The 59,809-nt window shown below is 34.9% G+C and overlaps 4 protein-coding genes and 1 long non-coding RNA gene across 6 annotated transcripts; 2 read left to right on the forward strand and 3 right to left on the reverse strand.

The window, feature by feature from the left end:
- Positions 1-5,024: 5,024 nt before the first annotated feature.
- On the reverse strand, positions 5,025-10,383 carry LOC138320712 (uncharacterized). 2 transcript variants are annotated; one of them, XR_011208237.1, is made up of 4 exons: positions 10,121-10,383; positions 6,982-7,269; positions 6,639-6,730; positions 5,025-6,431 (listed from the first exon to the last, which is right to left on the reverse strand). It is a non-coding gene; the product is annotated as an uncharacterized lncRNA (long non-coding RNA). The 2 variants fall into 2 exon arrangements; XR_011208235.1 differs by having other exon boundaries at positions 6,982-10,383.
- A 416-nt stretch (positions 10,384-10,799) lies between these two features.
- LOC138318323 (peroxisome biogenesis factor 2-like) lies at positions 10,800-14,023 on the forward strand. The gene is made up of 6 exons (XM_069260625.1): positions 10,800-10,850; positions 11,561-11,764; positions 12,421-12,573; positions 12,851-12,898; positions 13,153-13,353; positions 13,919-14,023. The coding sequence occupies exons 1-6, from the start codon at positions 10,800-10,802 to the stop codon at positions 14,021-14,023; spliced, it is 762 nt and encodes a 253-aa protein (XP_069116726.1).
- A 1,114-nt stretch (positions 14,024-15,137) lies between these two features.
- LOC138320730 (mitotic spindle assembly checkpoint protein MAD2B-like) lies at positions 15,138-22,077 on the reverse strand. Its single transcript, XM_069263902.1, has 7 exons — positions 21,923-22,077; positions 19,470-19,588; positions 18,810-18,988; positions 16,706-16,800; positions 16,205-16,278; positions 15,837-15,929; positions 15,138-15,479 (listed from the first exon to the last, which is right to left on the reverse strand). Exons 1-7 carry the CDS (start codon positions 21,972-21,974, stop codon positions 15,441-15,443), a joined length of 651 nt encoding a protein of 216 aa, XP_069120003.1. The 5' UTR covers positions 21,975-22,077; the 3' UTR covers positions 15,138-15,440.
- An 8,664-nt stretch (positions 22,078-30,741) lies between these two features.
- LOC138320738 (galactoside alpha-(1,2)-fucosyltransferase 2-like) lies at positions 30,742-32,378 on the forward strand. Its single transcript, XM_069263914.1, has one exon. The coding sequence runs from the start codon at positions 31,040-31,042 to the stop codon at positions 32,024-32,026; it is 987 nt and encodes a 328-aa protein (XP_069120015.1). The 5' UTR covers positions 30,742-31,039; the 3' UTR covers positions 32,027-32,378.
- A 9,332-nt stretch (positions 32,379-41,710) lies between these two features.
- Positions 41,711-45,314, reverse strand: LOC138320745 (alanine--glyoxylate aminotransferase-like). Its single transcript, XM_069263926.1, has 6 exons — positions 45,211-45,314; positions 44,771-44,866; positions 44,085-44,154; positions 43,525-43,620; positions 43,052-43,134; positions 41,711-42,763 (listed from the first exon to the last, which is right to left on the reverse strand). The coding sequence occupies exons 2-6, from the start codon at positions 44,815-44,817 to the stop codon at positions 42,607-42,609; spliced, it is 453 nt and encodes a 150-aa protein (XP_069120027.1). The 5' UTR covers positions 44,818-44,866; positions 45,211-45,314; the 3' UTR covers positions 41,711-42,606.
- Positions 45,315-59,809: the final 14,495 nt, after the last annotated feature.

Raw genomic sequence — 59,809 nt, forward strand, 5'->3', positions numbered from 1 at the left:
TAGGGCGATACAACTGAAGAACTATATCCATGGGTTTATTGTCATGTTATTGTAACAATTGAAAATTGCTAACAATTACAAGGACAAAAAGAGACGATTTCAATAGTAAAGAAATAGTGAAGTGAAAGTGCAAGCAGAAAGACCAAAACATACAGCAGTTTGGCTTTATGTAACAGAAGATCGAGATATAGACTTTACACACTTGAACAGAAATAGATAAGAAAAATAATTACTAATTAAAGCTACATTTTTTTAACATGAACAGAAAAAGGATTTTCAATTATAATTACAGTTCAATATTTCAAACATCATAGGTAACAAATCTTTGAAGCAGGTTTGTAATGAGAAAGCTGAAATTGTTATTGTTCCACAAAGAAGTACCAAGTTTTTAATTGATGAATTATGCAACAAATATCCCTTAATTAATGTAGAAAAACTCTAGATTCTATATGCCATTAATATAGCAAGGATGTTCTCCATATCAAGCTATAAAAATCTTATTACAGTATGAGGACCACCTAACTCATTGAGAAGTTTTTTCAATACTTGACTCGTACTCATAATTTCAGCAGGCAAAATATTTACAATAATTTAAAGTTAACATTTTATTTGTTGTTTGTGTTACCTGTGTAGATTCTGACAGCCAATAATTTTGTATGTGTACTGTGAAGTAGCTCACAAATGCCTGCTGAATAAACAGAATGATAGGAATATGTAACAGATCTCCTTTGATAGCCATAATAACCACTTTCATTGTTACCTGTATTCAAACCTCAAGTTGGGTAATTCTTATTTCTGTCAATTCTATTTGGTCCATAATCTTATAGTGTGTATTTAAACTTCTACTTCGGCGATTTTCATTTCAATCTATTTGATTCGGTCCAAAGTTTGATTTAAACAAATATACACACTATAAGAATGTCTCTTTACTCGACATCAAATCGTCAATCTTATTAGGAAGTGTTTCTCATGCTGATCAAACCAAAATATCAATGAATCAATTTGCCTTGTCAGCAAATCTAGGCTCATGTAGGTTAGAGTCAAGTTCTTCGATCTTTTAGTTTGAGGATCTCGATAAGGAATTTGTATGAGTACCTCAGCTTTCTACTCTTTTACCTTTAGTGATTGCATGTTTGCAGGTTCAAAACTGTCATAGAGCGCAGTTGCCTAAGTATGGACTGTAGGTTGGTGGTTTTTTTTCTTGATTATCTGACTGCCCTCAACCTCCCAAATATGATGTCCTGAATAGTTACATGTATTGATTATGAGAATGAAATAAAAAACAAACTTTCCCTCTGAGGTTCTGTATCCTCATACAATGATTTACAAGTCTATAAATCCCTCTAGCCCACCAAATCAATCAAATCGGTCTGTGATAGAACACATTGATCCCGGGTTGAGTACTTCTGATTGATCGAGTCTTAAATGTAGATCGTGAGGTATACTTTTTAAAATTGTTCTAAGCCAAGTGTTTAACATTCTATAATGTAACTCTGTGTGTACAATGATAAAACTCTGTCCCAATTCCACCAAAGTGATTGGCAGTCTTAATAAATTTATTTATTACAACTAAACCTCCCTTAGACATCTTCATTGTAATTGGAGCTGTACTCTAAATCTTTTATAGTTGTTCAATATATTTTTAACAATGACATAAGTACATGACTCTCTGTTGTTACTGTGATACGGTGATACACACGACGTCCCCAATTTAGGGCGATACAACTGAAGAACTATATCCATGGGTTTATTGTCATGTTATTGTAACAATTGAAAATTGCTAACAATTACAAGGACAAAAAGAGACGATTTCAATAGTAAAGAAATAGTGAAGTGAAAGTGCAAGCAGAAAGACCAAAACATACAGCAGTTTGGCTTTATGTAACAGAAGATCGAGATATAGACTTTACACACTTGAACAGAAATAGATAAGAAAAATAATTACTAATTAAAGCTACATTTTTTAACATGAACAGAAAAAGGATTTTCAATTATAATTACAGTTCAATATTTCAAACATCATAGGTAACAAATCTTTGAAGCAGGTTTGTAATGAGAAAGCTGAAATTGTTATTGTTCCACAAAGAAGTACCAAGTTTTTAATTGATGAATTATGCAACAAATATCCCTTAATTAATGTAGAAAAACTCTAGATTCTATATGCCATTAATATAGCAAGGATGTTCTCCATATCAAGCTATAAAAATCTTATTACAGTATGAGGACCACCTAACTCATTGAGAAGTTTTTCAATACTTGACTCGTACTCATAATTTCAGCAGGCAAAATATTTACAATAATTTAAAGTTAACATTTTATTTGTTGTTTGTGTTACCTGTGTAGATTCTGACAGCCAATAATTTTGTATGTGTACTGTGAAGTAGCTCACAAATGCCTGCTGAATAAACAGAATGATAGGAATATGTAACAGATCTCCTTTGATAGCCATAATAACCACTTTCATTGTTACCTGTATTCAAACCTCAAGTTGGGTAATTCTTATTTCTGTCAATTCTATTTGGTCCATAATCTTATAGTGTGTATTTAAACTTCTACTTCGGCGATTTTCATTTCAATCTATTTGATTCGGTCCAAAGTTTGATTTAAACAAATATACACACTATAAGAATGTCTCTTTACTCGACATCAAATCGTCAATCTTATTAGGAAGTGTTTCTCATGCTGATCAAACCAAAATATCAATGAATCGATTTGCCTTGTCAGCAAATCTAGGCTCATGTAGGTTAGAGTCAATTTCTTCGATCTTTTAGTTTGAGGATCTCGATAAGAAATTTGTATGAGTACCTCAGCTTTCTACTCTTTTACCTTTAGTGATTGCATGTTTGCAGGTTCAAAACTGTCATAGAGCGCAGTTGCCTAAGTATGGACTGTAGGTTGGTGGGTTTTTTCTTGATTATCTGACTGCCCTCAACCTCCCAAATATGATGTCCTGAATAGTTACATGTATTGATTATGAGAATGAAATAAAAAACAAACTTTCCCTCTGAGGTTCTGTATCCTCATACAATGATTTACAAGTCTATAAATGGCAAATCCCGCCAGGATCAAATTTTCAAATCAAAGTACTGAAAGTACTGAAAACACAGCGCAACACAAAGAGAAAAATTTAAATGAAATAAAATGTCTTTTCATAATTAGAATACATGAGCCATTATTTTTTAACAATTTTGCCCATATATATTGAAATAGTTTGATTACATGTTCTGTATTTATACATTCATATATGCATACACTTGTATAACCATATCTATATAATAATGTATGTTTTATAAGAGTGACTACCAGGACAATACAATGAGGCTAATCCTGTTACATAACCACGAAGCAAAATATGACATAAATGTATTGTTCTACATTCTTTATAAAGCATATAAAAATATAGCTAAATTTCATAAGTATTTTAATTGATATCAATGAAATTCTAAACCGTTGATCAATATGATATTCAGGCATAACATGTATGCTGTACCCATACCCGAGCCAAAGTCAAGTACGTTGAACAAATGCAATACACTGAGGAGTTGGTGAAATTAGATTTAGACAGGAACATGCATCTAAACACACTTCTGTAAGAAAGATTTGAATAGTTCTAGACAGAATTTTCTTTACTATGCTGACAAGGCCAGGGTTTGGCAGTTTAACCAACTATTCTAACTTCCGTTAGAATTGGTTTCTTTCCGATACAATGCAAATTTAAAAGTACTCTTCGACTGAATTGTCTCTTTAAACTTCCTTTCAAATTTAAATGTTTCAATGGATCATTTACAGTTGTGTATGACATACAAACTGTATATTTAATACTTAGTAGTATAGAGAATTATCATTACGGTTTAAAGATGCTCCACCGCTGAAAATGGTATGTTTTTTCTATCAAAAAGAGGAGACGACAAATAAGCATTCTTCTTCAGTTACTTACTCTACACCATTACCACCACAGGAAAGTTTGAGCTTCTAATTCTACTAAAGATTAATCACAATTGGAAAGTTTGAGCTTCTAATTCTACTAAAGATAAAAATAACATTAAAAACAATTAATTGCATCCTGTAAAAGATCCATGGCACAATGTCCTTTACTGAATTAATAGTCATTGTGCATGCTCCAAAAGCCAAATAAACTATCTTATATTATTTTTTGTATTAATTAGACATATACAAACAGAATGAACACCAATTATTGTTAACATTAATCGTACTGTTTATGTTGTTCGCAGTGGAGCACCTTTAAAGGTTTCAAACTCAATTATGTGGAGACAGCCATTAAAATTTGTAGTTAAAGGTTATGACACGGCCATTAAAATTTGTAGTTAAAGGTTATGACAATGCAATTGGACTCAATTTTGGGAGTGATATTTCCTTTTCTTTTACATCATTTTTTCAACAGGAAAAGCAGAGTAAACATTTTTCCATTTTGATCTCTACAACTTTGCATTCTGTTGTAATGCTATTATAATAAACATATTTTTTATTGTATAACTACAACAAAGCAATTACTTTGAGACGAGTTTGTTATACTGGACTTCCATTAGTCAAAATTCAGAACAAAGCTACGATCAGCAATAAAGAAACTGACTAACGGTATCATTTTGAAATCACAGGGGCACATAAATATGGTTATAATATTGTTGATCTTGTAAGTGGTATCAGCATCTTATGTCATATCCTAATATTAGGATATGATGCACTTTGACTATTATACTTAATGAATAATTTACTAGCCCTTGAGGTCTAACCTAGTTAATTCAAAATAATTTTTGTCCAAAGAGATCTTTGAAATTTTGATTATGATATACATAGAGGTAATTAACAGTTTTTAAAGCTACTAAGACATTATATTTCACTGTTGACTTCTATTTTCAACAATGAAATCTGAAGTAGATGTATTTGTTGCTTGAATGGAAGTTGAAATCACTGTAACCTTCCTGCAAGTAACCTATTTGGTCAATATGTGATGTAACTAAGACAATTTGAAATGATAATAGTAAAAAACAAAGAAATTTAATCTGTTCATGTATTGCATATTTATTTTTACATCTATATTATATTAAAGGAACACATGAATATATTTTCAGTTTTAGGATATAAATAATGCTGCAGCCTTTGCAACCAATTTTCAAATTCTTGCAAATAATGCCTGAAAATATCAGGCAATGTAAAACCTCACACATTTAGCATCAAATTGTTCTTAAATGTAAATGTATGCATTTATAATACATTTACATAGACGGAATTTGAAGCAATACCTTTACGAGTGCTGAAGTTAACTTGCCATCAAGAAAGTCTTTAAATACTTATTAAATGTAAACATCAACAATATGGAATTATCAATGATAAGCATCACTGTAAATATCCTGCATATTTGAAACAAATAGAAATCACAGACTAGGATAACATCACAATTGTACTACAGTTAAATAACATGTTATGCACAGTTTTGTAGTCACAAGGTTATTGTATTTCCATGTAATATATATTTTTTTTATAATTTACATTTTATTCAGTTTTTTCATCAATACATGTAATGTACACAAGATAACTGTGATCAATGATTATCATACATACTCAATATATATTTACTCTATCTTACGTGTGTAATCATACATGTACCCTTACACTCGTGCATAGCTTTTTCTCATGCTGTATAGATTATCAATATACATACACAAAACACTTTTCTTACTTGCTTAGATTCTTTCCTGGTCATTAAACTTGCATTCACATACCCACAGTACTTTCTAATTGTTTAAGTACATATGTATAACATTTTATCTATCCATACATTTACATTAACATTTAATATGATATGTAATATTTCTGTTATTGTTTAATTGTATAAATGTTGCATTTTGCGCTGTCAAATTTCTGCTTATATAACACTGCTGTGAAGAATAGCATATTTTGTTTAGCTTAAGTCTACAACATTATTTAGTTAAACATATAGAAGGTAAATTGATATGTACCTCATTCTTGTAACATGATCTTAACATGCCATTCAATTTTTGATATTTGTTATTGATATTGTGGAAATTGGCCTAAATACATACAATTCAGAAATTAACAAAAAGAGATATGTCATGGATTACATGCATATTGGTACACATGTCTTTCAATAAAATGTTCAATTCACAGAATGTAATATGTAATAATTACATACTTAATACAGAATTATAGCTGCAATATCATTAATTGGAAATTAATAATAATCATGTAGATTCTTCTCAAGCAATTAACAATGATTTTCACTCCGGCCAAGAATAAATTATTTCCATGATAAAATTGAACTCCTTTTGCTGCTAGTTGATAAATTGTCTCGTAGAATTTTCTATTATTTATGTTAGGTCATTGTTCAGTCTCACAAGGGTAGAATTGTTGACTTGTCAAGTTTGTGGTTCAAGTTCATTAATCTTTCTTATCTGGAAGAAAAGAAATAGTTTTTAATGAGTCAAATATGCATCATTATAAACACATTAGTTTCCTATTGTTGCTATCACTTTGTGAAAGTCTTGGAATGTCTTGCAAATGCATCAAACAATTGCTCAAATATATTACTTTTAGCAACATTTTATTTATACATTAAAATTAACATGTAAGTTCGGAAAAAAAAGTTTTGTAATACTTACCAATATAGAATTTTCCTTATGAATTTTAAAGGGGATTTATCTATTCATGTTGTTGTCAAGTCATGTACCATTCTCCAAAACAAGTATTTGTGCTGAAATGAAAGAAGATGAATTGTTAGAATGAAATGACTGTTAGTATCATTTATTATGATATCTTTAATGATTTGTTAACATACCTTAAAACAAGTGATATGCAGTGCTAAAAAAATATCAATTTGTAGTATACTTTAACATATCTTTTATTATTGTCTACTTTCCATGATAAAAGTATCCTAAATGACATTGTAAAACAGATGTTTCCCTCGCATGCAAATTAATATTAGCTTATATGGACTATATCTACCTTGAGACCTTGTCTCTGCAGTGCCACTTGTTGATATGGCAAGATATGATGACATCTGGCGGCTAAAATATCTAGACATCTCTTGATCTGTGATCTTTCCGAGGATAAATTTCCTTAATGGTGAAAGGATTCCATAGTTCCATGGTCCTTTCCTTCAGTAATGCTGGGTCGCATCACCAGTAGTTGAATTATGGACCAGGTTATCTGATCATGTGAAGGTGGTTGTTTGCCACCTTCGTATATTGATCTGCCGAACTGTTCAAGTATCATGCTCTCAGGTTTCTGGATCTGTTAAAAGATGAAAAACACTGCACTGATAGGACAATAAATATTTCCAAAGCCAAAGGTAGCTAGCACTTTAGTTATATTGAAAAACTAAGACAGAGGGTTGCCGGTTGGTAGAATGCAAGAGAAACACATTTTCACTTTGATCTGAGCAAAACTTTTAACAAACATATGCACTATTTGAACATCATAAAACAGGGTTCACATGCATATAAACACATAAAAATGTATCATTATATGATGAAAGTGGTATTCAGATTAATGGAGTTCGTCGAGTATCGTAAGGTTTGAGGTGGAAATTTTACGACACCATGATAAACCAAAGTATATAAAGGTAGCTGATCAGTAAAACATGCAAAAAAAATCATAGACAGCTCGTTAAAATCGTTCCCTTGTATGTGGTTGTCACTCATATCATTTCAAATTTTAAATGTCTAGGCGAATTGAAGAGCGCACAAGCACTACGTAGTAATCTAAATCTTCAGATGAGCATGATTTGTAAAGAAAATAATTGACATGAAAACATAACAGCACAGATCTAGAGAAGCCTCGCGATCATAAGCCAGTTTGCCTTTGAAGGCTATTATTTATATGAGAATTGTTTACACATCAAGGAATAAAATAATAAATTCTAATCGATCATTGATTGGTTTAAATAAAACTGATGAGGACCACAGGGGCCCGTAACTACTGTTTATATTATGATATATATTTTCAGTCAGTGGGTATACGTATGTTATATCCAGTCCCAATACTGTGATATATAACGTACCCAGTGATTGAATATATATCTTATAATTAATATATACAGTAGTTACGGGCCCCTGTGATTGGGCCATGAATTTCAATCAATTCCCAACACTAGGTATATATATGTCAGCTTTCTGTTGGTCAATATTGTTCATGACATATATCAGTCTATCTAGATGTACGGTACATTAGATCCATCTTTCAACTATCATTTTAGTGCCAATCCAGTGTTTTTCCTGCCTCTATATTTGGGGCCGAAATTCGGCCCCATTCCAAATTATATTTCTTGTTATTTTTTCCCAAATCTATGTCTAAATTTCCCAAATCAGTGAGTTGAAGTGTATTTTGTGTGATGAAACAAAAACAAATCTGGAAATTCCAAGTCTGAACATCGTATTTTAGTATACATTCTTACAATGATTCTTAGAGAAGCATATAATTCATTAATCGTTTATTTCTACATTTTCCAAAATTTCAAACACTTAAATTTTTCCCAATTTCCTACTTTTATCGCACAAAAATTCCCAATTTTCACCAGGTGGTAATTTCCCAAAATACCCAGGAAAAACACTGCAATCATTATCACTGATCAGTTATTAGAATCATATTTGAATTTTGATAAGATAATGATAATCATAAGGATTAATTGAATAAGATTGGACAGGTTTTTTGTGTTTTTAACCTGTTTTGTATTTTGTTAGCCAAATAACACACCTTTTTGCTCAGGTAAAATCGTAAATCAAACATTATATGGACTAATTATAAATTCACATCATGATTTAATTATAATCTCAATATCTGGTTATAAGAATATAAATTTCATCTCTGAAAAACATGAAAACATGACATAGTAGCCTGAAGATGTCTTAAATATGAAAGTACACCACAAATTAAATGTCATTTGAAAATTTGATGGTCTATTATTATATAAACTTTAATCTTGAGTTCTGCTTCAATTAGCCAGATTATCATTTTGACAAAAAATCTCATGCACAATAATTTCAAATGAATGAATGATGCATTCACATTCATCAAATAGATGCAGTTTACATTTCTCCAAAAATAAATATGATTTAACATTTGTAAATTCTAGTACAGGACTAAAAATAACCAATGAATAACACAATAAGATTCCAGTGAGGTGGTTAAAATCAAAATTAATTTGTCCCTAGAAACAAGATGGGGTAAACTGGCACTGAAAACATGTTGAAATGGAACATCTGGTTGCATATTTACATTGTCAAATACATGTGTATTGGGATTACAACTGAAACACTAACTATTTAAATTCTAGCTAAAGATAGAATAGGCTACTGGGATGCTGTAGTCATGAACGAACATACAGTAGTCATGATTTGGGCAAAATTTAATTCTTAGCTAAGCATCTAGACTGGCCACCAGACCCTAAGTTGCTGATAAGACTTTCTCAGCAGAGTTCTTTACTAGATTATCTCCCCCTAGTTTAAAACTTAGGATCAGGCATGTAGTAGAGACAAAAATAATCAAGCCAATTTTTTGTTTGTTTAATATTCTAGAGACTGGTGGCCAGTCTACTAAGCATCTCATGAAACCAGATATATGTTTCTGATGAAACACATTATTTCCACATAAACAAAACAACACTATCATGAAGCATTTGCCAGTAGTTCCAGCCATTCGGAAATCTGGACTCACAACAGAATATGTACACAATCACGACTACTGTTCCGTAACGACTACTGGTTGGGTCCGACTAAGGTAGTATGCGTACATTGTAGGCACGTTGATTAGTCGAGAGTTAATGTCGACAAATCGGCGTTAATTTAGATGACAAATGTCGTCAAAGCGAGCACCTGCACTTATCAATCGTCTTTCAGTCGAATCCTATCAGAACTGGGCAAATGTCAAAAAATTATCGTCATTAACTTACATAACGTTAGATACTGTGATAGATCTAGCTGAATGTTGATAAACAGCATCAGTCAACGGTACCCCATCAACTGTCAATAACTTTGGATGTTGAAAATGTGCGATAAAATGGATCTCGCAAAAGTATTATTAATGAAATACAATATCCAGGCATGTAAAATATGGTACACAAAATGTTTTCTAATACATTACTTACATTTTTAGCAGTCGATGATGCAGATAAAAGTGATGTTAGTGGATATTTCGTCCGAGTCGAAGGTGGAAGAATCGTGCAGCGAAGACATCCGGAACTCCTCGGGGAATAAGCATAGATTCTCGACATAGCACCCGATGAGTTCGGGATGGCAGCGAAGACTGATTAAAATTAATACGCGATGGCAAATTGCCCGATTAACAATTTTACCATTTAATTTATTATGTAATATGATTTCTCCGTAATTCTTCTCAATAATAATGTTACATGTGATGAGTTCGGGATGGCAGCGAAGACTGATTAAAATTAATACGCGATGGCAAATTGCCCGATTAACAATTTTACCATTTAATTTATTATGTAATATGATTTCTCCGTAATTCTTCTCAATAATAATGTTACATGTGCAGAACACTGAACTATATTTCAGGTAACGATATGACTGTAATACGGTCTAGCTAGTATAAGGTTTCCGTTGAAATATATTAAATACGCATTTTTCACATTACGATGCTAATCTGCATTCAATAAAATACAGCAAACACTTATTGTTGTTTTATTGATTTTATTTACTTATTTAACGCAATCAATAAAATGATTAGTAAAGCAGTAATTGGAAGACAGCATTTTGATTGGTTGAAAGGAATGAACGGAAATTTATGAATGGAAGTTTATGAATGAAATGGTTCGCAAAATCACCGCTAGATGTCGTTGTGGGGCAAGTCCTACTACGGTATATTCGTCTTACAAATCGGGTCAAACCAGACGGCATAAACCCAAGCGCTATGCTATAGCGCTGTGTTAAAAAGTACAACACATTTTGTCCCCAACAGACATAATATAGTAATTAATCATTTATGTATTCTCATAAAGAGTTTGGTTCACTAAGATAAATTACTATATTTCATTTTAATCACATATCAAAATTTTTCATTGAAAGAAATTTTGATATCATTAAGCAACATGTACATGTATAGCACTACACCAACAATGTGTACAGGCATACATGTGGCACGACAGAACTTTTCTCAACATGGTAATCTAGTATTGTTTGACTAGTTTGTCATACTAGCATCCTTGAAACTAAAGATAGGAAAAGATAGGAAGTACGGTACTTTTTAATGGAGAAATGAATTGTTACTTGATAATCTGAACATCTTGACACCCTGCCCAGTGCCTAATGTGAAGGGAGGCAACTCTCGCAAACCCAAACTTCTATGAACGGTAGAGTATTTGCAAATAGACTAAAAGAAGGTGCATATTTGAAGGGAGACAACTTAAATTACTTATAAATTGCAGAATAGATTTGAAGAAGTCTGCTAAAATTCTTGCACATCATTGCAATCAAACCTTTGGATGGAAAACTTACGATAGTAAGAGGTTCTACATCTTTTCTGGTCCTTTGATTATTTACTTTACAGTTCAGTTTTTCCTATTTCACAGTTTTCCGTCGCCGCCCATGATTGTACTATAGGACAACAGATCCTCAATCTAAAGTACGTTACAGAGAAATCCCAGGGGGCGGAACCTTGGCTTGGTACACGACAGAAACTGCTGTACGCCCTGATTCTGATTGGGTGTCCATGGGTTAAGGAGAGATGTGGTGACATCCTTCACATGCTGAAACTGTCGCGATGGAAACAAAAGGTAAAATGTTAGGAACAGTCTCATCAACATCAGTAAGGTCTAGATAAAAAAAAAATAGATTTACAAACAATCTTCCTCCAGAGGGAGAAAACATATATAGTACTCTTTGAAAAAAGAATAGGATGATCAAAATGAAACTGAGACATTCATTAGGTGATGAAATGGTGGAAAAAACTGTTCAGAGAAACAATTACTCATATGTAGAACTCTATCTTTTTGTATTTAAGTTTGATTTGATTAGATTAACATCCTATTAACAGTCAAGGTCATTGAAGGATAATCCAGGCTTATAGTTGGAGCAAATTAGCCAGATTACTCAGAGAAAAACCACTGACCACAGGTCAGTTAATCTGGTAACTGTCCTGCATGAACTCGTGACCCAGAGTTAGAGGGCATGTGGTAATATAACATGTTGAGACATTTTACCACTTGGCCACCATAGCCCCTTTGTATTTTGGAAAATATGATAGCTGGGCATGATACTGTGGCAATCCTTCAAATTTCTTGATATCAGAACTTGTCATAAATCATAATCATAAAGATTTCCAGTATTTGGTCCAAATTGGAAAAGAAAGAAACAAATTTTCAAAATGCCTGATTATTTCAAACTCCACTAATATGAGCCTATAGCTTTTACACCACTTTTATGTTGTCAGGCCCAGCAGATCTTACATTGGACCGAGACTGGTCTCAAGGTGGCAGCTCTGGTCAACTTCCTTGTGTTTCTGCGGCAGGGTGTGTACCGAGCCTTGGTGGAGAGGATTCTGGGTATCCGAGCAATGTTCCCTAACCAACAAGGTGTCAGACAGGTATATAGATCAACAAAGTGACAATATCATATCTTTGTCTGAAGATGTTTTACAATATCACCGTTCAGATCTCACATCCTATTAACGTGTCAATATATTGACAGTGAAACATTGATCAGGCCCTGCAGATTTCTCAATACAAAATTCAGTCAAAAGCTGACTATAAAGAAAAACAAAAATTACATATTGAAGTGTTATTCATACATGAACTTTGTAGTTGACTGTTGTTTGTGATGTTGATTGCTTTCATATTACATTCTAATACTGATAATTGTAGGTCAGCTTTGAGTTTATGACAAGAGAGCTGCTTTGGCATGGATTCTCTGTAAGTATCTGAAAATTCTAAATGTTATGCAATGTAACATTGTACTGTGAGAATTGAAAACTGATTTATTTCCATTTCTGACACAAATACCAAATGATAGTTTTGATCATATCACTTGAATCATGAAATAAATATCTGTATGATATTTACTAAGGGGAGATGACCTCCTTGATAATTGTCAATGTAATAGTATTTTACCATGTATAGTAACGAGTTCTTGGTGTCAATGTTCATTGTATTTTGATTCATTTCAGGAATTTCTTTTCTTCGTACTACCATTGATTAATTTCCAACGACTCAAAAACTTTGCAATGAGAAGAATATTACCTGTAAGTAAGACAGAAGTTACAGACCCATCAAGTCGTAAGCTTGAAACGTGTGCTGTGTGTGGGGAAAAACCAACCAACCCTCGGGAGATAGGCTGTCGACATGTCTTCTGCTATTTCTGTATAGAGGTAAGGCTACTGTTCATTAGATGTAACTGTATTACTGTTACCATGGTAACTATAAATGCCTGGCTATAGAAACAATTCTTGGTATTTCTTATAAATTATTTACCACTTATATTTCGTTACTATAGTAACTGCTTTCAGTCTGCATGACTGTTACCATATAAAGTATTTAATTAATGCTTTAGTAACCAAAGATTATATAAGTGAATTGTTATCATATATATTAATCCTTCAGATTTGAGAAAATAGTATGTGACACAGTGTATAATCACACTTAACTTTCACAATGGTTGGACATAACATGTGCAAGGCCAAATGTTTTTCCACACTTAGACTGTGTGCAGCTTCTATATGGACCAGCAAGAGTAGAGTGACAAATATATCAGTTGAAATTCTTGGAGGGAGTATAGTACTGTTACTATGGTCACCACCTTGTGTATTACTGTTACTATGGTAACCATCTTGTGTATATTCCCGTTTCTATAGTAACATCTTGTGTATACTACTGTTACTGTAGTGACCATCTTGTGTATACTACTGTTACTATGGTAACCATTACATGTTTCAGGGTAACTACAAAGCTGATCCAGGGTATTCCTGTCCTTTGTGTGGAGTCAGTGTTATTGATCCAAGCAATATCAAACCCGTTAGAATGGTGGTCCCCACAACGTAGTCACGAAAACTACTGCCTACTGGACTTTTAAATCATCAAAATTCTTCTACACTATTTTAGAATTAGAATAGTATTGATGGGACATTGTGTTAACACAGCAAATTAAAGGGTATTTATAGAGCCAATATGGTCGATTAAAGAGAATGACAAAGCATCGTGCAGATGGAGGACACTTTTAGTTCTTAAATTGTGCTCTTACTTTTCTCAAATCCGTTTTACTGCAGTATTAAATATTCATCATTGCTTATAAGCTAAACATATCACTACATTTCTAAAATGTTTTTATGTTTTAGTTAAATGCATATAATGTATTGATTGAAAAGGTGCTAAAACAGTCAGTTCTTGTAATAATTCAAATTTTAAATTACAATAATATGTTTGTCACAATAAAATGTCTGTTAGAACTACTCCTTGAGGTGAGAGATGTTTTAAAAGTATGTTTGTTAAATAATCGATCAACAATATAGTCATAAAAAAACCTGTACAGTGAAACTTGTTTATAATAAACACACCTACAATATACTAAATTTCATTCCCCATCGATGTTTAGAAGTTAGGGTTGTAATATGTGTATAACAAACTATGCTTATACAGTTCCCAGAGATTTGTTATAAGTGTGTTTTACTGTATTGGTTCAAGGAAATGACAGATATAAGGATAATATAGCAATAAAATCATACATGCTCAGAGAAGATAAAGCTATTACATTGTAAATTGATGTAATCGAAGATAGATCAGATTGTGAGCATCATCATTACACATCATCATCACAGTCGTCATCATCATCATCACGGTCGTCATCATCATCATCATCATCATCATCACAGTCGTCATCATCATTATACATCATCATCATGGTCGTCATCATCAAAAATACACATCATATCATCACTGTCATCATCATCATAATAATTATCATCATCACGGTCATCATCATAGTCATCATCACTATCATCATCATCGTTATCATTTTTTTAAGTGTTTGTGTATTTGAAACATGTGTATGTTTTAATTGATTTGTGTTATGCCATGTTGACAGATTGTTAGATGTTGTAAGTACCTGTTTGTTAATAAATGTACTTGATCAGTGACAATTAATAAAGAGTTATTCTTTTATCAACAGGTTTAATATTCATATCAAACAAATAACATCATATCATTAAAAAATAAAATAATTGAACCATATAACATAACAACAAAATAAGATCCTGATTTATATATCTGTTACTATCTAAGATGTTTGTCTACATCTGAACACAAGAGATTTCTCGTAATCAAGATTCTTTCCACTGCAGGTTCTCTTAAAATTGTTTTTTTTTTTTTATTAAGTTAAAACCTCCCAGACACATCTCTAACTTGGAACAGCATTCCACCTAATAATCTTCACAACAGAAACTCCACTTCTATGGTTGAACTGTTAGCTTTTCTTCATGGTTTCTTCAACAAACATCTGCATCTGAAATAAGAGCATGTATAAATAGAAGTAAAGCTATTTGGAGTGTTTGATCAATCTATACATCCTATTAATAGCTAGGGTCATCTAAGGATATGCAGGTTTGATTGTGGAGGAAAACCACAGTATTTTGAGAAAAAACCACAGGCCAGCACTCAGTACCTGGCAACTGACTCACATGGGATTCAAACTTGAAACCCAGAGGTGGAAGGTTTGTTGTAATATGTCGGGACATCTTAACCACTCGGCCACCACGGCCCCTCAGTTTATACAAGAATGCTTGTCTTTGACATATTGGGAAATTGAAGGTCTTTACATTCTTGTGTTATACATATGTATGGAGTTTGCTTTATCGTTTACCTTCACATAATCCGAGGTCACTGCCTTCAGGGGAACAATGTTGGGATCAACAAGAGTTGTCTCTCTTTGCTCAGCCTCTACCCATGGGAATCCCTTTAGAGGGGAAATTACATATAATCTCATTATTATTGCATGTCATTTAGACAACAAAATATTTTTTTTTAAAGATCTAGGATCAAGAAATTTTGTGGAAGACATTCATTAATAACAAGAAATTATGAAGACTTTCCCTTTTAGTAAACTTCCGTATTATGATTTCAAAATTGCATTTAAAATAAGAAATCAATTTAGAGTTACTGTGCCAGGCTGAAATACTTAACACACTTGTTGTAACCTGTCTGGAATCTCGTTAACTGATTATCACTCACCTTAATCATCTGTTTGTCATTAATGCTGTTAGCTGCTGATTCTGTTGTTTCTATCTGAACGGTCCATGTACAATCTGGTAAGAAGCAAAATGGATTTTTCATTCATATTCATATATATAACTATTTCTTTATATGAGTTATATCAGATTCATAATGCTGAAAATACTAATTCTCTGGCTCGTTTAAGCATATACATGTAGTACAAATGTGCAGATTGATCATAATTGACAGATATAGGTATTTTGGTAACATATGTGTAGCATTGCCTGAACAAGTAAAGCGCTCCCTATTATCAGCCCTCTCCCTTTACAAGCCTTTTTCCTAAAGTATCTTGCCTAGATGCAAATTACTTCTTCCTAAAATCTGCCTCTCTCTATATATAACCCTCACTAGAGCCCTGATGTTGAATATTCCTCTTCTGATTAATGATCATTTTAACGCTCTACACAACTTTGACTCTCCCTGTTTGAGTGGTAACCTTGTGTCTATTTTCTGGTCTACCTTTCGGGAGTGGATGGAGAAGGGCATCACTGACATTCAGCTTGAGCAGGAAGGCACGTAGAGACTCTTCTAGCTGGTACAGGTATCGGTCCTCTCTGTAGGAGATATAATAATGTCCCATCACTCACAATCTGGAGGAATTGGTTTCAACATATACTCTGTAGTATAAAGTATTGATCTTATCCCATAGTATCGAAATTTTGAATACATTAAAACAAATTCATATGAAAAATTCAATATTAAGGCCAGACTTAAAATAATGTTGGTTTGCCCTTTTCCGACCTGGAATTTTCAGAATGGGTCGGTAGGTAGGAAAATTATTTTATTTTATTTTGCAAAACTCAAACTTATATAGTTTTGACTCAATTACCACAAATTGTCCCATTATTGTCAAAACATAGATTTATCACTGGATGTCAAAACAATTGAAAATGCCCATTGTCTGTGTGTAGAACAATCAAATCACATGCAATTGTTATGACGTCATAAACAGCTGTGACTCACACTACACATAATGTGTCAATACAAGTACAAGACGTATAAGAAAAATAATCAAACATGGGCGTTTTGTCTGGGCAGGGTTAGCATATTGAACGTCTATACCCTCGGGAAAGAGTCTTTTTAAATATTTTCTGGACCATCGTACATCAACCCAATTTAAAAAAAAAAATCCATATCTCCGACGGTGGACTTCTATTTTTGACCCTTGATCCCAATATTCTGACATTCGACCATGTTACATCAGACTACCAAAACGTTTGAAGATCCATGGAATGATTCAACTTTTACCGTATTTGACCGCAAATAAGACCCCTCCCGCAAATACGACCCCCCACCTATTTTGACACATTTTTTGACTTAGGAGGGATGTCTGCAAATAAGACCCCCCCCCCCACCTATTTTTCAGTTTACTGGATGATGGATTTGAGCAATGGAGTAATTAAAAATATCACCAAAATGACTTTGTATCGGAAATTCTTTTTGTTTGTTTTATCGGCATAGAAAAATCACGTAGTAAATAACTGTGTGTGTGCTTGTTATTTTTGTCATTTAATTCAAGTTAATTCACGGGTGATTTAATTTAATTATCAATAACTACGAATTGTGGATAGTGCTCATATTTACTTGGAGGTTATTTTCAACAAAATACGCCGATATATGTTTCCATGAACACTTCATATCGGCATGGTCAACACGTTTTAGTGTTCGTACGGCTTGTCATTTTTTACATGAATCGGCAAAGATATTCGTCATTGATGCAGATCGTTTGTGCAGTCGTGGATTCTAACTCATTACAATCATTACCTAAAACATCTACTTAAGGCATTTACAGTTTCAAATATGTTTATTTGTGAACGTAACGTACCTGTAGTTCACGATCAGTTGGAGAAACCATGCTTTACTTTTCGGCCGCCATGTTTTGTTTACGCAGTCAGTATAATATGATTAGCCGCAGAGTTTCATATTTTACTCTGGAAACAAAAATACTTGCTACGACATTTTAATGCAGTTAATACTTGGATTAATATCTGAAATATTATCAAACTATCGTCTAATCAATAGCAATACCGATCAAATTCCCAAACACCCGGTGTGAAAATGTGAAAGTATGGCTTCAACCCGGCGCCATTTTCCTACACATGCGTGTACGATGTTACAAACAACTGCATCAGTGCATGTCGGCACGTTGAAGTTAAATCACGATCGTTTGCTCATTTGGCTGAGACAAATGTACGTAAATTTGAATTTGAATATTTTGAAATAAGGCGAAACAAAAATTTATACCGCAATTCATCAAAGGTTTTCACACGGCGCTGGAAAGTACACGACAATAAAAAAAATTTCACTAGAATATTTCAATAAAATTTTTTGAGTCGGGCCGATTTTCATGGGTCGGTCGGAGGAGGGCAAACAAACAATATTTTAATTTAGGCCTAAAGATCAGGGTTATTATTAAGCACCAGGGTATTATCCATTGAATTTTGTTGTATCTGAACTATTTTCCCGATTTTGTTTTCAATTTTTCTCAATCAGCATTATCAGCTTGGAAATTCTTTTCACTCTGGCCATAATTCAATCTGTTGTTTAAGTTTTTAAAGGTTACCCAATGAGGTGATCTGTGTGAATATGTCGGCCAATCTCTATAACAAATCTCTCTAATGGCCGAAGGTCAGGTCCAAGGATGACTACTGATACCTTCTCCACCTGGTTGTTTTGGTTCAGTTGATGGACACTGTCTACTATATTGACCACATACTTGCACACATCTGGGTGAAGACACATCTGTAGTGTAACAATTATAAGCTTTGTTACACATGAGGATATTCTCATATGTACTTGTATGTATGTTAAGAGTTACTTCCCTTATAGGTTCACTTCATTGAATTGTTTTGAGATTCAATGAAGTTCCAAAAACATTTTGAGAGGTAATATATCTGTAGTTATTATTTTTTAGCTCTTTATGTTATATATAAATTCATGTACATATGTACCTGTTTCATTCATTCAAACTCCCTTATTAGCTCACCCACTCCCTCTTCTTAGAACGATAAAGAACCTTTTATACATATATATACATGTATGTACCAGTTAATGTATTAAATTTTTGATAAATAGGGACTCATGCCCAATCCTTTTCAATGGCTTAATTTTGTTTATAAGTTTCGATAAAATATATACAACATGCTCACGATACAGTTTTATACACACAAGTTATTATGGTTATACTTGATCATGATCATCTTATCAATTATCACTAATTTACCTGAACAGGTACATTGTATTTTTTCCTCTTTTCGAAAACACTGCGTGGATACAGGTCTCTCAGGTAGAGGATGGAATGAATAGCCACCTCCAGGAACTCGCACAAAATGTTGCTACCCACTGGCCATGGAATAAGGTCAAAATAAAGAATCTTATCATTATTACAGAACTTGTATAACAATCTGATAGCTACGTATATATATTTCAGTCTCATAAATGTAATCTCATTGATATTATTATACAATTCGTTTTAGTGAACAACATGAAAACCTAGTCGGGCTAGTAGGTTTAATAGTGGTATCAGGTTGTTTCGGTAACAAGTCGTTTCGGTAACATAGCTGCATGAAGTCGTTTCGGTACATTGTATGGTCGTTTCGGAACATATAGAAAAGTTGTTTCGGTACTTTTATGTAGTTTCGGAGGGGGTTATTTTATGACGAAATAACGTTATTTCTACCAGAGATGCTGTGAGAATGTCAAACAGTGTTCAGGATGATCGTGATATTTAATGAAAACCAAAAGAAAGGGAATCATAATATCGAATATTGTAGATTAAAGATTTGTATTTCTTTTCCTTTTCAAACTTAATTATTTGTCCCTTTACAAAATACATTGTGTAGAGAAACATAAGCTGTGAAAATTTAATCATATTTGATCTCGTGTAGTAGTACTCTTTAACATATAATTTTCTAAGGTCAAAAAACGAACACTTTAATAAATGCACATGTATATAGTGACATTGATATCGCAATAAGTACAAATAATGCATATTAATCCATCTATCTGTTTCCACAATGAAGTATGGTTACTTGTGCTAAATTTACACATCAAAGTTCTCTTCCTGCAAAGTTTTGACGCGTTGCCGTGGACGTCCCTTTGATGATGAGAGTGGATTCAGGTATAATTGACGGCGACACTAGATTCTTCCCCTTTCAAATGCATATGAGCCAGTTTCACAAGATGCGTTGTAAAATTATCAACATTATCTTTTTAGCCCTAATGGTGTGTTATACGATTTTGATACTGCATGGTTAATGCAGTATGACATCGATTTATAGTACATACAATTGTATTTTCATTATATACTTAAATAATGTCATTTTAAAGCTCTATTATTTGTGCTTTTTATGGAAATAAAACGCAAATTTGCGTGTTTAAAAAACTCTGTTTATAAAGTAATTTACGAGTGTTCTGTAGATTTTATAGCTCAAGGAGAATTTGGTTGCCGATTGAAATCGATTACACAGTACAATGTACATATTGAATTTACATTAATGTCATTTGTTGATGCAACGAAAGTCGCGAATATGCCATGAAAACACAAATAAATGAAGACATGTTTAGTAAAACCACTAAAAATTCGTACCAAAATTTTTTATATCCATTTACCGAAAAATCTCGCGTATGTAACAAAACGATCGCAAGACTTTTCGATACTCCCGAAACGACTTGTTACCGAAAAGACTTGTTACTGAAACATCTAGAATTCATAGGTACAATCAGAAATATACATATATATGTAGGTATGTTTCTGGTACAATATAATGTAGATTCACGTGAGCTACATGCATATGTAGGCCTATATGAACATGTTATTGTCTATAGCTAATTTACTGTCAACTTGTCCCAATAATAACAAGCTTGTTATCTGACCAATTTCACTGAAATACATTTCTTATTATCTACTAGGGTACACTTCTATTCTATACATATAACTTTTTTTCTCTTTAAACGATTTCTGGCTAGAAAAGAATTATGTTGTTAATGGCGAATCATCTAACGTTGTTACAGAATGTACCAACCGTTTTACAGGTTGGGCACATGTAAATTTATTCCTATTGTAACAGGAGAGGAGAAAATGTAGCGGCCAGACCGGGATTCGAACCCGGGACCCTCAGAATACTAGCCGAGTGCTCTACCGACTGAGCTACCTGGTCACCGATGATCGACCCAGTCCAATCCCGCTACACTCCTCCCTCCTTTCTCGAAGTCTTCGCCCCCGAAGACATACGAGACCCTTCCAAACACCACCACCGTGGGTTATTTAGTTGGGCGCCAATTAAAACTAGCGAAAAACAACATTTCCGGAGATAAAAATGCTTGCGCTAAAAACCGACTCCTGACACTTGCAGGGAATGTGTATAAGGATCATTTGAACAGTATGAAACCACTTTTCGTTCGAAACAATAGAGCATTAATTAACTTAATTAGCTTAATTATACCTTTTCAAAACTGCTTTCAATATGTTTGAATGTTCGTTATAAACAACCACTGCATGTTTCATGAGTCGGTTTTGAGCGGAAGCATTTTTATTTTCAAAAAGGTTGTTTACCGTCAGTTTTGTATAGCTATAATTTTACATGTGCCCAACTTGCTTTAAATTTGTCTGAAGTCAAGAGACATATCATATGAGTGTTGTACAAGTATTAAAACGGTATAATCCATGGAAATTACCCGATCCTGATTCCAAACTTAACTCTGCGTTCCGTGGATCAACAGACATCATATTTAGCTGTCATTATAACTTGGTTCAGAGAAAAAAGTACAAGCTTCAGCTCAACCTAGCGCCTTCGATCACACGTCCGCCATCTTTGTCTAGTGAGAGTTATCGTTCTTTGTACAGATAAAACAAAATGGCGGGAAAAGATCGAACAAGAAGTCCCAAAATGTTGAAGTGTTCAATTCAAGAATATGGTTCCTTCGAAATTCTACAAGTATACACGCTGACTCAACAATCCATATTTCACGTTTGGAATTTGGTATAGGCCTACAGTAAAATATACATGTATATGTACAATTGTACATGTTGAGTATAAGCAGAGATTTAAATAGTATAATTATATAAATCTCTGGTATAAGGATACAAATAGCTTAAATTATATTAATACACTGATCAATGTTATGTTTGTTTTCAACTATTAATAATTATAATCACATCCTGGCCGACAAAATATTGATAGCAGGATCGAACATCTATGATCATTACATATATAATGTATTACTCTGCATTCATTCCTGCAGGTAGGGCGTGTATTGTACAATGTACATGTATAGATCTACCGTCTCCCTTGCCAATGCCTCGTTTGGTTTTCGGTTGAGCGCTAGCCCCCTTGAGGAATGCTCTGGGTTCTGTCCCCTCACCGAGACACACCAAAGTCTATTAAGGCAGTGGGACGACTGGTTCGCCCGTTGTCAGTATAACGTGACCAGGCAGGCTGTGTTGCTTGGTGTATTCGACGGCATGCTTCAGTGATAAACCACTATTAAAATGGCAACAGTTCCACTATACAAGAAGACACATCACGAACATACCACAGTCTCCCAAAACAAGCACCTCGCGCTTCACACACGCTTCACACCGCATACATGCATGGGAGACAGTCCTTACATGAACCTGGCGGTAGGACGTTAATTGAACAAATAATCTCTATATTCCAGATAACATTATGGGTCCTCGTAAGGAATGTCTGCACAGAAGTAATTCCAAAAGTATATAAAATAGAAATATAGTTAAGCAATGTCTTGTTTACGTTTTATTTTCCTGTATTTAGCTTATTTACCTAAAGTCTATTAAATAAAGAGGTAAAACGGTGTATTAATTACATTGTAATGCTATTATTCCACAGTCAATTGCTGAAACTCAGCGAAAATACAGAGAGAGAAACAAAGAAAGTCGAATTTGATCTTAAACAGGGATCGAATTTCAGGTTGTTTTACTTGCTTTTTGCAAGTAGATATAAGATATACCAGAATAGCAAGTGGAAAAAATATGCACTTGCTTATTTTAGCAAGTGGTTTTTATCGGGGACAATTGTAAAAATGACATAATGATTGTGAAAAAAAATGTTTTAATGGAAAATATGGGGACTCAGTTCTTACAATAATGTTTTTGATATACATTATGTACTTATACACCTCACATCATCATGTAAAAATTAAGGGGTTTATATATAACAAAACTGTAATTTGAATACGGATATTATAAGTAAAAATATATTTTAGCAAGTTATAATTTAGGGCACTTGCTATTTTTAGCAAGTGACAAAAAATGTAAAATTCCAGCCCTGCTTAAAGGATTTTTTAAAAAAAACAACGCATTTCTTACATACCGGTGCAAGAGTTATCTGTGTCGGACTTCAAAAATGCAGACAAAATGTCTACAAACTAGTAGAAATGTTTAAATAAAAAGAGAGAAACTATGAAACAAATGAAGATAGGCCTACGTATCGACTACATTCCGCGATAAAAAAAAAAAAAAGATTAAAAGATGCTCCACCGCTGACAAATGATATTTTTTCACTATCAAAAACAGCAGCAGACGATTTAGTATTTTTCTTCAATTACAAAAGTTACTTACTTTACACCATTACTATCGTTCGAAAGTTTGAGCTTCTAATTTTACTTCAAGTTAAAAATATTAAAAATAATTAATGGCATCCCGAAAAAAATCCGTGGCACTATATCCTATATGGAATGATTTACTTAATGCGCCTGCACCAAAGGCAAAATAACTTATTTTATATCATTTTTTGTGTTAATTAGACAAATATATACACAATTAAACACCAATTATTGTTCAAATGATGAATATCATTTATGCTCTGTCGGCGGTGGAGCATCTTTAAAGGAATAAAGAATTGCGTAACAGTAACAGTAAAGTGCAATAATGATGCAAAATAAAAAATGCATGGCCCCGAAATATCGTACCAAAACACAAATGGAAAACAAGGAAAGGTAAACGCATTCGAAAAAATGTTCTCCTCGCCAACGTTCTAAAACGGAAACAAAGAAAATTACATTTTCCATGAAAATCATGAAATAAATAGTATAAAGATGTATAGATGCGTCAAAGCGGTAAGTTTTGCAGTGTAAGGCCTAACGGGAGAACCACCATGTGTTAAAGAAATGGAAAGTTGCATATCAGTATTGCTGGTGACTCGGAGACACAATGCGTCTATTGTCTTTGGTATGTTGCGAAAGGTGATCTCTATAGTAAATAAAACGAGTATCCTTGAGTTTTTCATTACCTGTCAGATAACAGAAACAAGACAATCTTTCAATATCTTTGTAACTTGGTTTGGGAGGCTGCGGTATGTTCATGTTGTGTTTCATTATAAAAGTGGAATTCTTGCTCTTGTTATAGTGCTATGACACTGAAGCATGCCGCTCCAGTACTCATCAGAACAGACTGCAGAACTAGACACACACATACTGATACATACCTGCTACCAAAGACACACACAAATAAAAGATAATGATATGATAAATTTAGTCGCCTTATACGATCATGCAATAGGGCAACATGTACAATGTACAATTCTAACACCCTACCCATAAAAGTAGGCGAATATAAACATAAAACAGGCAAAAGCAATCACACAGGATGTTGCTGAATTTCCAAATGGGTAACGAGAGTCAAATACAGCAGAATGATATTTGCTATTTTTTCTCTCAAAAGAAAACTTTTGCTTGGTTGATTGTTGGTTTCTTTAAGTGCTATCAACAGCTGGGGTCTGCAGGTAGGGCGTTAGAGCTGTATAGCTGTTATCTCTATTGCATGATCGTAAAGGCGACTAAATTTAGAATATTATCGTCTCTCTTATTCCTAACGTCACTATATATTGACACCGCCCCATGTTTGGCCTTGGTTAAACTGAAGCAGAACCTACATTGTTATAAATTATTGAGTCTCGTCTTGGGACATAACCCAGAGAGGTCTTTATAAGGGCGAGCGTTCCTTATTTAGACCAAAATTAAGACGGAGTAAAGGGAGACGTTGGTAAGAAAGAAAAAATACCAAAGATAAGGGACTTTGACGACTGGTTTGCCCGTTGTCAGTATAATATGATGATGTGTGTAGTCCGGGGTCTCTGGCAGTATAAAATGGGCACGAGATTCCACTATTGTAAAGAGACACGACATAATCATCCCGAAGACTCCCAAATATATATTAACATTCACATAAAATACCTTATAAAAATGATTCACAATCGTAACTACTCGTACGTACATTGTACGTGCAGGGACGTTCATCTTAACAACGACTTAACCTATTAGTTATCTCCCCTATTTGTGTACTCTGCAATACTGAGCCTGAAACTATTACACACTTGTTATGGGAGTGTGAGGAAGTGCAAGGATTACTTGAAAGTTTTGACACATTATTACAAGCTCTCTTAATTCCCTTTTCTGTTAATAAAAAATCCTTTCTTTTTGGACTCTTGCATGAAAATTATCTCCATAGTAATAGAGTGGACAATGAAATTATCATAATTATAAAGCAATACATTTACAGAATGAGATGTTTACACAACTCATTAAGCATCAACGCTCTTATCAACACAATTAAAGACCATTATACAATTCAAAAATATATTTCAAATAGTAAAGATGAAAAAGTAAAACTTAAATTTGAAAATGAATGGAGAAAATGGGAAAAACTAATCAAGTTATAATTGCACTTGGTCACACATTTACTTTATTAAACGTTTTAAATCCATATTTATTATTTATTTATTTTTTATTTCATTTTATTCCCCCCCTTCCCCTTTCCCTGCACAAAGCCGAAATTGCATTTTTTTTGTTTGTTTTTTTTTTGTTTAAAGATTTTCTATACAGTTATAATTGTTCCTCCGTCTCCATCCTACCTAGACTCTTGTAATTTTTTTTCTTTCTTTTCATTTTCCCTTTTCTTTCTATCACTCTTTCTTTTTTCTTCTAATCCTGTCTTTGATTCCTTTCCTTAATATTCAGTACAATATAATTTTTCACCTCATCTCCAAACTCCTAATTCGCATAATTTTTTCTACGTATGCACTAGAAATTTAAGCTTCGTATTTGTATGTATGTGAATGTATACTGTATGCATGTGTTAAAAGTATGTATGTGTTTGAGAGTCTATTGAGTGTATTTGTATATTTAATTGTACTGAATGAAAATCATGAATAAAAAGATAATTATAAAAAAAATTAGACCGACTCAATATCATTTTCTACGTGGTGGCTGATTCTAAACAACTCTTTTATTCTGCAATGGTTGATCTTCTATCACTTTTCATACATTTCTTCACGGTTCGTTTACAGACCGTTGCAACGAGCGTATTAAATATTTAAATTCAAAATGGAACGTGCTCGATGACATGTTTACAACAACGTGGCGACAAAACCAATCTTGATGACTTGATATACAGGCATGTGTCCTATACAAACACAATGGTTGAGAGAAACAGGGGATTTTATTTAACGCCTTGTAGTCGAAATGGACATTTAAATTCCTATCAGTAATTCAAGAAATATTGATAGGGTCTTTATGTGTCATTATTTTTTTCTTTACTTAATTGATAATTATAATTCTATTTTAAAACCCCAACCGAATACCTCAACCGAAAAGGTTGACTTCTAAGTTTGGGAGCGGTGTCGTGTTGATTTACAAGACTGTCATATTATACCGGTATCATGGAAAGATAGATATATATCACAAGTAGATGGAACAATCAGCACCTCCCGGGGTCGATATTGATACACGTCTATCGGGGAGGTCATTATGAAAAATATATCTTCTTGTCTTAGAAAATATGCAATTGCTATAAATATATACCAATAATAATGTGATTACGTATATAAAATCCAAGCATTAATGTACATCCCATTTTTTAAACTTATAAAAGCAAGTAAGATTTTAAAAATAATTATAAAACATGCATCAGTGTATAAAATATGAGTCTTCAATCAATGCTAGTATTTATAAGTCTGCTCTTAATTTTGTCACACATACTAAGTACTGTATTATAGAAATTATCAGTTCAGAAAAGAAAACACTTAAGAAGAACTCTCTTATTTTAGTGTAAGTATTGTGAACATGTAACGTTTGATTACTGCAAGTATACACCCTAGGTCTAGCGGTTAGGTAGATATACTTTTACATGTATATATATATACTCCCAGAGAGGTCCCCACCGTACCGGCCGTTATAATATAGATAACAATGTGAACACTCACCTGAAGCATTTAGCTACCCGACCCATATGGAGGTCTTTATAAAAATTCTGCTTTAATAATTCACAGTGGACAACACATGAAGCAACACTCTAACCCCACCCCTCTCCATCCCCACACCCCCTCTCATTTAACCAGCTTTTCTTTATAAATACCATTTGTTATTTGACAGCGGCATATTTTGATTTTGTGTCATACTTGTATCACACCTGGTCAAGTGCCGTCACGCCATGAAACAATGGCTCACTGATACGTAGCCTCAGACGCGCACCGGCCCCTCACAAGTTTATTTAGGGCTACGTTGTATAATACGCGAAACGTGACCCCGTGGCATGTACATGTACCAAAGCATACCACAAAAAACAACAATTTTGTGTTTATTCTAGTCATTACATGAAAACAACCAGCTCAGTTACATCAACATACCAATAAAATACATGATCAATTCAACTTCTCAGGTAGTAGGCATACAGGTGAAAACCCATTCAATATCTTAATAAATATAAATTCAAAATTTGATTTTAAATGATCTACGAATGGTATTAAAATTTAAAAAAAACACACAAAAAAGATAGTTAAATATGTCAAGACAATGTCTACTTTTTCATCTTTTTGAAGAATCGTTATTGCACATGACAAATGAATGACGTTTTAACTTAGACTTTGGATAGAATAATAAGAATTCAAAATAAATTGCAATTATGATGTTGATCATGTTATAACTTGCATTAACCTCCCGTCTAATGTGAATGACCGTAACAGGATATGGTATAAATTGGGTAACCCAAGACTTAAAAAAATATTCTGTTCAAACATTTTTGTTTGTTTAACGCTTTAAATGACATTACCGTATTAATTATACAGCAGTGTATATCGATCAAAGTATTAAGGAGAAAACACAATAGGAGACGACGGCATGAAACTGCATGAAATGATTGTGAAATTCTGAGAAGCAACATTTAGATTGAGGATACGGTGTCCTGTAGTTCGTGTTTCTAATGTCAACTGAACGCTCCTATATCATATGTTAACCTGTCGTGATAAAATACGGAGTACTAGACTAGCAATCGTAGTGTTGATGACGGTATATACCACAGTTATTGGAAAACCCACATCATTCTGACAACCCAACAGGTGAGTGTGAACACACAGGTGCGTGTATTGTGTCTGTGTATCATCTGCTTTTAACGATTATTTTTCTAAGCAGAACGAAAGCACTACATGTACGTATATGCTCATTTCATTTTTAACATTTTCAGGTAGAATTTCGAAATAATTATCTTTTGTTTAATATGGTAATCTATTGTTTGGGGTTGGGGTAAGGTGCTTTTTGGCGATAACAGTAGGATTTCAATACACATGTACGTGGTAGCATGGGTTATAGCTTTTGATCAGACACATGTAGATTGAAACTATCACAGCATCACCCACCCGCAACTTGTCCTTGTGCTGACCTGTTCCGGAGAAAAACATCGACCTAAGGTTGGCAACTACCAATATGAGTTTCATACATAGTACAGGGCTGATGGCAGAATACAACCGAGGTTTTCAGCTACAAAATCAAATAAAATTTTATAAAATAAATAATTTTTATAGGTATATATACTGTAGTAGAAATGTCTATTTCACTGCTGTCTTACAGTACTGATTACATCAAAGTATCTTTGATTTGTTCCAGATTCGAGGATATGAAAAGACAACTGAAAACGTACATATATCAGAGATGTGAGTAGCATTTGAACAATAATGAAGAAATATAATCTTCTACACTTCCGGCTTATGAGTAAACTGTAATCATCAGCTCGAGTTGGCATCCAGCACGATGATCGATTAGGTTTTCTGTATATAACACGTTTCTACTTGATGGGTTTGAAGCCAGAACTGATGAACGTTCTGCAAATGATATAACAATATTGTATTTCTTAGTGGATTTATCCCATTATTTGTGTTCGATAAAATTGCTTTTGTTAAGATATCAATCAGCATTATCTTTAGGGTATACACTCTATAATTAGACAATATGTGGTAATATTTTCAAGTTAAGATATAAAACTTATAGGAGCTTAGCGTCCTATCAACACATATGTTCTATCATGTACGATGTATTCATGTGAGATTCGAGTGTGTGTGTATTTTTTAGAGACTGATGTATACAGAATTTGTTTGATTAAATTAAATTAGTCAGGGTCATTTAAGACCTCCCATTCATACTGTGTGCTTCTTACTTAGTAAATGAAATGTGTGGTGCTTTTATTGAGTTTATTTGTTTGATTGATTAACGTCCTATTAACAGCTATGGTCATGTAAGGACGACCTCCCATGTATGCGGTGTGTTGCGTGTATGTTGTGCGAGGTGCTTGTTTTAGGAGACTGCGGTATATTCGTGTTGTGTCTTCTTGTATAGTGGAACTGTTACCCTTTTTATCTTGCTATATCACTGAAGCATGCCGCCGAAGAAACCAAGCAACACACCCCATCCTGTCACATTATACTGACAACGGGCAAACCAATCGTCCCACTCCCTGTATGCTGAGCGCTAAGCAGGAGCAGAAACAACCACTTTTATAGACTTTGGTGTGTCTCGGCCAGGGGATAGAACCCAGAGCCTTCCTCACAGGGGCGCTTTGAGTATCTTCGTGTCGTGTCTTCCTATATTAGAGAAACTCTTGCCATTTTATAGTGCTTTGCTTCACCATTGACCAAACAAACATACTCCACCCGGTCTCATTACACTGACAAGGGCGAACCAGTTGTCTCATTCCCTTAAAGCTGAGTGCTTTGCAGGAGCGTTAACTACCAATTTTATAGACAATGGCGTATCTCGACCAGGGAACATAACCTAGAGCCTATACGATTTACCTCACAGGGGCAAGCGCTCAACTGAAGTCTAATAGTGAGGCGGTGTCAAAGCAGAAAAGATAATATACTTTTTTAGATACATTGTAATACAATAGGGTCAGCAGGTACAATTCTACCACCCTACCTGTAGGGAGACCTGCCACCTCTATTGTATGGTTTGAGGCCACTAAATTTAGGACATCTTCTCCCTTTCACCTCACGTTTCAAGTGGCACCGCCTCACTTATGGCTTTCAGTTGAAATCTCGCATTGGAGGACGACTTTGGGTTCTGTCCCTCGACCGGGACATACACTAGTCTAGTGGTAGTTTCTGCTTAACACTCAGGATAAAGGCAGTAAGACGACTGGTTTGCTTATTGTAAGTATAACACATTTTATTCAAACAAACACACAGCATACCGAGGGGGGGGGGGGCCGTTGGTTTGTCACTAGTTTTAGGCCTGATTAATTTGTTTGGTTAGCACCAAGAGAATGACATTGAATGCGCTAACCTTTTGAACGGGAAAACATTCTTTGTCGATTATGTCATTATTTTTATGATATACACGTGATCATGTCGCGGTGAAAATTTGACGGACCCATGCAATATTATGTCACCACAGATAGCTATTTGGGAGAAAATCAGTCAAATTTATGACCATGACAATAAATGATAGACATTCCTGATATACATTTGTTTTGTGCTTCAGGGATTGTTTTTGTGTTTCCTAAGCTGTAGTATGACGCTCCTCATCACTCGTAATGGCCTTCCACCGCCCATGAAAAGTCCGGTTAAGGAGGACACGGGTTGGAATATCAGAATAAGAACAACTACAGAAAATAAATTCACCCCTACGACTCCCCGACCTACGTACCATTTCGATATACCGGATACGTACCAATACATATTATGTGCGGTGTTACATGGTGGAATGGGAAACCAAATGTTTCAGCTAGCAAGTTTGTATGCTTTAGCAGCTAAAAAGGGCATGTACGCCATCATTGACAGTAACAACAGTCTAACAAATGTGTTCAAACTGGATGTTAATATGATGGATAACTTTAATAGCATCTGCGAGACACTTCCGACAAAAGAAGAAATACTGGATTGCGGTTACGATGAAAGTTTGGACACGTTTCAACCAGATGCGCATTACAGAGTTAAAGATTATCTCCAATCATGGAAATATTTTTATAATTATACAACAATACTTCGGAAACAATTCACGTTTCACAACTCCATTATTGAAACTAGAAATGCCATAATCAAATCAATATTGAAAAAATATTATTTTAAATCGCGGGCGGAAGTGACTTTGATAGGCGTGCACGTTAGACGAGGCGATATTGTTAATAATTCATTTGGTTATAGAGCTGCAAGTCCCAGCTATCTGGAAAAAGGAGTTCGTTATTTTCAGTTAAAGAGATTAAAGAACCCAATATTTGTGATATGTTCTAATGATATGGATTGGACAAAGAAACACATGATAAAAGGGATCCGTTCGGAATATATTACGGGCCATTCGGAAGGCGTTGATATGGCGGTCCTTGGTGGGTGCGATCACATTATCTCCTCCACGGGGACGTTTGGTTGGTGGTCATCATGGCTGTCAAGTGGTGAGGTGACATTTTATCAATGGCCGGCCCAAGAGGGCTCTCCACTTAGGAAACAATTCAGTAAAGACTACACGGACTTCTTTTATCCTGGCTGGGTAGGATTTTCCTAGTGAATTGGTAAAGAATTTAAATCGTGAAATTCGAGTCTTGTTCGAATTCACAAAGGGTTTTGGAAATACGTGATACATAATGTAGGTTATTTTCATCATTAGTCTCTTTGACTAGAACAAAACAGTCTTTAATATTATACAGGTGCTTTACTGTGTGTGTTGTGTACTGTACAACTTATTTATATTATATTAAATACTTGTTCTACATATTTTGTCAGGCTCTTATGAATGAAAATTATTTTGTATTGCGAACATTATTGATATCTTTTGTACTGTATTATAAGATGTCTGGGGTCAGTTTCACAAACATTTATTAAATTTATATGTGCCGTATTCTTCATACTCACGAATAATTTTTAGCTCACCTGGTCCGAAGGACCAAGGTGAGCTTATGCCATACCGTGGCGTCCGGCGTCCGTCGTCCGTCGTCCGTCGTCCGTCGTCCGTCGTCCGTCGTCCGTCCGTCCGTCCGTCCGTCAACAATCGACTTCTTCTCCATAACCGCTGGTCGGATTTCAACAAAATTTGACTGGTAGCATCCTTATGGGCTACTAACTGAAAATTGTACAAATGATGGGGCTGACCCCCCAGGGGCCTGAGGGGCGGGGCCAAAAGGGGTCAATTTGGCTATTTCCATATAAACAACTTCTTCTCTGAAACCAAGCATGGGATAGCACCCATAATGCAATGGTAGCATCCTTATAGGGTGGGGATTCAAAATTGTACAAATGATGGGGCTGACCCCCGAGGGGCCTGAGGGGCGGGGCCAAAAGGGGTCAATTTGGCTATTTCCATATAAACGACTTCTTCTCTGAAACCAAGCATGGGATAGCACCCATAATGCAATGGTAGCATCCTTATTGGGTGGGGATTCAAAATTGTACAAATGATGGGGCTGACCCCCCGGGGGCCTGAGGGGCGGGGTCAAATGGGGTCAATTTGGCTATTTCCATATAAACGACTTCTTCTCTGAAACCAAGCATGGGATAGCACCCATAATGCAATGGTAGCATCCTTATAGGGTGGGGATTCAAAATTGTACAAATGATGGGGCTGACCCCCCGGGGGCCTGAGGGGCGGGGTCAAAAGGGGTCAATTTGGCTATTTCCATATAAACGACTTCTTCTCTAAAACCAAGCATGGGATAGCACCCATAATGCAATGGTAGCATCCTTATAGGGTGGGGATTCAAAATTGTACAAATGATGGGGCTGACCCCCCGGGGGCCTGAGGGGCAGGGTCAAATGGGGTCAATTTGGCTATTTCCATATAAACGACTTCTTCTCTGAAACTAAGCATGAGATAGCACTCATAATGCAATGGTAGTATCGTTATAGGGTGGGGATTAAAAATTGTACAAATGATGTGGCTGACCCCCCGGGGGCCTGAGGGGCGGAGTCAAAAGGGGTCAATTTGGCTATTTCCATATAAACAACTTCTTCTCTGAAACCAAGCATGGGATAGCACCCATAATGCAATGGTAGCATCCTTATAGGGTGGGGATTCAAAATTGTACAAATGATGGGGCTGACCCCCCGGGGGCCTGAGGGGCGGGGTCAAATGGGGTCAATTTGGCTATTTCCATAAAAACGACTTCTTCTCTGAAACTAAGCATGAGATAGCACTCATAATGCAATGGTAGTATCTTTATAGGTTGGGGATTCAAAATTGTACAAATGATGGTGCTGACCCCCGGGGGGCCTGAGGGGCGGGGTCAAAAGGGGCCAATTTGGCTATTTCCATATAAACGACTTCTTCTCTGAAACTAAGCATGGTATAGCACCCATAATGCAATGGTGGCATCTTTATAGGGTGGGGATTCAAAATTGTGCAAATGATGGGGCTGACCCCCAGGGGGCCTGAGGGGCGGGGTCGAAAGTGGCCAATTTGGCTATTTCCATTTAAACGACTTCTTCTCTGAAACTAAGCACGGTATAGCACCCATAATACAATGGTAGTATCCTTATAGTGTGGGGATTCAAAATTGTGCAAATGATAGGGCTGACCCCCCGGGGGCCTGAGGGGCGGGGTCAAAAGTGGTCAATTTCCATATATATATGACTTTTTCTCTGCAACTTAACATGGGATTACGCTCATAATGCAATGGTTACATCCTTATAGGGTTTGGATTCAAAATTTTGCAAATGATGGGGCTGACCCCCGGGGGCCTGAAGGGCGGGGTCAAAAGGGTCAATTTAGCTATTTCCATATAAACGACTTCTTCTCTGCAACTAAGAATGGAAGAGCACTTATAGTGCAATGGTAGCATCCTTATAGGGTTGGGATTTGAAATTGTACAAATGATAGGGCTGACCCCCGGGGCCTTAGACGGCAATAGATGCGAGGTCAAAAGGTCAATTAGGCTACTATTTTCATATAAATTACTTTGTCTCTGAACCTATGTATTGGATAGCATATTTGTATGGTATCAATAGCATCATTGTATGGTTGTGATTCAAAATTAAACTTTGGGAGTCAATTTTGCTTATTTTTCTAATTGTCAGAGTCTTGTGATAATTACTAACAAAAAACCAGGTGAGCGATACAGGCCCTCTGGGCCTCTTGTTTAATATGTTATTCATCACCATTTTGAAAATTACAGTCCTGTCAATACATTGGTTTTAATTTTACAAATACAAATAAGAGCAGAAAATGATTTTTAGTAGTGCTGCCAAAAATGATTACATGTACATTGTATATAACATCTACAGTGAAGCAAAATGAGTACCAATATGTAAGACCAGACCATGAAGCCAAATTGTGGTCTACAATTTCATGTCACATTTTTACAGTGTTATTGGTAATTGTAAAGTGATTTCTGCAGGAAAGTTTCCATCTAAACATGCATAAGGCATACAAAACAAGAATTTTACAATGTATAAAATCTGTGTTGTAACTAACGTTTATAAGGCATCTGAAGCTATTTGAATGGTTTTCACGCCTTAATTCATCAAACTTTATGGTTTTCAATCGATTAATGAAGAATATGCCAAAATTTTCCATTCATCATGAAGGGAAATATTTCCTGTGAAAAAAAATATTGATTTTAATTTTTTCTCGCTCCTTAATCAAATAGTTTCACGTTTAAAAAACTAAAATTTTGAAATGCAATGTTTAAAGATTTCTCGATAATGATAATTAGCACTTAATAATGAGATACGTATATGTTTTTATAGAATCAGAATCATTTTGTTGACATTATGTCGAGGTCAGCCCTTGGTAATCTAATAAGTATTTTAAACTGAACGAAATTCTTTCATATGCATAAGTTGAGACTCGCCAAAGTGAGATAAGCTCTGGGTTCAGGCCAAGACGCACTAAGTCTTTAAAGGGACTAAATCGTTAAAAAATCATGTAATAAAAGATAAAAAGAATTATAGATCTAAAAGTATTTGTAAAAGTTGTGTACTTTGTGTTAATAACAAAATTCAATAGTTTGTATAACCATTTTGTTCAAAATGGAGAAAAACTGAAAATAAATAGAAACGACCTAGTCACTATTTCATATTATTATCTTTCGGCGAATGTAAACAGTCCCTATGGGCATGCGCGATGCGTGAACATTCAAAACATACGATCGAAGGAAATCTCATCTGTCTAATGGGCATATCTGCTATCGACTGAAAACACAAATGTATCGACTACAGGTTCCTGATTACTGTGTGAAATCTAATAAACGTTGAAACGTATGCAGAAGTTTTATGAAGAGTTTAAGTGTAAATAATCCTATAATGTACATGTTTTTGCAGCCATAAAGAAGAGTTTTCATTATATTATATGGTTTTATACTTTCTTCTATCATTATTTTATTTTCATTTGTCAAGATATAAGGTACTAGTCTGCTAAACCTGCCAATAGTATTAGGCTTTTTAATATTTTTCGGCTTCATATATAGAGTTTATAATAAGGAAAAAATGAAGAAAAAAATCAAACAATATAGGCATCTTTAGCGGACTAAGTAAGTACGTGTATTTCTTTTATCATTATATCAATATTTGACAGTCCCTATACATTGTATATCCTTAGTTATAAAGTCTATCCGTCTAATGGGCATTCCCTATATATCTCTAGTTATAGTCTTTATCCGTCTAATGGATATTCCTTATATAGCCCTAGTTATAATATTATTAGTTATATAGTCAGTTACTGACCCCCTATAAAGGCATAGAGGGTCAGTAAGATTTATAGGGGGCGAGGGCGTAGCCCGAGCCTCCTATACTTCTTACTGACCCCTACGCCCTCGCCCCCTATAAATCTTACTGACCCTCTATGCCTTTATAGGGGGTCAGTAACTGACTATATAACGAATTTATCGCATCGAGGACCATTTACTTGTTTCATTAGATCTTTGTTTCCTATTTGTTTTCTCAGGAATCCGATATCAAACCTGAACCATGCTGGCGAAGTATACAACATCGCCGCATTTTTAAATATTTGGCATACAGTAGGCCTACGTATTTATTTACATGTATGTATTTCTTTCCGGAATCTGCAAATAACTGTATAAGGAACCTGAAGAACAATAATTTCGACATTCCTAGTGCACAAAAGGCCTACCTCAATGCGACATCAGACTGGTTGTATATTGAAAGCATCACAAACAAAAGTGACACAAACATCCATCCAACATTTATAGCGCAGACACATGAACATCTCTGCATTCTCGCTGAGATAATCACTTAAAGTAATGTCGATAAATTAGCTGAAGAGTGAGGGTTGATAGATCTAAAGATACGAACCCCTCCATTTGTTTATGGTCGCAGTCAAGAAAACGCTTGAATTCTTACGTTTGACTTTCACCGCGTCATCAACTTTCAAACTGGCGTAGGGGAAGCAACTCGTATTTAAAAAAAATGCGTTTCATTTATTTTGAAGTATAGTTCTAAACGATTTTAAATGAATTTTACATAAAAAAATAATAAGTAAAATATATTTTTACGGTAAAGAAATGGTATATTTAGTTGAAGAGAATGTGTTAAAATTTTGAAGCGAGGGCGACAGCCGCCATATTGCACCATAATAAAATTTACTGACCCCCTATAAAGTATTAGGGGGTCACCACGTGACGGCTCTCTGCCAATCATTTGGGGACATTTCTGTCCGAGGTGCGATAAATATCCGTCTTATGATGGAAATTCCCTATATATCCTTAATCATATTTGTTCCTAAGGATAGGGACAAACATGTCTTCCCCCCCCCCCCCCCCCCCCCCTCCCCATTTTCGCCGACTGAAATGTTCTAAAATTCTTTCTAAATCATTTTCGTACTTTATTTTAGACAATTTTCCGCTGCGTGGCGCATTTCCTTAAAAGTTCATGTATGCATATAATGTTGAAGCGTTTAACAGTAAAAAATTCAATACACATGAACTAGACTGAAAATGTCAATCAAGGGATTCTACGTACTATTTAAAAAAAAATGTCTCTCGAAAGATTCATTTGTTTATATGACTTAGCAAGACAATTAATTCATTATTAACTGTGTTACACAACAATGTGCCGATGGTGTGAAAAAGGTATGTTCAGATCGAGCAGAGTTGCATAATGATATGACGACATTCACAATTATCATTTCTAAATGCAGGTAACTTTAAATTAAATGTATCATGTTAAGAGCGCTTTAAAATCATTAAAATATATCGTAATACTCACCACAGCCATTCTAAATCGGACACCCTCAAACACCAAAATCTTGCGCCTTCTGGCACTCCCACATTCATCAAAATGCATCGTAAAATTCTAAATCGTAATATTTTTTCTCGTAGGAGGCACTTGGACCCCCAAACACCAAAATATCGCACCTTCTTCGGCGACCATGGCAATTTGCGTATTCATTAATTTCCTTTTAGCGACGCCACTGTCTATAAATGTGTACCAAGGATTGTACTTAACGATATATAAAAAAAGTTTATTAAGTATATATGGTTGTGTGTTGAATTAAAGAATTAATCTCCTCCTGTGGATGCGGGGCGAGGAGGGGGGTTGGGTTCCAAATATTGAGGACCTCCCCCCCCCCTCCAATTATGTTTCATGTTCATATATGCCACTGAGATAGCTTTAAATCTATCGGCTATTACACTTAATTAGGCCAATGTAACCAATAAAATATAAGTTGCCACTTAGTGGTGTTATTACATCTATATCCATTAGCCGGATGAGATTTTCAGCGACCCCGATTTCGAACTCAAAGATGCACTCGGTTCTCTCCGTTCCGTTATAAACAGAAAATGCCGACAGATACAGTCTATTGTTGTGTTTGGCGATATTTAACGTTGATAAACATTGCCAATATTTCAAATAAATTGTTGTAATTTTGAAAACTTCCTAATTCCAGGTATAAGAACGTTTGTAGGAAGTCAAAACCCTTCAGAAATCTATGTAATTCTAATGATTTAGTACCTTTTTAAAATGGTATTTTCTACTCCAGCTTAGCAGGGAATGGGACGACTGGTTCTCCAGTTGTCAATATAATGTGACCGGGTGGGTGTGTTGCTTGCGTGTTTTCGGCAACATGTGTCAGTGATATAGCACTATGAAAGGGCAATAGTTCCATTATACAAGAAGACACAACAAGTATATACCCCTGTCTCCAAAAACACGTACCACGCACTTTTCACACGAAACACACCTGTGGCGAAAATAGGCCTTACCGCTATGTCATGTGTAACACATATGCTTCGCTGTACGTGTGTTGTTATTGTTAACGTTAGGCAGACGCTTCATTGTCGGGGCAGTATACAGTGTAAGCGTTTCGGTGACTTTAATGTAGCGAACACCTCTAATACGTTTAATTAAACCCGAGGAGTTCCTAGACTGGTTCCCGTCTCAGTTACCTCCCTTGCGTACGCTTCACTGAGGACCGGTATACGTAGCGAGTAGCCATCTTGATTGGAAAATTCCAACTCCAGAGTAGTGCGCATCATTTCTGCGCATGATAATGTCATCATGGAGACGGCTACTTCCGTTAAGAGAAAATAACATCATTAACGTCGTTTCTATGGAAATACACTCAAAACTTCGTTAGCACGAAAGTGATTATCAAAAAAGGTTAAATAGTCATAAATAACTATTGTTAAATATAACGTTCAAATAAATGATTTAATCTTTACGTTAAAGAATCCGACGCATCGAGCGGTAAAGTGGATTCCCTCGCCTAAAAAATGTGAAGCCGGCGAACCGTGATAATGTAGATTGACCAATCAAAAAAATCTTCATGTTTACCACGCCTAACGGTCCCTAATGAGATGGAGCGCAGCCTGGCGTAGAGTTTGAGAACTAATGGAAGGGAACCCGTCTAGTGGAGTTCCGAGATAAATACCGATGAATGCCGCGTAGGGGCGCCTGCATTCTCTCGCAGTTACGTAAAAACGGATGCGAAGTGGCGGATTCGTTCACCAGTTTGTCCTGAACGTCGACGCTGTATAACTTCGACACAGGTAGTAGGTAGTGGCTACTGAAAGATAGAAGTGGCATGAATAAGTCCTTGCCTTGATCAGTGTCATACCGAGCGATAGGACCAGTAGTCGTATTGTATAGCTGTTGAGGTTAGAGCTTTGCAGCTCTTAGCTATACGTAGGGTCGAGTTATTGGCGACATCAGCTCACGACCACTAGCTAGGTGGTCGTGAGTAGGGTCACGACATAGGTAGTTGTGAGTAGGGTCATGACATAGGTAGTCGTGAGTAGGGCTGGTAACAGCTAATGTTGGCGACATGCTCGCAGTCAGCGGGCTACGAGCTAACAGTGTGTTGGTGTACACGTTTAACGACAGGCAGTCGTTATATTGTTGATGTGAAGGGCCTTGGTCAGCACTGAGTGTGTTGCGCTCTATTGTTATAGGAGTTGTCTCCCTTCATCTAGTTCATTTTTGTACAGAGAGGTACTCTGTCATATTATGCTTATAACGTGTATTGGACATAGAACATTGACTAGTGTTGCTGGTTGTAACCTAGTTTATCTGTATATATTGGCTGCTGTAGTATAGTTGGTAATTCATAATAGGGACCCAAGCATATCTTGGTAACAACCCCCGCCGGTACGTTACACACCGCATATATGGGAAGCCGTCCTTGCATGAACCTGGTTGTTGAAAAGACGTAAATCCATAACACTATTCTGTTATTTTATTTGATTATTAAAACAAAAAATGAGAAAATCATTCGAAGACTAAGAAATATGTATAATCCTTTACAAACCCATGTAAAAATATACAATTTACACACTGTAAAAACTCTTGTTGTTTATATGTAAAAATATCTCGTAAGTCCCAAAACACTAGTCAGGACAATGTAAAAATGTGAAATAAAATTGTAGACCTTTGTTTGACTTCGATATTTGACTGTGTATTCATTTTAACTGCCCGTAAGACAAACTATAAAGCAAGCAAAACACGTACTTTCGTACTAAGCTACTGGTATTCATAGGTTAATAGATTGTTCAAGTACTGATAACAGCAATAAAGAGAAAATCTGATTTGGTCAGCTAAAAAAAAAATCAATAAATCCGTTGATGTTGTGTCTTGTATGTATGAACTGCGATGTGCGTTTTTTTTGGAAGACTGCAGTATATTCGTTTTGTGTGTCTTGTATAATTGCTCTTTTTTATAATGCTATATCACTGAAGCATGCCACCGAAGACATTCACATTATACTGAAAAGGGGCGAACGAATCGTCTCCCTCCCATTATGCCCATAGCGCAAAACAGGAGCAGAAACTACCACTTTTATAGACATTGGTGTTTCTCGACAAGGGGTTAGAACTCAGAGCCTTCCTCACAGGAGCGAGCGCTTAACTGAAGGACAAAAATGGGGTGAACGGTGTCAACGGAGACGTAAAGAAGAAGAAAATAAATGAAGCAGTGAACTATTGTTTTCTTTCGTCTAGGTCTAACAGATGAATAAAGAATCTGTAGTAAAAACTTTATTGGCTTTACTTTAATCAAGTGTTTATACGAAGGACCACCGCGTAGTACAGGATAAAATGCTGAAGAATAACATGTTTAGTCATACATCGCCATTATTCCGTCTTTGCAAATTACAGAGTTAGCTCCCTTGCGGGTAGGTATCGATTGTTACGTCATTATTTTGTGAGCGCAATTCACGCCATTTTCTCCGAAAAGTATGACGTTACGCTCGAAAACACATGACGTCACAATCAATACCTACCCGCAAGGGAAGATAACTATGTAATATGCAAATACGGAATTGCAGAAAGAATGAAGTAATAAAAGAATGACAATGCCGCAAACAATACCTAACTAAAATCATTTATCAACTTGAAATGCTCTCTTCATTTAAGTTTATTTTAATTTATTTTTCTATTGTTGTAAAAATCACTATGTATGTGAATTATATAAAATTACAATGTAAATTATACGCAGTGTAACACACATGATGTAACAGTTATTTACACTAACCTACTGACAGGCAATGCATATTTAAACAAGTGCATTTTGTATTGTAGACGTTACTTTCAGCAGTTCTTAAGTAAATATGATTTGTTGACGGTCGATTGAATCAAATGAATTACAAATTTAAAGGCTTCCTGACATTAGAAAGGGCTGCAATAATTACAAAACTTTTTTGAAATACTAGAGTTATTTCTCCTCACACATAAGTGCGTTAGCGTATAAGAGAGTTTAAGTACACTCCGGTCAAAACATACTGGATGTATACTAATAAAAGAAACGATTCACAAGACAACAGTTTTCGCTTTGTTTTATTCAACATATATTAAATATAAAATTCTCAACAAGTATATTAAGTTTCTTCTTCACATACATATTTATATGATATTCCTACATGCTTGATATCAATGAGCATACTGCATGATATTTCTGTTTACAATGTATAAAAAACCCTTATAGAAATATTTATAATATAATGCTATACAGTACTAGTCTGTCTTTGGTATAATGCTGTTATAACTGATTTCTATTTCAGAATGTTATAAATGGACAATATTCACTTTATATAATATACGCATGTTTATAGATAACTCTAGAGTTACTTCCGAAGCTCCATTGAATGTTTACACTGTGTTAAAATAAAATAATAGTACTAAAAGTCGTATTACACATGTTAATAGGTTTTTTTAAGTTACGGAGATAATTTTTATGTACATATACTCTTTAATGTTATGGATTTTTACAGATTCTGAGATATATCTTTTATGACTTATCAAACAGACAACAAAAACTGCAATGTGCATGCAAGCTTCAAAACATAGAAATATGTACTTACTTAATTCTTAAGTCTTAATATTCTAATACAATTGCCTGTTTTTATGTAATTGCAATATAAATAAAATGACTACTGAACACAATATAATATTAATTTTGACGTTTACATATTTTTTTGTTGAATATGAAAAACATCATAAAGACAATAAAATGTTAAAGAATTAGCGTTATCGTTTGGTAGACTCGTCCGAATATAAAGCATACTTTTTCATTTACACAAACTGGCATTCCGCAACATTCGGAACTCCTCGGAGAACTATAAGCGATGCGTCCTCACATCATTAAAGTTGCACATTGTAGTTGCACATGATTGTACCGTTTCGGTTTGTTAGATTGTCATTTTTACAGTTTAGACTTCTGTCGTTCTAGTTGGATGCCCTCCTTCAAAGCCCGTAGTACTAGTTTTACATTATCAGGTGTGGCGTTATATCCCATAATTCCTACACGCCAAATTTTTCCCGCCAAATCTCCAAGTCCGCCAGATATCTCCACTCTGTACCTAAAATTTGTAATATTGTTATTGTACTACAGGTCTGGTTTGTAATGAAATCAGTTTTTGATAATTTGTATAACGTTTTAGAACAAAATTCCTCGTTACATTCAACAAAAATCAGACTTTCCTCAGTTATGAATAACACGAATGACCTTCTAAGCCAAATATCTGCCACTGTGAATAATGATTATCTAGTTATAGCAAACAAACCTTCCAACATTTTTTTACATGTTAAATTTAAGGCCACGTGCTATGAAGCCATAATGTAAATTGTATATGCTTAATTAAGCTTACGTTTTCATTGCGTAGTCAGTCACGTTTTTCCAGTTGACATCAGTCGGAACCTTAATGCCGGTTACACATGGCAGTCTGAGGGACTGATTAGTTTGAAAACATGGAAAATATATTACTCATAAACATTGAGACCAATCTGTTACCTCGAACTCTTTCACTTTAATTTAGTTACTTATTACGAACATTCTTTTTGTAATCAGATATGATGCTGTATGACATTTCCATAATTTTGTTGAGTTAACATATCACTACTACTGGGAAAGCGTATGGTTGTACCATCATGATTAAAGTTTCTTTAACCTGATCCACCTGATCATATTACTGTCATGTCCCAATAAATGAAGGAGAGATGTGCAAAAAGGCACTATATATCACAAAACATGAATGATAGACACGGCTTATACAACTTTGAATTCTCGTTACATCACGGCCATATGTTATTGTATATTATGTATAGACTAGTAGGTCAATACCTTGTCCTTAACTAATAGTTCTAGACCGAGGTTCGTCAAACCTTCATGTAGCATCTCTGCACATTGCCTATGGTTTTCCCAACTTGCCGCGAGCCCCTAAAAATTAAAAAAAGACATATTATCGTAATACATTAAAATAACTAGTTCATATAAAGACAATTTAATTGTTATAATACTAAATTCCTAACGTACCGGTAGTTCTTTCAGAAGAGCAAAGATTGTTTTTATAACAAATGATTCAATTTTAATTTGGAAGAACGAACGATGTTCTCAGTTCTCGCCATCTTTCGGGTTTTTTTTCGAAATTTCCTCCTTTTAGTTAAATGCTATATATCGCCCATGAGTCTCAGTTTCTCTAAAAGTTATTAAAACAGGCTTTATGTTTTCGCCACGTTAGCAGACCTTATATAGATTTTAATTAAAACGTAATATTCCCTCAGACGATTTTAAAGTACAGTTCGCCGCTGTTGCAGCCAATCGAAAACAAAGAAAAACAAACTGCATCATCATTAAATCGATGAAGGTGCTCGTATCAATTAGGGACCGCTAATATCACTGACCTCTTCCGCCAGTCTAGACAGTCCCTCCCTCAAGGCGTACACACTCGCTATAGGACCTGTGTGATGATATCTGATCAGCAATCAAACAAAAAACACAGTGATTAGTATCAGCATTCAAAAAGGAATGGGTGCTTAATTGGTGTAGCATTGTTGAAACCGCAAGACATAAGTAAATGGACAAGCAATAACAAGTTAATAACTGATGGAACATTTTGACCTTTCAACACTCAATGTGATATGAGGATTACGCTGCCGATTGCAGTAATGTGAGAAAGGTATCGAACTTACGACTGATGTCAGCGTAAGGAAACGTTGAATATTTCATCACTACTACTTTGCTTATTTCATATTTCTATTTCTATCCTTACACATGTTATTATACATCAGAATATTACTCGATTATATTTTATATGTTGATTTAAGGGTATTATTAATTTGATAAAACGACAAATATCATCAATTATCCGTAGACTAGGTATGGATTTTAGACTTATTCAGAACTAGGTCACACTAACAAAATTCCGGATGACATCTCCTTCTCAAAGTGGTAACCACTATGGTGACAACATATATCCTCCTGTACCCTTAGAGTTATATTTGCACCAGGTTTGTGACAACAGTTTTATACTCAGCATAACCAGTTTAAACATTCGGAACACCTCTTAACCACACTCCTCTGGACTTACCGTCGAGGCTCGTTGTCACAACCCCAATAATTTGCTAGGTGATTCATATCGAAATAATATGACCTCACAGGAACTTGACGACTTAAAACCTTGGCCCTACAATGGAAAGATCATTATACATCCAAGAAGATAGTATAAATTTCATGATTATCTATTTCTTATAAAATCACTGGGACTATGTGTTTGACCTATAGAACATTTTCAGACATTTCAATGCTAACTTCATGTTTATTAACTTCGATGAATTAGATGGGAGAAGTTTTCTGAAAATCGTTTGATGATGAATAACTTCATTTGAAGTGTTTAATACTATTTAGAAATAGCATTATATACAAAGAAGTAAAAATACATTTTTCATGTTGATACTTGGCCTTTTCTTTGAATGAAAAAAATACAAAAATAACATTATAAAAAAAGGATAGAAAAGACGGTATACATACTTGGCCCTTTCTGAGAACGAGATTGGACTGGCTCCCGGGGAGCACTCAACACCTTCTGTGCTCCAGTGTACATCACGTCAATTTCTAAAGCGTAAAATAACAGTTTAAGCCCCTTGACAAACCCTCCCGTTCTTTTTGTTTTTGTTTGAGATATAATTATATTTTAAATTTACTTGGCGTATCGTGTCGAATTCCGTAATATATAGCAACATTTCAAGGTTCCTGGTAACTTGACTTTCTCATCAAATTCAACATTTAGCACAAAAATAACATTGATTTGAATTCTCTTTGACAGGTGAGATAATACAATTATGTCTTTCTTTCAGGAGATCAAGGGTATATTTTTTCATGTCGATTTTCATTATCTATGACGAACACTTACAACAGAAAAAAAAAAGTTTCATCAGCGAAACGTTATAGGTTTAAAACTTTCTCATCAAATTGAACACTAAGCACAAGAATAACACATTGATATGCATTATCTTTGACAAGTCAGATAATATGATTATTGCTTTCTTTAAAGACATCTAGCGTATATTTTTATGTATGTCAATTTTCATTTAAATTAAAGAAACCAAATGTTTCATCGATAACACTTTACAGCTTTGCACGTGATGCAGTCACGATAGGAACGCCATCTGAACCGTTCATGAATACGAATTACGAAATATGATTACTAAGGCTCGATGCCACTGAATTTCACATCTACGTAATTTCAAGACCCTTCTACTCAATCTAATAAAATACAGATCCTTATTATAACTTAGAGGATCTATGACAACATCCCATCCCTTTGTAAACGGACAATCGAATTGCTGTCTGCAAAATCTTGAAAGTGATTTTCAGAGGACGAAATTGTTTGAAAAAGTTGTCAGAATTATAATCGTGCATGTAGTCATCTCGCCCAAAGAGCACAACAAAGCTAATTGTATAATGTATATTGAGGCGAAATGGCCGTTGTCAATTGGTGTAGCAATGTGTAGAAAATATAGTTTAATCTGAAGTGATAAAAAAGTCATCCGAACATGACCTCTCCATGGATATTGTCATATCTTCTATTGATCGGAGTGGCCTATACAAGGATCTATATTTCAATTTCAACTTGCCTTCTACTCTACTGTGTTTGAAACAATTTTGTGACGATGAAAATTAATAAATTAGCACGCGAATAAAGTTGTTCACAGTATCAGATTTTAATATATGGGTTTATAACTATACAAGCATATCATGAAAGGTTTCGAGTGTTATCAATGACAACATATGCAATCCTCTCAATATCGCTAAATCAGACCGTAACGCTTACTACCTCTTTGTCGAAAACATTTTTAAATTCCGTTTTAACGCGTGTCGAGTTCAAGCACAAAAACTTAACATTTGGAACAATGTTTTTTTCTTTGAAACATAAAAATTTTTAAATCGCGAAAATTTGCAAGGAACACATTTATCTGAATGTCGATCACAAAAAGTTCCTCTGTAAGATGGATATCTGGTTTGTTGATTGAGTTTTAACGTTAATCTAGCAGCTATGATCATTAATGGAAGGGCCTCCCGTGTATACAATGTGTGGAAGCTTCATTTTTTGTATTGCCCATTTAAAACAATAACCTATGAGAATCAATATAACCACATACTGAATAATTCTATATCCGTGAATGCGTTATTGAAAGAAAGTATGAGGATAGTAAATTTTGTCTCATTTGTTGAATTAAAAATTGATTATACATTACGAATGCTTGCAGGATTGTACAAAAGAATTATTGATAATTACCATAATGATTTGGCGTATGGTCGCTATGGCGCATTTTAAAATCATAACAATTTGAGAGTTAGTCCTTTTTGTCGTATTTTTAAAAATCTCATCAACAATTCAAAACACCAACAAGCCAGAGGAACAACACGATAAAACGCCTCAGAGATTACCGTATTCAGACACCATACAAAATATATTTGTGGAATCATGGTCAGTTTACAATTCTATATAATTGTATATATAAAAGATTAGGCGTCTGGACCAGACACCCATGACAGTCAATGAACAACAGACAAGAATGAATCGCCGAAACAAGAAAAACGAATTTTCAGCATCTGGAATTCTGAAATCCCACATCCATTTCAGCAGTTGACAGATTATTCAAAAGATATCCTAGATTATATAATACAAAGTTACTGTAAGAACTGTAATCAATGCGTAAGATTGAGTGAAGAGATAGCATGGTTAAGCCAGTATAGCGAGGGAAATATCACGATTTCGCGGGCACAGTTGTGCTGTAAAAGATAGAGAATACTTGAAATATGAAATAAATGAAGTATGGTTGCATTATAACGTACTTGTTATAATTATTTTCACATTTCAAAACCTACATCAAAGATACTCCCATTATTGGAGTCCACAATACTTGCCCAATCGTCATGTAAACATTTGGTACCCCCTCCTAAGAGCTGCCACAGAATCCACGAGCAACAGACAGTTATATCTGTAAAACAGATCATTAGAATTTCAACGAATGACATTCAGTAGTTTCTGTTACTCTATACATAGTTACATTTTGTGAAAGGATGAGTTAATGATTTAAGAAAAACCACTGACTAGCGGTCTGTACCTGGCTTACCGCCCCACAACTCAGTGGCGGACGGCTTGTGCAAATACATGTATCTTATTTTTTAGGATCAATTTTAACTCATTCGACCACTGCGTTGGAACACGCTCAGCCCTATATAGGCCTTTTTTGGGTTATGTCCCCTGGGCGAGAGCGCAAAAAAGGTAGGTTTTGCTCAGGTTTTTACTTAAGGGTCAAAAGTGTAGGTACGGTAATCAATGGATACCGTAAAAGATCCTAAAGCTAGTCGCCTTTTACGAGCATCGTTTGTTTTGATTAATTATCGTCCTATAAACAGACAGTAGGTCATGTTAATGGACGGCCTCCCATGTTGGGTATATGATACGTTGCGGTGTGCGTGGATTTTTGGGGAGGACTGCGGTATATTCTTGTTATGTCTTCATGTTAAGCCAAACTGTTGCCCTTTTTATAGTGCTATATCACTGAAGCATGCCGCCGAAGACACCAACCAACACACACCCCCGGTCACATTATACTGACAACGAGGAACCAGTCGTCCCACTCCCGTTATGCTCAGCGCTAAAGAGGAGCAGAAACTAACACTGTTTAAAGACATTGGTGGTGTACTCGTCCAGGGGACAATAACCGAGAGCCTACCTTTACAGAAGTTGAGCGCTCAAGCTACGACCAAAAGTGAGATTGTGTCAAGGGAAGATGTTAAGGAAGAAGAAAAGTAAGATTAGGATCATGAATTTAGGGGCTCGCAGGTACAATTCTAAAGCTGCAGGGCCCCTAATAAAACTTAAAATGTTCAAGCAGGTGAAACCATGATCGAGCTAATGGTACATATAACAATAACAACAAGAAGAAAACAATGTTAAATTAATTATGAGAACAAAACGAGTAATCACCGCTACCATTAATTTCCAAATAACGATGCTCAGGAGGTTAACAAACATGGTTTAGGACTACATAATGCCCATCCCACGGAATGTAATGCAGTCTTTACTGATTGGCGAGAAACAACAGACGCCAATGATTACTGACCAAGATAATCAAAGGCGACCCATTAAGACAATGAGAGACGATCAACAGTGGTGACTAACAACAAGCAAGCGTAATCTAGGACAAGTCAAGATTAAGTTAAAATAGATTCAAATAATGTCTTTCGCAAATATATTAAAATAGTGTATCCTAAAGACTGGTATTATTAGCTCATCCTCCTTAGAGGGGCTTGGTAATATGTAGCGGATATTTTCATCCTTTAATTTTCTACGTCTCTCCTTTCCCTAAAAGAATATTTTTTGGAATCTTATTTACCGTAATAAAATATGATGATTAGATACAATCCGCAATAGTAGCCTTAGAAATAGTAAACATTATTTTGGATAGAGGAGAAATTGCCTCCGGAAACAAAAATGAATCCTCATAATTGCGCATAATGTTGCTGGAAAAGTTGATATCTGTTTTATAACAAAAAATGATATTGTTATTTATTATAGGACAAGGAGTACATTTTCTTGGATGTATCACCTTCAACTAAAGCCTTAAGCCAAACGTGTTTATATTGCCGTCTATAACTCATATTTGTTACTGAGTTACTTTCCACATTTTAGAGCTCTATTTTTGTTTTATTTGATGAAAATTAAATCAAGACAATTTTTTTTCAGTTTATGTGACTGCTAAATGAAATATAAATAACAATTGTCAAAAGGGAAATGGCTGTCATAAATTAAAATGATTGAAAATTAAAAAAGAAAAAAAGAGAAGACAAAAACTTACCTTGTCAAATCGATATTTTCCATGGGACATTTCATACTACCACAATTGTCAATATGTTTCACAAAAGTGATTTTTGATGCTTTGAACAAGTTTCGATTTAGAAATTGTTAAGTTATCTCCTCAATATTAACCAAAGGTAATGAATGTATTTGATGGAACCATAACAGAAGTCCCCCAAACAAAACGTGTTCCGTAATTCAATAATCCACAAAGATCAGGGTGTCTTCTTTATGAACGAATCTAAATTTTCAGACTCACTCAGAGGACTTTATTTCGTTTTACCATGGCAACTGAATTTTCGAAAACGCTGCCCAAGTTATTTCGCATACCCTTTAACCCCCGGGTACTAATTTTCAGCTTGAATCGGACAAAATAAGGATACCCACGATTATACGAATTTTCATCCGAAAATCAACCTACAAAAACTCAAAAACCGGAAATGAGGCCTCTGTGCTGCCATCTTAGGACTTCTGATAGGGGGAAAAAAACCTTTATGCCTCAACCACACACCCTAATGAGTTATGTTTGTTATGTTTCTTGATAATCGCGCCCAGCACTTTCTGATCTGCTGAAAACCCCGGCGCGTGAAAGAAAGTGGAAGAAATAAATAAGATTAAAATTATAATGATTATACTAATAAGTAAAACGGAGCAAAAACAATATGTCCCCCAACCAAAATTACATTATATCCTTTTAGCACACTAGCTCTCAATTAATACAAAATTCTAACCTTTTAGCTACAATTTTTAAATGTTACTGTAAACTATTTACAATTTAACAAAAAACATGCAAAAATGACATAGCCAAGTAAACTTCAAAAATTAATACATCATTTGGAGCTGAATTTATATACTGTGTTCATGTTTTGTTTATCACTACTATTTGACCTACGCTAGATGTGTGTCTGCACAAACGAGTTTTACTCGCTAGCTAATCAAATACCGGAGGTATACGATCTACAATGGCTACTCTCTGTGAGTCCGTCTTTTTAAGTAAACTATTATCTAAGAAATGTCAATCTGTTGTCCACCATCATACTTGTGGCCACAGTTTTGCCGACGCCCTCTAACGGTCTGTCATTGTTGACCCAGACGAATCTTTCCCCGTGCGTGAAGAAACAATACCCGACGGTTTAGGTGCCTCTAATCCCCTGCCAAAATGTAAAATCGTGTTAAATGTAATACTTAATCAGTTTATGAAGGTAGCCACGAACGATGAAAAATAAATACTCGAAGTCGAAATTATTTGCGATAAATACTACCAACAGAGTGAAGTTACGTGTTTTTTAACACTTCACCAATACCTAATGAACAAAGACAAAAACACCGCAACTAGCAGGTCTACTGATTACCAGACAAACATGATATACACCAATTTAAAAGCTAGAAAATATGTTTTTTGTTGGAGGACGATTTTTTCATGTGTATCAATGATAGGTGTAACACATATAAGCCTTGACAAAAAATTCAGTTTTGTGGTGAACTAACAAGTTCGACAACTATTGGATATTAAACATTTTTAAGCATCTAATCGATATACCAGGTGATTGTTGCTAATGAGAAAATATGAACAAATCTTACACCCATTTACGGTATTCTGTATGCATATTAAGATGAACTAATACTTTTATCTTCAACGAAAATGCTCACCATTACTATCGTTTTCCTTTCTTGATGTATTAGTAATGTACGGTGTGGTTCGTCATACTTTCAGCTTTGCATAGTGACTGTAATAATAAGCGTCCGTTTTTCGTCAATATTTGGACAAAGACTTTCAAAAACCAATTTATGCGGCACTTTAAATACAAAGTTCATGAGAGGACAGGCCTTAAGTACAAAAGGGTTCAATAGTAGAAGCTGTATCCAATGTGGATACAGAAGCTCTGTCGAGAGTGTATGTGCGCAGGTCATACTTAGTATAAGGAATCTTGCAGTTGTTCTAGTTGTTTCTGTGATGGATTAATGATAGAAGCCATGGGATTTTACTGCGTATTTGCACCGACTATAATACCTATATAAAGGCCCACCTACCTTCTCTATATCAACCAGATCATAAAACTACCTGCCCCATAAGGTGTTGTTTATCTTCTTCACGGAAGCACCTAAAATAACATTCATCTTAAATCAGTTACACATTGACAGTTTTGTACATTACGTTTTTTAACGATTTTTGTTAATTTCGAATTTGTTAATCACATTAGTTTCCTTATTTTTTCAAGTCAACTCCTTTTACGAAAATGTTAGTGTACCCCTGGAATGTCGAGGATGAAGGATGTATTGTGACCATTTAATTTAAACCATTAGTTCGTATCAAAATAGTCCCTTAATTCCAAATGTTCGGCCCCTTGGCCACTCAGAATAAACAGAACACTGTTAAGTGGTATCAGTCCAGAGTTTCCTGTAGTAACCTGGATATTGTGCCAAGAAGCCCAAAAAATTTTGTAAATAAAACAAATCATTTTTTGTTTGACCTCAATATAATCTATTCTTCTCATGGGGGAAGATGGATTTTTTAAAAAATTTTAGTTACATATATGTTATGAAAATATATATATGTAATATATAACATGAATGATTACTTAACTAATTTTATATTAACTGCTCTATTAACGTGAGAAAAATACAAGATGCCCATGCCTTAACGTCACCTGATAATTGATACAAAACAGTTATGGTAATTAACTGATGTCTTTTTGTTCATGAAATAGAACTTACATCTAAAGGTATATATACAACATTTCATTAAGGTTTTTTAAATATTTACACTACACATTATTATGGTTCACAAGGGTTCAATAATTTAATAATTGCAAAAGCAAATAACGCCGTTCAATACGTTAGAGTTCCGAATCAAGCTTGTTTTCAAACTCCGGAGCATGTTATTGATAATTTTTGAATCCCAATTGAAATTCCCTAAAATAGAAGTTTTCATCAACATCGGTGTCAAATTTACTCCAGTAACATGTTGTCAACAAGATTCAATAGGGTATATCTATGCAAAGGACAAAAACGTTCACTAAGTTACAATCATATCAGGACGATTTTCGAACCATTGTTTGAGATCCTTCCAATCGAAGTCGAAAATACTAAGTTATCAATGGAACTGCGTGTGCATATTTATTCTAATGTTATCGGATTCACAAGGTCCATAAAGAAATAAATAGTTGCCAAAGATCAATAAGAATACAGTAAAATTATCGTATGATCAAGTTGATTTACAAACTCAATCGGGATATTTCTAATGTGTGGTCTTCATACAAAATTTTCATTAAGCTAGGTTCATATTTACAAAACTTTATCGCTTGCGCAAGGTCCCATAGTAGTTATTAGTGCAAAGAGCAATACCTACGTAATTAACTGTCGGAAGTCATGCTGGTTATATTGATCGTCCTTCGGATATCGATCCAATGTTAGTATAACACGACAGAGAGTTTTCATTTAAGCTCGATTAATATTTGTAAAAGTTCTGCCCCGTTAACAATGGCCAAAAGATATTATCTTTGTGCAAAAGGGTAATATCTCCGTAATTATAGATAGAAACAAGATTATTTTCGTAACTCTCGTCCGAGATCTTTTCTAATGTTAGTTCTACATACAGTTTTCGTTAAGCTACGGTTTATAATGACTACAATTTATCGATGCGCACAAATATGTCCAATTATCATTAAGCGAGCAAAGGCAATAATTCCGTAAATTACCGTCGAAATGCATGGCTGTTTTTTTCGAACAATCCTGAGATTCTTAAAATGTTAAGTCTACATACAATGGTGTCATTAAACTCAGATTTTATTTACTCAAATTTATCGCGTTCACATGTCCCAATTATAACTATTCGTGCAAAGGGCAACAACTCAAGTCTTTTACTCAAGTATAGCGCGTTTATAAACGGATTATCGCACGGTACGGACGACCGTACGACGGCACGACCACGGAAAAAGACTAATCGCACAAAGATCACGCATTACACATTGATCATTTGACTAAAAAATCGTAAAAAAAGCGCGACGACATAATGTACAAAACTTATATGTATTCACGATTTGTCATAAATTCCTTGATCTCACGCATGAATTTCATTAAGAGTCCTTGATCACGCAAAGATTGTCAATAAAAGTCCTTGATTCACGCACGGAAGGCAATAAAAGTCCTTGAACTTCGCGTTAACGGAGGTCGGTTCAGAGTTCTTGAATCACGGACGATATGACAGTAAGAGTCCTTTATCACGGACGGATATCAGAAATAGTTCTTATGTCACGCTCGGAAGACAGTAGAGAGGCCTTGATCACGCACGATTGACAGATTCCCCTTGTTAACGATCTTATGTCCAGTCATTGACCATGGACCACGTCACGGATGTAGTGTCATTCAGAGACCTTGAACACGCAACGGATATCAGTTTAGAGTCTTTGATCACGCTACAGATGTCAGTAGAGTTTTCTTGTTCACGCGTGGAAAGTCAGTTAGAGTCCTTGATACACGTACGGAATGTCAGAAAGAAGAATTCTTTGATCACGCAACGGATTGTCATTAAAGAGTCCTTGATCAACACGCCAGGATGTCCAGAAAGAGTTCCCTTGTGATCACGCACGGCGGAAAGTCAGTAAGAGTCCATGATCACGCACTGGATGTCAGTAAGAGTCCTTGTAATCACTCACGAAAGTAAGGTTTTCGCGCAAGGATGTTAACAATAACGAAAGAATTGACATATTCTCAAAAATAAGTTGGCATAGTAGAAGGTAATCGTATGCGTGACTGACGTCTGTCGTAATTGAGGATCGATTACACATTGACATAAGTCTAGTAACGTTCACCGTTTCCTGGCTGCCATATCTGCGAAGCGGTTCGTCCCCCATACCGACCAATTATACAAACTAAGAAGTCCTAACCTGGCTCCAGTAAAGTATACAGCAAGCAGCTTCCATGGCGGCATGTCCTTTCAATACAGACAAATCCATTAAATTCAAAAATAGAATTTGAAATTCTAAAATTAAAAAAAAAATCCAAATTATTAAATTCATAAAATTTTCGACATGAATCAATGGAGACTTTTAGTAACTCCTCATATGTAACACTATCGGGTAAAGTTTATCAGAGACGCCTGTTATCTAAACCATCAACATACACAATATATAAATAAATCATCATTTGTCTCCCAGGAATCTAGAGCGCATGTAAAGATCGTGCGAACAGTTTATGTATACTTCGGCTTACTCTAATGTAACTTCAATAGATCTTAAACATAAGTTATGTCTCGTCTAAAAGGGATAGTGTAGTGTCGCAAAAAAGACAGATTTACATTCTCTTCCCAACCACTTCCTAACCTAATCCTCTGAAAGTCAAGTCATCACGCAATTTTGTATCCTGGCCTAGGACTCTCCTGCTAACATGTGTCACAGTGAGCAAACAGGCATCTATTTATGGCCCAGTGAATAGTAAATAATCATAAATTTAGTGGTCAATCTTGTTCTACATATTACACACGCGAACTTGTAAACACTAATATGTCTTTATCGTGCCGTCAAACATGTAGAATCACTTCGATAGTCTTTGAGATATCGTTCGTGGCCCAAAGGAATAAGAAATGGTGAAAGTACTATAAGAACTATTGCAGTGTCTCACAGACCTTTCACCATATCAATTTTGTCTATGTATTTCACCACAGATAAGAGGGATTATTGAGTACAGACCTATAAACAGAATAATACATAATATATGCCATATTACATTAATATGAAAAAATACAACAAAGCACTCGATACTTTGCAAGGCCTATCTGGCCATGCACAGATGTCTTCCGTCTGAAACACGGACGCCTTGTGAATGGTTAGAAGATACTTTGGCAACACAAGTCTGAGTTCTGTTATATTATTCATACAATTATATAGTAATTTTATTTTGAAAATGGTGGCAATAATAACTTATGAATCTCAATAAACATGAACCACAGAGAATGCATGATGGTTTTTTTTCTAATTAAGTAAAGTATTTTTCTGTAGTTGAAATACATATGTTTAAATATACTGATTGATCAAGGGAACGAATGGTAATGGCTAACGTTCAATGGATTCCTCTATTAAAACATTGGGAATATAGGATAACATGTTAATTGACAGTGTTGTATTTGGTGGTGAATATAGAATATTCCTGTCCGCGCATTATTTATATTATAAAAATAGTGTTTGTACTAAAATAAAAAGTTCAAATTAAGCATCATCCGTTGGTCATAATAAGACTATAAACCAGTAATAAACCATTAAACCGCGAGTTTCAAAGTACGTATTCTAACAATCAAGTAATAATTTTGCCACTTTGTGAAAGTGAATGTGGAAGATAAGGTCAAATTCAACCATGTACATTATTTTATCATTCCATCCAGACTAGTCAGTAACTGACGGGTATGACCGAGAGTCAATAATAGTTTACAAATCATATAAATACCTACACTGACCAACCGATCGGTCCCTGAAACAGAGATGTATTCAAACTGGAACAAAGATTGTAAAGTATAACATTCTATTAATTGTTTCTTTCGCATTTCTATTACAGATAAAAAAATATATTATAGAGCCTATAAATGCGCGTGACCAGTACACAGACCGAGATCATCCTGGATCTGCATCAACACATCGTAAAGTATAGCGAGAGAGATCGGTCTCCAGACATTAGAAATCCCTTCCTTTATGTAAGACCATAACATCAGTATTTCACTATACCACACGTGTCTGTCATCAATAATTTGTCTGGATAACGACCCCATATAAATACACATAACATATATTCGGCTTGTCTATCGGAATTAGTAGATTATTATACTCACGTTAACATGATTTGTACAAGATCAAAAGGAGTAATAATGCATGAAGTGCTTTTGAAATTTACACATACAGAGCATATTGCATGTAATACTTTTATGGCTCCTACAAGGACACAGAGAATAACTCATAACAAAAGGAGGGGTTGGGACTAATTAAACCATATAGAACCGAAGATGGCCAAGTCGTAAAACAAACAAAAATTGTTATATGACTGGGGCGTTTTGCCGTTTCTGAATTGACTAGAACCGCTAGTACAGGTCTTGACAGAATACAATACTCAACCAGAGACCGATAGAACACCCTGCTTTCAGAAGTTGACATTGCAAATCCGGTAACATGGCTCTGATTATGATAGCACTGGAATCCCACGGTCCTCTTCCTACATTTTTATGACCAATCACAAATATAGCTATTGCGTTCATGGGCGCGTAGGGCAAAAGCCCAAATCAAACAATGGCTGACAACAGATTTGTAGGCCTAGGAAAAGGTAAATTGCACAGCGTTAAATGGTAAGCTTGTATATTCGAAAATTATAATTAATAAGAAAGTAATAATAGAATTACTTAAAGTAACCTACAATTGTACTTGGAGATACGTACGTGGAAAGAAGATTTTTCTCTTTCGACCTCTTCTTTATTAATTAAATTTTATTTTATTTTTATTCTTTTTATTGTTTCTTCTCCTTTAATATTCCCTTTCCTTTATTATTTTTGTCAAATTATAATGTGCGCTGTCCTTGAGAGCTTCAAAAAAAATTTAAATTATTATAAAATAGGAAAAACTTGTATCCAACATTTCAAAATAATAACAAAAACAATTTATTGGACTTTTTGTAGGTTAAAACGAGGAGTGTTAAACCTTTGAAAGTGAGATAATTTCCCTCGGCCATCGGCCTCTGCGAAATTATCACCTTTCTCAGGTTACACAATTCCTCGTAAAAACCTAGCAAAAGTCAATATTTTGTATACTTGGTGGAATGGATGTTTAGATGTAGTTAAGAAAGTAGATAGTACTACATACTTACAGTTGTGTTGTTTCCAACTTCGAATATGCAAAATCAAATTGAAGATTTTTTTTGAAGTATCTATATTCACCTGCTAAAAGATATAGAAAATAATGACCGATCTATATTGTCGTAAAAATAGATACAAAATCATTAAATTCTTTGTTTCTACAGTTTACAAATACTTCTTTTTTAATAAGTAATATTACCTGTGGCCAGAAACGCAGACTGTCCATATTCTTTGTTCGTCTGGAAAACGTATTTTATGCCATTCTTCACTTCATCCATTATCTACAAACTAAAACATTATCACTTTCAATTCTTCCAGCACTCAAAGTGTTGATTAATATTAACCTCAATATTAAAGACTCCGTTGGTGATAACGGTACATTCCTCATTGACAGGACCGTTACGTAGCAAGGACGTATAACAATTAACGGCAGCAAAGAAGCACAAGATATACTTATATCACGGATAAAACTTTGAGAGGATAATGAGCGAAAGCATCACTCCCATATGAAAAACATGTATCTTGCTAACTGTAAAATTTCCGGTGCTTATAAATTTAGAGAGTTCAGAAAAGTAAATCACCGATAGGGCATTTGAACTACCGTTTCAAATTAAGCTTTTTAACTGAAAATCAACGAAAATAAATTGTGAAGCTGTTAGCTATATGTATATATCTACGATGAACACGATAGTGCCAACTCGTTAAATACCAGATATATTCGCTATCGCCAAAGTCTTCTGGTTTCTGATGATTGAGAAAGGTTCTATGGATCATTGGACGGCGGTTACGAATAAAGCATACGAGGTATATTCCTCATAGAGTCATCCATTATGTCTCTAGCAAATACGTAATAGAATGGCCCCGCAAATGGAAGTGTATTAAATAGATTTAAGCGATGTTTTTAAACGCTTAGACTGTATGAAGAGTTACAAAACATGTTAAGCGCCTCTTACATACGCCATTTCCATCAAGAGTATATAAAAAGTTTGCGGCAAGATTTATTATCCTGATGGATCAGGCTTAAACAGTACGAAAAGCTTAGTCTATTAAACGTTTTGATAAATGGTCTCTGAATTAGTTTTAAAAACGTTAGCTTGCCCGGGTGAACGGATAATGCTATTTGCTTTTGGATTATTATGGAAGTCAATGTCTTGTCATAATCGTATTGTAACGTTTATATGACGTCCATAAGGTACTTATAGGTTGTTACTAAGAATTTGCAGCTATTTCTTAACTATCAAAGTCCATTAAAGCAAGGTATTCTTCCCTTGATGCGCGTCACAACTATGAGGCAATGCATGCCTTCTAAAACAAGACCATTTCACGAGATATAACCACCCATTGTCTCCATGTTAGGTTTTTACATTTCAGGTATTATGTTTATGTATACAACGTTCATGATTATTCTACAACCAATTTGAAAAATACATTTTGTATATATATAGACAGCATTTGTGAAGGGAGTAAAAAGTTACGACCTGGAACGTAAAAAGTGTAGACAACGGTCTTCTCAAAAACAGATCCCATGTCTGAAATTTGGCGTTTCTGTCAGTGCATTATTGAAGTATTCATTTTCAGCTTATAAATGATATTATGCTTAGTGTTACGGATGGCCACTATTGTTATAGTGGTTTCTCGACTAGCTTATGTGTAACAAATGGAAAATCAGTATCCTGTTATACGTGATGCTATAGCTGAATTTTGTAATATAGTACTTACTGTCAAAATCACCTGTCCCTCAGCTAAAATACGACACATGAAGAGAGAGAAATTGTCTATGTTACCAGGTGGTCTATATTCACATGTTCAATTGGGTTGAAATTGGTCATTTTGGACCTAGAAATGTGTGGGTACTTATTACACAGGCGGTCTTTTTATACAGAAGTGGACGGGTTTGGCTGGGTTAACTATATTTTATACATAATACATTTATATTATTGGACGCCGTCGATACACCGTAAGTGTATCAATTGATATTAAGATCAAGTTGCACGTTTCTATGGTAAAACAGTAACATATTTAACGAAATACACATGTGTAGGCTTAAAGCATATTAGACACGTGATCCTCCCGAAAATTAAATTTTGTATAGATAGTAGCATGGTGTTGATTAGCTATAACCTTAAAAGGACCAAACACAAACACAGTAGGATTACTACTACTACAATATTCTATTGCAACGCAATAAGGCCATCTACAGTTTCCATGGTCTAGTGTCCAGGATACCCGAGATTTAAGTCGAATAACAAAAACGTGAGGTTTTGTACCTAATCCATGCTGTACTAAACATTCTTTAACTATGTATTATATTTTTTTTCTATGGACGTCAAGCCCTGTCCGGGTTGTTTATCGAGAAAATAATGAAATGTGGCGACACGCTGTGCATCACATACATACCCTAATTTCACCATAGCCTGACCGAAATATTGTCG

The sequence above is a fragment of the Argopecten irradians genome, chromosome 1 (assembly GCF_041381155.1).
Source record: "Argopecten irradians isolate NY chromosome 1, Ai_NY, whole genome shotgun sequence".
In the NCBI taxonomy this organism is placed as follows: Eukaryota; Metazoa; Mollusca; class Bivalvia; order Pectinida; family Pectinidae; genus Argopecten; species Argopecten irradians.

What these genes read in the sequence shown, in the direction of transcription:
- LOC138318323 (XM_069260625.1), top strand. Translation starts at nt 10,800, where the DNA reads ATGGTTCGCAAAATCACCGCTAGATGTCGTTGTGGGGCAAGTCCTACT. An exon ending in GTGGGGCAAGTCCTACTACG is followed by an intron (nt 10,851 to 11,560) that starts GTATATTCGTCT and finishes CCTATTTCACAG; the next exon opens with TTTTCCGTCGCCGCCCATGA. An exon ending in TGTCGCGATGGAAACAAAAG is followed by an intron (nt 11,765 to 12,420) that starts GTAAAATGTTAG and finishes TTATGTTGTCAG; the next exon opens with GCCCAGCAGATCTTACATTG.
- LOC138320730 (XM_069263902.1), bottom strand. Translation starts at nt 21,974, where the DNA reads ATGATGTCTGTTGATCCACGGAACGCAGAGTTAAGTTTGGAATCAGGA. An exon ending in AATACAATGTACCTGTTCAG is followed by an intron (nt 18,989 to 19,469) that starts GTAAATTAGTGA and finishes GTTACACTACAG; the next exon opens with ATGTGTCTTCACCCAGATGT. An exon ending in ATGACAAACAGATGATTAAG is followed by an intron (nt 15,930 to 16,204) that starts GTGAGTGATAAT and finishes TCCCCTCTAAAG; the next exon opens with GGATTCCCATGGGTAGAGGC.
- LOC138320738 (XM_069263914.1), top strand. Translation starts at nt 31,040, where the DNA reads ATGACGCTCCTCATCACTCGTAATGGCCTTCCACCGCCCATGAAAAGT.
- LOC138320745 (XM_069263926.1), bottom strand. Translation starts at nt 44,817, where the DNA reads ATGAATCACCTAGCAAATTATTGGGGTTGTGACAACGAGCCTCGACG. An exon ending in TGTGACAACGAGCCTCGACG is followed by an intron (nt 44,155 to 44,770) that starts GTAAGTCCAGAG and finishes ATTGCTGATCAG; the next exon opens with ATATCATCACACAGGTCCTA. An exon ending in TGTCTAGACTGGCGGAAGAG is followed by an intron (nt 43,621 to 44,084) that starts GTCAGTGATATT and finishes TTTAATTTTTAG; the next exon opens with GGGCTCGCGGCAAGTTGGGA.